Source organism: Vulpes vulpes, chromosome 10 (assembly GCF_048418805.1).
Source record: "Vulpes vulpes isolate BD-2025 chromosome 10, VulVul3, whole genome shotgun sequence".
In the NCBI taxonomy this organism is placed as follows: Eukaryota; Metazoa; Chordata; class Mammalia; order Carnivora; family Canidae; genus Vulpes; species Vulpes vulpes.
In genome coordinates, this window is record NC_132789.1 from 90,813,377 (window position 1) to 90,885,465 (window position 72,089).

Consider the following 72,089-nt stretch of genomic DNA (forward strand, 5'->3'; position numbering starts at 1 on the left):
GTTTTTAGAAGTTATATGTTGTTTTATTTTCTAGACCATTATTTCCTTAACAATTAGGCCTCAGCATAGACCTCAGTACAGTTTTCTGGCTTTGACATTTTCTCTGCCAATTGTTGTCACAGTAAACTACTCATATTATAGAAGAGAATCCGGGCTTCTCAGCCCACTTGAGACTTAGAAGCAATACTTGCGTTTCCTCCTCACTTTCTACCTAACCTTCGTTAATCAAGTCCCTCAGGGCAGAGTTTTAATCCCCAGAGAGTTCCAGTTCCCCTCACCTTCTCCAGGTGGTGGGGCTCAGAGCACCAACTGAAGTGCCTGGAGGATGCAGGCTGGGAGGCAGGTTAGTTAAAAGGTTGCTCATTTTGAGCTGGGAGCCTCCCAGGTCGGCTGTTACCTGGGGAAGGGGGGACCTTCTGTCCCTTCTGGACAGGTGCAAGCCCCCCTGGAGTCACGGCTCGCGGCTATGGGGCGGGGTCAGGCGAGCAGGCTCCAGCTGGACCTTGCAGGGAAGTGTAGCGACGGGGACAGTCGGGGTGGGCAGGAGGCTCTGTAGCCACCGATTCAGGGGCCTCCCTCGCGCAGTCACCAACTGCGGGGCCTGAGTGTTAAGCTCGGAATTACTGGCTTGCAGTTTCCCGGAGCTGTTGAGGGGTCAAGCCACGGAGGAAGGTGACGAGGAGCAGGAGGATGCGGGCCATGAGAGCGTGCGCCTTTTTAGGACTTGTCCGGTTGCAACACGCGCACGCGCACACACACACACAGAGGCACACGCGAGCGCGCACACATATGCAGACACACGCACATGCACACGCACGCACACACACGCACACATGCACACGCGCGCGCACACATATGCACACACACGCACATGCACACGCGCGCACACACACGCACACATGCACACGCGCGCACACACACGCACACATGCACACGCGCGCGCGCACACACGCACATGCACACGCGCGCACACACACGCACATGCACACGCGCGCGCACACATATGCACACACACGCACATGCACACGCGCGCGCACACGCACACATGCACACGCGCGCGCACACACATATGCACACACACGCACATGCACACACGCGCGCACACACATATGCACACACACGCACATGCATAGGCGGGCACACACACGCACACATGCACACGCGCGCGCACACATGCACACACGCACATGCATACGCGCGCACACACACGCACATGCACACGCGCGCGCACACATATGCACACACGCACATGCACACAGGCGCACACACGCGCGCACACTCCTCGTAGCTTCGGCTCCCCCTGCAGCCAGCCCCCCGGGCCGCAGTGCATTTGGTTAGGGCCGCGACAGCTGCGGTCTCCCTCCCGCGGACCGCGGCTCGGGGTGGACCCCGCACTGGCCTCAGGTGCAAGCCCGGCCCCGGCCCCGGGGCGGGGGCGCGGGCGGGGAGGCCCGGCGCGCCGCGGCGCCGCGAGCATCCGAATTCCGCGGTTCAAAATCCCGAGGCCGCGACCAGCCTCCGGCGGCGCGAGCCTTCATTGGCTGAGCCGAGGTGGCAATCAGGGGCCGGGCCGCCGCGCCGCTCCCCGCCCCCGCCCCCCGGGCCCCAGGCGCTGTCGCCGCCGCAGCCGCCGCCCGGTCCCTCGGCCGCGCTCGCGTGGGGGCCACGCACCATGGTGAGCCCCCGCCCGAGGCCCCGGCCGCGCCGCCGAGCGGTCCTGCCCGAGTCCCGGCGGCTGGGGGCGCGGGGGGTCGCCGCGGGGCCGATCGGTGCCGCCGCGCCCCGGGGGGGGGGGGGGTCCGCGCCCTGCACCGACCCGCGAGCGCCCGGGCTCGGGAAGGGGACGTGCGGCGGGGGCGCGCGGGGGTGTGGGAGGCGAGGGGGGCCCGGGGTGCGGGGGTGCGGGGGTGCGGGGGTGCGGGGGTGCGGGGTCGCCCCACTTTCCCGGGCGCCCGGCCTGCCTCGGAGCGGCGACAGGTGAGCGGAGGGGAAGGCGGCGGCCCGGCGAGGGGGCGGACGGCGACCGGGAGGGTCTGTCCTTTACCGGGGTGGGGGGCGCCCCCGAGGCCCCTCTGGACGGAGCGGAGCCAGGGGGCAGGGGCGGCTGATGCTGCAGCCCGCCGGCCGCTGACGCCCGGGTGTCCCCTGTCCCTGCAGTACGGATTTGTGAATCACGCGCTGGAGCTGCTGGTGATCCGCAACTACGGCCCCGAGGTGTGGGAAGACATCAAGTAAGTGTGCGCGCACGCGCGTGTGTGTGAGTGCGTGTGCGCGCCTGTGTGTGTGTGCATGTGAGTGCGTGTGTGCGCGTGTGTGCATGTGTGTGCATGTGAGTGCGTGTGTGCGCGTGTGTGTGCATGTGAGTGCATGTGAGTGTGTGTGTGCGCCTGTGTGTGTGTGCATGTGAGTGCGTGTGTGCGTGTGTGTGCACGTGTGTGCGCGCGCGTGTGTGCATGTGTGTGTGTGCATGTGAGTGTGTGTGTGCATGTGAGTGCGTGTGTGTGCGCGCGTGTGTGCATGTGAGTGCGTGTGTGCGCGTGTGTGCATGTGAGTGCGTGTGTGTGCGCGTGTGTGTGCATGTGAGTGCGTGTGTGCGCGTGTGTGCATGTGAGTGCGTGTGTGCGCGCGTGTGTACATGTGAGTGTGTGTGTGCATGTGAGTGCGTGTGTGCGCGTGTGTGCACGTGTGTGTGCACGCGGGGGTGGGGGGTCCCGGGGCGGCCCCGGCGCTGCCCCCCGCGCCGCGCCGCTTCCCCCGCTTCCTGCCGGGGCGCCCTGCCCGGGCGCGCATCCCCGGAGACGCCTCCCCCCGCCGCGCCCCTCAGCTGCGCTCCCACGCTCCGGAGCGGGCCGGGGGGCGGGGGGCGGGGGCCGGGGGCCGGGGCGGGGCCGCCGGCGCGAACGGCAGGGGCAGGATCCCCGGGGGTCACGGCGGCCTGGCGCCCCGGCCCGGGCGTGGGAACGCTCTGCCCGCCCCGGCGGCTCCCACGCGGAGGGGCCCGGGGGACCGCCGAGGCCTCCGCGACGTTCAAAGAGCCGGAGCCCCAGAGACCGGCCGGAGGCCTCGGCTCCTCGGTCAGCCACGCACCTCGGGACGCGGAAAATAGTGGAGCCTGGAGCCTGTCCGTGTGCCCAGGCTCACTGCTCGGGAGGGGAATTCTTGAGCAACTGGATCAAGTGCCTTTACTCATCTGAAATAGTAAAATGGGGATGTTTATTATCTTTTTTTTTTTCCTTTCATTTTCCCAAAACCTATCCCCTCCCCCGCGTTTTTTGGCTTCCCCTGGGGCGAAGGCTGCCTCGCAGGGGAGCATCCTAGCTCCTAGCTCCGACCCGGCGCTGGGGCCTTGTTCTTTGCACGTAGGGGGAGATAAGCACAGTCACTTGAGACCTTAAGGCCGCTGCAGTGACGGATGGGTCCTCTCTGCGGGCGCGTTGAACATTTCGATGGAACAAAATTCCCTTTTTCTTCCCTGTTACTATGCTGAAATTTGCATTTAACGTGAGCACAACGAGCTAGCTACACCAGAACGACGTAGATGGGTTTTCAGGCTGGAGCAACAAGCTGCCACACTGAAATGGGGGTAGAGGGAGTTAGAGGGATGACCTGGGTGGGCAGAGGAGAGCACATTGGTATTTTTTACTTTCATTTCCTGACCTCACCGATTCCATTTTGTTGTCACAAGTGGGTGATGTTTTCATGCTTTTCCCCCCCCCCCAAATATATTGCAGTTATTAGCAATCAGTTCTAACAGGTCTTATTCTGCAGTTCCAGGATAATGATTTCTTTTAAACATCTGTTTCCATGGAGATGGCCTGGGTTAAATATTAAGCACTAGGATGTGACTTTTCCCTTCCTAGGGTCGGTATGGTAGAGCATGATTTCATGTTCCAGGAGCGATTTATGTTACCCACAGGGCATATCTACATACTATAAAGAGAAGAAGGGGTTTGGAAATTATGGATTGAATCAAATGAGTGTTGAGGCGCTAAAACTTACTTTAGGACTTGAATCTATTAATACCTTCATAATTTGTATTTTGCTTGTTAGAGTTACAGAGAAGGTGGACATCAAAAACATTATTTTAGACAGTGTAATTTAAGTACAAGATTATTCTTAAGCCACTTTGAGAATTTATGAAAGCATCATGCATACCCCCCACATGTTTTCCCATCTGCAATGTAGAAATCCTCAAATTTCTGGGTGAATATGCTATGACAATATGTTTAAAATTTTGAGAGCACAACAAAAGATACCTATGATGGCTAAATACATGTTTTGACCAGATGTAGAGTGTATGTCCTGCACATTACCATCTTAAACCAGTTAAATAGAAAGATGAAAAATTATACTTTACAGAGAAATGTATCAGAAATCTTCAAAAATTAAATCATCAAGTGATCTGTTTGTATTGGCCATATTTTCCCCAGAGAAGGTCAGACTATCTAAAAATATTCAAATTCCAGTGGTATGAGAACTTAATTCTGTTGAAGTAAGCTAAGAATATTGTTACATTATATTTTTAAAAACCATATATTAATTTTTAATTAAGCACCAATATCTTTTAACTCATTAATTTTATCTTTAAGTATTTCTGAACAGTGTTCTTTTTTTTTTTCCTGAACAGTGTCCTTAATCTGTTAAAGTGTTAATAACTCAAATCATTCAAAATCTTTTTTTCTGGTAAAGGAAACAAATCATATGGGTCTATTTTAAAGGTAGCCCTGAAACAATTATGTAGCCCTGCAGAAGGAATACCATTAGTTAAACTAGTGTTGTAATGTAGGTGTTAACTTTGATCCTTTTTTGTCTGAGCATCCTTTTTGGCGGAGCCCATATTGTCTTGGGCACCACTTAGCATCTGGAATAGAGGACATTTTTCAGTTTTCTGTGTTGAGAGGGATGAATGCAATTCATTAGTTTCCAAACCCAGTCAGAACCCTTGAGGGGTTACTTCGCACTCCCTGGAGGATCATTTGCTTAGCACAGCCAAGCAGTTCTCACTGGTATGGGAAGGAGAGGAGAATTTGGAAGAGCTTCATTTTAAAATGTTCCTTGGAAGATTCTGGTACCTCCTCTCGACTTCATCCTCTGCTCCAGGGAAAGTCACTGCAACCGATGGTTCAACATACAATATACTTTCTGTTTTAACTTTTTATGAAAAAACAAATGTGTGATTTGGGGGGGGGTGCAGGGGCAAGGGTGCAGAAGTCTTAGTGAGTACCAAACGTCTGTGAGAAACTATATAAATTGATGTTTATAAAACTTTATATAATGCTTTTTTCGGTTTAGTAGGAAATGGCCATCCATTCTTCCTGAGAAAGGATGCCAAACATTTAATGACAAATAAAACCGTAAGTAACAGATTCCAGACAGAAAATTCTAAGTGGTAGGAGCCAAAAATGCTTCATTGTAAACTTTGTATCCACTTACACTCTTACCAATCATATAACCATTTCACACAAGCCTTAAATTCCTCTTTTTAAGAAAAAAAATAGTCTAGACTGAGGCTCTGCAAACATTCTCTTAAAGGGCTAGATAGTAAATAATCCAGGTGCTGCAGGTTGAAAGTCAATATTGAGGATACTTTGGAGAGTCACTCATAACTTAAAATTTAACTATCTAAAATGAAAATGATTCTTTGCTCTCAGACCAAACAATCCCGCCAGTGGGCTGGATCTAACCCATGGGCTGTAGTTTGCTAACCTCTGATCTAGGCCATAAATACATATGAACAAGCAAAAGAGACCTCTGAATCTACTTTAAATCTTGGTTTTGTTGGCTTCTTTTCAATTTTCAGATAGTACAGTCCTTTCTTGGGATCATCACCGTGGTCCCAAGGTGATGATCAAAATCAATCATCATTTTAGAGAAAACATGAAGTCAGGATCTACATATTAGAAAAGCACCTAACTGCTATTTAATCATCTCTATTATTCTTCTATCATCCTTGGTGAAACTAATCATTGCATGAAGTTAATGGGTTTAATTTTAGATTGGTTTAACTTCACTAAAACATAAAGATGGATTCAAAAAACTAAAACCTCAGATGGTTAAAATTGTATCAAAAACAAAGAGACAAAATATTTCTGTAAAACCTAATTATTTTGCCTAGAGTTGAACAGGCCAAGGAATAGATTAAAAATAGATTTAACACTCCCTAGTGCTATACAGTACATGGCTTAGCCCTTCTCTGTCTTACTAAAAGGTATGAGATAAACACTTGGATCAAAATATTAGTATGTGATTTGAAAATGATATAATCACACTGTTAGTTGATACATGTTGGAGCAAATTCCTCTAGAAGGTTATTCAATCATCTTCCTTGAATAGAGAATTCATATTTATTTAGTAGGGCAGCATATTTTTTCACTCATTGATTTAGTCCGTTTTTCATACTCTGGTTAAGCTTATGATTATTATTGTTATTATTGTATTTTATTTATTTGTTTGACAGAGGGAAAGAGAGTGTGCTAGCACAAGCAGGGGAACATCAGGAGTAGGGAAAAGCCAGACAAGAGAGTTAATGGACTGAGCCACCCAGATGTCCCTAGAAGCTTATTTTTAATGAGCATAGTGTAGTGCTTTAGGCATCGGAGGGTAGAAAAGTAATATATACTCCTTGCCTCCAAATAAAATCTTATCGTGCTACTAACTCTTACCAGAGTTATCAGGATTTTTTTTTTAGTCCTATTGTTCCTTGATTTTTCTCCCTGTAGCTCATACATGAAAACATTTCTGCCTGTAACTCAAGCATAGAAATATGCTGATCATCCAGTTTTGAAGTAAATGAATTTGCTAGTCACAAATTAATCGTTCATTAATGGTTCAAAAAGGCGAATGCTCTGCTGTAAGCTGGCTGTGTGACTTCCCCAAGTTGCCTAAGCTTTCTAAGCCTCCCTGTGTAAGGAATACATAATACCTATTATGTAGAGTTGTCGTAATACGTTGGAAAATGTCTGAAAATGCTTAACACAGGTTTTTTAAAGAAACTCTTTTTTTTAAACAAACTCTTAATAAATGGTAGCTATTATTAATTTTACCCTAGATCCCAATTTTTTTTTTTTTTTTACTTTTCTCTTCCCCAGCTCACCTAAGAGGTACGAAATTCTGCTTTAAGCCACAGTAGCTCATTCAAGTCTACATAGACTAAATGTCCTCCCATCACTCTACAATAAGTAGTAACTTCCTTTTCATTTTCACCTTTTTTTCTCTTTGGTCCGTTCGATGCAACTAGTACCAGTTTTTTGAATTTGAAGTGCCCCTTAGATTCTCCTCTTCTTCCGTTCTGGCTCCTAGCACTTTCCTTTGTGCTAATCTGACAGCACTGTGGCTGGCTTCTCTGTGTCTGACTTGTTCCTCCCTCTCCATTCTGCAGATTATGGGAAGATTGTTACTCTCCTGATGCTGGTTCTGCTTTGGAATCAATCTTACATTTTTCTAGCCCCCCATCCCCTAATCCCTGTTTATTATTTGAAAATGTAGCATATGCTCCTCATATTCATTTTATCAAAACATATTGAAACAAAGTAATGCACCATGGTTGGCCGTATTTTCATCAGATTTTCATATTCATGAGGTTATAGAATTAAATATCTATACTTTTCCATACACTTGTTCAAGTAGATTTTTATAGGTTACTGGTACACTATATTATAAAAACTTTTTAAAATTTTTAAAATCCTTTCCTCTGTGCAATTTCAGTTGAGTGCAACAATACCCATTTGAAATGGAAAAGGCCCTTCCAGCTCAATTTTTTTTCTGCTTTATTGAGATATAATAGGCACATAGCATTGTGTAAGTTTAAGGTGTACAGTGGGTTGATCAGATGCATTTATTAAGCTGTCGTAATAGTTGCCACCATAGTATTGGCTACCACTTCTAACACATAGTTAGCACTTTTGTGTGTGTGTGGGGGGTAAGCACATTTAAGATCTACCCTCTTAACAACGGTTCAAGTATATGATACATTGTTATTAGTTATACTCAACTTGTTAATCTTCTAACTGGCTGTTTTACCCTTTGCACAACAGCTCCCCATTTCCTCCCACCCCCACCCCCTGGTACCACCACTCTACTCATTTCTCTGAGTTTGTCCCTGGTAGATTCCACACGTAGCTGAACACAATGTTTGTTGTTTTTAGTGATAAAGCTGAGTTTCCAAGACATTAAATGACTGTCCTAGGGGATTATATACAGGAAACTGAAAGGTCAGGACTCCAACCCTTCTCTTCTGGTGCCAGGTTAAATGCTTAAGATAGAAGTAGGAGCTAAGGTAATAGACATACAAAAATGAAACCGAAAAAAATAAAAATAAAAATGAAACCGTATTGGTACTTAGGTGGCTCAGTAGGTTTAGCATCTGCCTTCCATTCAGGTCATGATCCCAGGGTCCTGGGATCGAGCCCCACTTTGGGCTGCCTGCTTGGTGGAGAGTCTGCTTCTCCCTTTGTCCCTCCCCCATCACTTGTGTATGTGCTTTCTCTGTCTCTCTCATAAATAAATAAAATCTTGAAAAAAATGAAACCGTATTCATTGTCATACCCAGAAACTTCTTCAGCAAAAATTTAAAAAATAATAATATGTAAGATAAAAATTAGGTAAATTAAATAATTGTTAGGATTGAGACCTTTTCCTGTAGAAAGACCTGCCAGTTAGCCTGACAGATAGAGGCAGGCACAGCATGTTAGCTGATAAGCTCACCAGCATTTGAAATTATTCTTGCAGGTGGAAGTAGGTGTCTGTATGTAAACCCCTTCACATGCCTCCCAGGGAGGTCTTCACATAGGCTGTCCTGGAACTGGAACCAAGTCTGGTGAGCAGCATGATGTGTAGGTGATAGACCAGGTCGTAGCTCTACCTCAAGGTTTTTCTTTGATGTTTTGAAGTATCCCCCTGAAGCTAAGCTAGGTCTTTGTACTTGCAAATACTTTCTGCATTTTTTGAGAATGAAGCAAAAATCATAGAAACATATTATTTAATTAGCTATTTCATCAAAGGAGCTTTGCACATTAAAATCAGAGCCAGAGGAGAAATTCGAAAATCTCCCTTTGACCTCCTCAACCTATCTGTGGCAGATGTTCACTAGACGTTGCTACTGTTCACAAGGAAAAATGTCCTTCTGACTCTCTCACCTCTCTGCTGGATGAGGGGCTTGAGCACATGTTTCTCCTCAGTGTGTTGGAAAGCAATAGTTATGGGCCGATAGTGTGTAGACATTAACGGGAAGACACACTTCGAGAAATCTGTATAACTGGCCCAGTTCAGAGGGTGACAACTTAGAAGACATGAGTACTAGCAGCTTTTCCATCTGTTTCTTTGCGTCTTCATTCATTAACAGTGGGAAAATGATGTTTTTGGGTCTAGGGAAAAGGAGCACCTTCTTTTTTTTTTATGTCAGAACATATTGAGGTTAAAGAAGTTTCTATCCCAGGTAAAAGGCAAATATTCTGTAGTATTTTTTGTACCTCTTTGATACCGTGACTTTGGATCCAATTCATATTCTTTTTTTTTTTTTTAAGATTTTATTCCTGAGAGACACAGAGAGAAAGAGAGGCAGAGACACAGGCAGAGGGAGAAGCAGGCTCCATGCAGAGATCCCAACATGGGACTCGATCCCAGGACCCCGGGATCACGACCTGAGCCAAAAGCAGACCCTCAAAACCACTGAACCACCCAGAGGCCCCACTATCTCATACTCTGATCTACTTGCCATTCATTGTAGAATCATGAAATATTAAATTGTTACTTTACTGAAATTCCTTGGGATCAGTTTTCAGATTCACTCAAACAACCTGGGACCCTTTCAGTCCACATGCGCTGCTTTCTCTTTGCACTCCAGCCTCGTGGGCCATGCCCAGTCCCCGAAGGCTTCAAATTTTATGTGTCAGGATAACATCTGTGCTTAGCATTCTCCTTCTCTCCATTCTCCCCATCCCTTACCCAGAAATGGAAATGGGTCTCAGCTTCGAGATGGCAAAACAAATGTCACTTCTTCAGGGAAGAAAACCTCCAAAACTGATTTTCTTCATAGTCCATACCAGAGTTTATAATTATGTTTTCTACTATTGATTAATGTGTGTTTTGTCTTAGTAGATTCTAGCCTTTGTAACAATTACCTAGGAAAGGGTCTGCTAGATTGCTGTCTTTTTCTTCTCTTTTTCCTGTGTGTGTGTGTGTGTGTGTGTGTGTAAAATCCTTCACATTTTTAATTTCCAGGGAGTAGAACACATGCATATTCACAGATTTTTTTTTCCGTAACCAGGACAGAAAAAAAAATGTCATCATTTGACATGACATGTGTCTAGTGAAAGGGAGCACCTTTTTTTTATGTCAAAAGATACTGAGGTTAAAGAAGTTTCTATCCCAGGTAAAAGAAGGATGACATTTATGACCACTCTATAACACATTATAAGATCTGTTGAGATGGCCTCTCTCTCTCTCTCTTTTTTTTTTTTTAATCACCAAAGGCAGAAGATAGAGCACTGTATTATAGCATCTCCTTTTAGAGGAGCCCTAGTTAATTTACGTCATCTCCATATGTGTACGGATATTTAAAAGGATTAAAAAACCCTACTGTTGGATTACCAATTGCATATACCAAAAGCCAGTTAATGGGTTGGATTCAGGACAAGATCAAATCCCTTAGCAAATGTCTAAAAGTCGGGTCGATATGGTGCTGCTTAAAGTCAGTGTTATAAACTGTGGATAAGTGTTTGTAATATTGAAATTAAATGTAAAAATCAGATGACAGTGCTCATCATGTCATTCAGTTTGAATGTTACGGCTCATCTCTGCTGCACGCTGACCTTAAGGTTGCTCAGTCCCAGTCCTAAGTGCTCTGTACCCATCGTCTCCCCAGTCCTCACAGCCACCATTGAAAATAGGGTTGTTCTTGTCCTCATTCTATAAGTGAGGGAACCGAGGCTTCAAGATTTTAAAGCCTTGTCTCAAATCACTCAGCTGTTAATCATCACAGTAGGGATTTGAACAGTGGGGATTTCGAATGATCATATTATGTGCTTTTCCTCAAAGAGAAGGACTTATGACCTTCCTTCCGAAGGCGGCCAGGTTAGCATGGACCTGGGGCAATGTGGGTGTGCATTGTTACTACTCATTTTTTGTTTTTGTTTTCCTGGACTTTTCAAGCACTGATACAGGTGATTTTGGCTATGACATTTTTAGAGGGTAGTTTTATATATTCACCAACTAAGACATCTACTAAAGAAAACCAGAGCCCCAGAAATTTTGAGCAACCTATTTATTTTTAGAAGAGCTGTGACTCAGCACACTCACAAGGTGAGTTCATGATGAAGTGCACCCACAAAGGTCTAAGTGAATGCATTTGTCTGATGAAGCTACTGAAAATGGTCCGTGTGAGATGTTTATGGATGTGTCCTCAGAATTTGGGCAGTTACTGATGAGACTCTTGTGGCAACCTGTACAAAGGGAAAAAAAAATCATTATAAATCAAGAGTGATGTCACTTTGCCTAATCTGTGTCACTCTTGACAGCATTTACTGTTACTGTTTACAGTACTTGGATGAGTGAACACATTGACTTAAGGAGGGACTGTAGTAACCCAAGGAGACTCCAAGCAGGAAGCTGTCGCTGCATTTCAAAGGCCTGTCTCCTCTCCTCTCTCCCCTCCGCAGCTGCCTCAAAGCAGAGTTTCTCCTTTGCAGATTCAGACTTTAGTGGGAATCCACTACTGACAATTGAGATGCCATTAATACTTCACAACCACACAGGAAAAAAAAATAGGAATTTTTAACGTTTTAATATTATATATAGTTATCTGTGGCTTATAAGTGGGGGCTTTTAATTTTAGTACTGGTTGGGCACAACTCAGCATTTATGATGTCCCTACAGTACACTAAAATAGACCATTCTGTCTTTTAATTAAACATGCTCAGTAATGATGTCTTTTAAAAGTTTTTAAAGATAATTGGTCAAGTTGATTTTTTGATGTGTGCCGACTTTTTCTTTCTGAGATCAGACCCCATTTTGAGACTTTATTTTTAAGATTCCTATACTCAGGATCTAGCATCACAGAGCACCTGTTTTCATACCTCGATAAGAAACCTCTTTACCTAAAAGCCAAGTCCTTCTAGTATATACTAAACTTTTGAAAATTGTGTAATGACAGGGATTCAGTGTCAGAATATGAATTCAGTTTTTGTGCATTCACATTTCTTTTTTTTATTAAGATTTCATTTTTTTATTCATGCGAGACACACAGAGAGAGTTAGAGACACAGGCGGAGGGAGAAGTAGGCTCCCTGCGGGGAACCCGATTAGGGACTCGATCCCAGGATCCAGGATCGTGACCTGGGCCGAAGGCAGACCCTCAACCACTGAGCCACCCAGGCATTCCAGTACATTCACATTTCACAGCTAAGGAATAAATATCTCCTTAAGTATGGAGTTATGGGAAATGTAGCCTGGATATTTGTGACAAATTATGCACCTAATCCTTTTTTTTTTTTTTTAAAGTTTTATTTATTTATTTTTTTATTTATTTATGATAGTCACAGAGAGAGAGAGAGAGGCAGAGACACAGGCGGAGGGAGAAGCAGGCTCCATGCACCGGGAGCCCGATGTGGGATTCGATCCCGGGTCTCCAGGATCGCGCCCTGGGCCAAAGGCAGGCGCCAAACCGCTGCGCCACCCAGGGATCCCAATGCACCTAATCCTTAAAAATTAAATAGTAGTTTGAAAACAAGCTGCTCGCTTTTACAACAATGTTGGATTGTTCAATTTTTAGTAGGCAGTTTAGAAACACGTGAGGGAAATATGTTTAATTAATACATTCCCTTCTTTTGAAAACATAGATACATTGATTGAGCGAGCACATGTTCTATTCCAGCTCTTGGGTTAGGCATCAGTGATTGAAAAAGCAAAAGGCAAAAACCAAAACCACAAAATACCACAATATAAATAAATACCTGCTACTCTTTTGGGGAAAAGCAATTAGTGTAATTAAATGATCAATTCAAATTCTAACAAATTAAAAGTAAGTAAGTAGGGGTCTTTAAAAGTAAGTAAGTAGGGAATTGCTACTAGGAAAATTTTTCACGTATGCCTACTTAATTTTTAAGCACTTATTGTGGCTACAAATATGTGGAATGTGAGAGCTTGGTCTGTATTCTTGAAGCCCTTAGGGGAGATAGGCTTTATTTGTTTTTGGCTATTTGAACATAGAACACTTACCATTTAATCAACAAATTAAGTGCACCTTTACTTTGACTCTTCTGATGCTGAATAAAAATTCCCAATATTTGATTGCCATTTCTTTCCTTCTCTTCTTCCACTTGCCATTTTGTCTTCCTCCTCTTGCCCGCCCCTCCTCCTTCATCTTCTTCAACAACTAGACTATTGCCAGTTGGATGTACTGAGCAGTAAGTGGGTGGGGAACACTATTCTGACCCCTTCACGTAGACTCACTCTGCCAACCAACGTGGCTCCAGGTAATACTGCTGTTCCTCTATTTTACAGATAAAGAAACTGAAACACTTAGAGATGAACTTGCCCAAGCTTAGTGTGACTCCATATGGAAGTAGCCTAGCTGCTTCTTTGGCACAGTGAGGGGGAAAACACTATGACTTGTGATACAGATGAAACCAGATGGGTTTTTCTCTATCTAGGTTTACTTGTTAACCAAAGAAAGTGCCTTTTTTTCCCACTTCATCCAGTGTCATTTAAGCCACTTTAAAAATAAATCTCTCAATATGTCTTACCGTCTGCTGACTTCTTTTATTGAGTAATGCACCAAGTAGAAAAATGTAATGCTTAACCCAAAATACAGTTTTTGAGTATATGTGAAGCTAACACAGACTACTGCAAGGGATACTATTTGGAAAGGATGGAAGACTGAGCACTATTGAATATATTTTAATCCAATTTACCTCTGGTGTCATATGATATTTGCTGTCATCTGAAATTTATTGGAAAACAAAGTATGTCCAAAGTCTTTCATTTTTGAGAAAATTTAAAATTGTTTCCTGGAGGAACCTGTGGCTTTTTTTACATGTAAACTAAATATGATTTCAATAATAGGGAATTACATACTTGCCTTGTGTGTGCAACAATTTAAACAAAGTTAATACTTAGAAAATATATTCTGAAAGATGAGTGAGTCTGGAAAATTTGGTTAGTGTACTTGGCTGAATTCAATAATTTAAGCACAAAAGAAACTCTATCAAGAATATAAACCTTAAATATTGTTAGAAATGTTATATCTATGCATTTGATGCATCCTTTACTTTTGCTTTTGAGAAAAAAGCTAGAGGGACATGAGGGTGCCTCAGTGGTCAAGCATCTGCCTTTGGCTCAGGTTGTGATCCCGGGGTCCTGGGATCGAGTCCCGCATCAGGCTCCCTGCAGAGAGCCTGCTTCTCTCTCTGCCTATGTCTCTGCCTCTCTCTCTGTCTCTCATAAATGAATAAATACAATCTTTAAAAAAAAAAGAAAAATCTACAAGCTTACAGAGAATTATGAAGTAAGCTACTATTGCCTGAATTATATAAATCATTTATTTAATCTGAATATCAGCTTACTTCCCAGCTTTTCTTTGCTGATCACCCTCTGTGGTTTTAAGTAACCAGTGGAAAAAAAAATCTCCAAATGGAGAAAAAGAAGAATGTAATGTCAGAAGGGATCTCACTGAAGTTTCCCTCAAAAAAATAGTGGCAGATATATCTTGAAGGTCTATCTGAGAGATTATTATCATGTCTCTGCACCTCCTGGAGGCCAAACTATTTGACAGCATAAAGTCTGAACAAATAGAAATTTGTCCAGAAGTTAGAAGAAGAGTTGTATTGAGACATGTGTTTGAGACACATGTAAGAAAAGCACTTCTAGTAGCTTCATTGAGCATATTTCATGAAATTAATTCTTTAGCATACTATTCCTTTTGCAATACCCTGCTCAGTTGAATGTATTAAACCATCTCCTACTAAAGTGTCTGTAATCTCTCCAATTCACTTTTCCCTTGAAAAGAGAAGATAAATGATTTACAGAAGAAAGGAAAATGGGTCCAGAAAGATTAGGTCATGGAGATCAATTGTATCACTTAAAATCTCGCTGGGAAATTAATTAACTTCTCCAAGGAAGTCTCTATAATCAGTATATTTAAGATTGCATCCTTCTCCTTCTGCCTACATCCCTAATCTCATCCCTAAGCCTCATCTACCTTGTTCTGTAGCATTCATCGCCTCATGAATGATTATAAAACTGATTATATATTTATTGCTCATTGTTTCTTCTAGTTAAAATGTAAGCTCTTTGAGGGCAGAGATCTTTATTTCCTTCACTGACATATTAAAAGTACTTAGAAAAGTGTCTGGGGCGTAAAAGGTACACAAATATTGATGGCAAACTACCACCTTTCCAGGGTGAGTTGGGGGGAATTAATCACTCAAAATTCTGAAAGATTTCTAAGATAAATGTAAATAAGGAATCCTAAGTATTTTAAATAATTCATTAGAATTTAATGTGACATTTTTCAAAGAAGATGATTATTTCCTTCCATGTACTACTGTTTAATTTATATTTCAGCCTCCCTCCGGGGAGCATGTTGGGCTGATAATTTCAGGAAGCAAAGCTTAAACGATAAGGGAGCTTATTTTATTAAAGCAGAAAGGAAAGAAGGAATGCATTGACTCATGGTTAGGGGATTTCTAGGGAAATGGCCATTCTTCTATTTTATGCAGAGGGATTGAGTACTCTCTACTTCACTCGTTTAACTATTGTTACGGTTTGGTGAGTGTTTCTGAGGAACTGAGTTTATTATAAGAATTTATGTCACTTGATTTCTTCCAGTTAGAAGAGAGAGGATACGGTATGGTGAGAATATAAGTTAATTTACACTTTACTATATATTTAATTAAAATGTATCTATATTTTATTAGAATGCCCTAAATTAGAAGCTTCAAAATTCTAATTGTTGACCAATGCTATTTTGTAATAAAATGTTAGTGGCAAAATGAGAAAAAAAATAGGCTATCCGTATCCTTCAAATCAGAAATCCCATTTCTAGGAATTTATTCTGTTTTTACATAGAAATACAATTATTAGCTACAAAGATACTCATCACAACATTGTTTATACTTGAAAAAAATAAAAGCAATCTAAATATCCACTAAACCTTCAATATGTTTATAACAGTGCAGTTGTATGCAAAGTATAGAAATGTATTTATTGACATGAAGAGATCCCCCTCAAATGCTAAGTCAAAAAAGGAGGCTTTTAAGGCAATATAATCTGGTGTATGTCATACATACGAGTATAACCATGAACAACTTGAATATACTTGACTATAGTATTAGCAATGGTTATCAAGGTAGCAGAGGATTCTTTAAATGTTTTCCCTTCCTATATTTTACATTTTTATGCAATTAGAAATTAGAATGTGTGAGACACATAACAACATTTATCAAGAGATAAGTCAGTGTTTGTACATTATTTCTTCATAATTTGGGAATATTTCATTGACCTCTTGTATTAAAAAGACTTGAGGTCTGGAACATGTGTTCCCCTCATTTAATAGTTGTGTATGTTCACCAAAAGGGAGACTTCCACATCTGCATATATACAGCTCTTTAATTTTTTGAATATGTAGACATGGGAAGCACTATGGCCATTAGTAATTAATTCATATATATATAATTAATCCATATATATTAGTCATTAGTAATTAATTCATATATACATATATATACACACACACACACTCCTCAACAACTTAGAACATACTTTGGCACACTGTATCTCTTACAGTGTGGAAGCTGGGTTATATTATTGCTCTTGTTTTTAAAAAGTAGAGCTTTAATTCTCATGGGCTTTGTGTAAGTTGTCCAAGTTCATTCAACCGATAAATTCTGGGCTCTGAAATTCAGATCTCTGTGCCTACCATAATCAGGCTTTTTTTTTTTAATGTACTGTTATGCATAACTGCAGGCAAATAGTATGTTCTTAAGAACACAGGGTATTTTTTTAAGAATATCTCATCCCACCTGGACCTAATACATACCACCATTTGGGGTTTTTCCCTTGAGCAGACACTGGTATTCCAGCCATGGACAGCAGCTGTGATACACAGCTTCAGAGAGAGAGAAAGGGATCATGACCTGCCTTGGCAGCATTTCACAAGTAGCTATTCCAGCTACTGTGTTCCAAGTTCACCTGATGACAGTGGCTAGTTTGTCTTGCATTCTCCTGGCACCCTACGGGGATTTAGATGAATTGGACCGAGTCAGATTGATTTCCAAGCTCCATGAATTTTTGTGAATTTAACATTGGAAAAGATCTCTGTAAACTTGTCAGTTTTTTTTCTACAGCTGGCAATATGTTGAATAATAGATTTCTCCTTTGGACACTTGTTTGAGAGAAATAATCCAAATCCTATCAAAATTAATATATTTATATGATCATGACAACTATTAAAAATGGTAACTATAATTTCCTTTTATGAACACTGTAAATATTTTGACCTACTGTATTTAATAAGCTAATGATATATTAGGAGGTTTAATCAGTCCACTTGGAAACTCAAACGTAATATGTTTAAAACATAACCATTTTTTTTTTTAAGTAGGCTCCATGCTGGGTGTGGAGCCCAATGCAGGGCCTGAACTCACGACCCTGAGATCAAGACCTGAGCTGAAACCAAGAGTTGTCCACTTACCCATCTGAGTCAACCAGATGCTCCTAAAACATAACCCTTGATCTAACCCATCCCCTAACCTCTACCCCCCTGCTTCAGTCCACTTCCAACAGCCCCTCCTAGTTCAGCCATTGGTGACAACATCCTTCCAGTTTCTAAGGCCAAAACCTCAGTGCCAACTCTGTGTCCTCTCCTTCTCTGACATCCTCTATTCAATCTATCAGCAAATCATGTTGAATTTGCCTGCAGAATATATTCCTTTTGGACCAGTTCTCCCTTGGAATCAAGTTACCAGGCTTCCTCACCTGAGAGTTGATGGTAGCCTCCTAACTGGTCTCTTTGCTCTGCCTGAGATCAGCCTTAATGCAACAGCAGGATTGATTCCTTTAACCCAAGTCAGTTCCTCTCGCTGCTCATATCACAAAGGCCAAAGCTGTCCATCTCTTTTAAGTAAATGCCACAGTCATCCTAAAGTCCACCCGACCCTTGTTACCACTCTTACCCATTCCTTTACGGCTATGCTGCCCCCTCTCTGTTCCGCTCTGACTTCTGCTGGTGCCCCAGGGCCCCAGGCCTCTCCTGCCTAGCCGTCTTCCCCACACTGCTCATGGCTCACTCCCAGAGCTTCCTTTAGATTCTATTCAATGCCCATATCTCAGGGAGGCTTCCTGGCTTTTGTACTCGAGCTCTCTACCTCACTACCTGTCTTTATTTTTCTTCAAATTACTTACTATTATATGTTACTTATTAGTTTTATTCCCGATCTATCTCCCCTCCTAGAACGTGTATGTTGGAAGAGGTCAAGTATTTTTGTTTATCTTGCTAAAGGCTCCATCCCTAATGCCCGGAACAATGACTGGCACATATAGGGACTCAACCAATGTTTGCTGATTATTTGTTAAACCCAAAGTTATTTCTTGATTATATTTAATATCAGGCATTAGAGTACTCTATAAATGTCAGTCTTACTAAAATATGCTTAAACATATCATTTTAACTTGAGGAGGAGAAAGTGAAATGATTTAAATCTCCTTAATCATTAGACTTTTAGGCACATGGCATTGATTTAAACAAACATCCCATTTCAGGTGTAAAGCCATTGTTTATACAGTAGTTTTAACCATACTAGCTATTCTTTTATTTCAGCATTTTCCCCCTGTTTCTTGTTTTTTTGTTTTCCAGAAAAGAGGCACAGTTAGATGAAGAAGGACAATTTCTTGTCAGAATAATATATGATGATTCCAAAACTTATGATTTGGTGGCTGCTGCAAGCAAAGTCCTCAGTAAGTTGAATGTGACTTTCCTTCTTTGGCTAAGTTACACACAGAAGCCCAGAGGAATAATAAACCAAAATCCCATTGTATCGTTATGCAAGGTGCACACTGCATGATGGTGGAGGAAAGGCTCAGGCTGTCCTGAGGCCTACTTTTCCTTTACAAGCTCTTTAGACAGTGGAGAGGCTCTCAGCATTCCTTCCCAGAAAACCATGTGTCAGGGTGGAAAAAAAATTTTGACACTTAATGTGATAATAACTTCAGTTGTGATGTCCAATACGGTAATTATGCAAGTGTCGTGTGCAGAAACTATTGTTTTTGAATCTCTCTTGCAATCACGAATTCTGTTAACTATTGGTGAAAGGAACAAGAAATGGAGGCCTACATTAGGGAAAGCTCGAGCAAAGTAGGCAAGGTACAAAACCAGCTTCATGGAAAAAAAAAGTTGTTCTCAAAGTTATTCTCATGTGCTTAATTTGCAGCTAGGCTACAGTTTGGGTAGAACAGAAAGCAGCTTTTTAGCTTTGCCAAGTATAATTAGATGAGTAAATATCTATTATAGAATACAAGGATCACAAAGAAAGAATGGTAAATTGTTAATAATAAGAATATTTAGCCTCATTAGTAATCAAAACTGAAACAAATATGAATTTTTTTCATAGAAATGTGTGAATTTTTTAAGGTTAAATGTCTAGTGTTGTCAAAAGTAGAGTTAAAGAGGAAATCACAGATATTGTTAATCTGATGCTAAATAAAGACAACATTGTAGAGAATAATTTTGCATCATTAGTCAAAGTCTCTTAAAAAATGTACAAAACCTTTAGGAATTTTTCCTAAAAGAGTTATTAGATCTACTTACGTTAAGATTTCTGAATATATATATTTTTGATTTATGTATATTTTTATCTCAAGATTACTTGTACTATCAAAAATTGGAAAAGTCTGCATTTTTGAGAGGAGTGGATTGGTTAAATAAATTATTGTGTCTATGTTAATGAGGTTATTAAAATTGATATTACAGAAAAAATATAAAGATTTTAGGAAATATTAATAATTGAACAGTAAGTAAAAAAGCATGATATTGGGGTGCACATTATCTGTAACCAACTTGTTAAATATGCATATTTACATGGAGAAAACAATTTTTCATGAAAATATGGTCATGTGCATTCTTGATGATATTTTCTGTGTTTTCCAGAAAAAGTAAGTTAGTACATTAAATACAGGTTTCAAAATTAATTAAGTAGTTTGCTGTGAAAGCTGAGAAACTGTTTTGCATATAAGTACCAATCTATGCTGCTGACATGTCACTATGTTGTCTTCACAGATTTCCCTGTGAATTTTTTCTTGTGGATCTATGTCCACTTGCACAAAAGTTGGGGATATTTTAATTTTTTAAATTTTGCACCTATTTTCATTCTTCCCATTAACAGTATTCTAGCTATAATATGTTCTGTTGTTCTCTCAAATCTATAAATAGATCTCAATGCTGGGGAAATCCTCCAAATGTTCGGGAAGATGTTTTTTGTCTTTTGCCAAGAGTCTGGTTATGATACAATCTTGCGTGTCCTGGGATCTAATGTCAGAGAATTTCTACAGGTAAGCAATTTGAAGTTCTGTAGTTAAAAATTCTGAATTAGTAATTCTTAAACGGAGGCTCTAGAATACTTTTGCACAGCCAGCTAGACGACAGTGTCTTGCTACTGAAATGGAATCACAGTGACTTTTACTTTCTTTTTCTTTTTTACAGTGACTTTTTCTAATTCACATAAAATAACAGTTATAGGGTGGTCTCGAATACATTTTAGCATTTTTTGTTTCCTTTTTTTTTTCCCTTAACTTTTGGTTGCCCACCTTGAACATCCAAGTTGGAAATTAACATCCTCTGAACATCTCAACATGGCCTATTGTGATGTTTAACTGCCCCCCTTTTAATGGTTTATATGTGCTAATAGTGGTGGGTTTATGTCTTAGCTATATAAGGTGGTCCTATTTTCTCTTTTAAGGTATTCCTAGTTTGTATAGTGTAATTAAATGATATGTCAGTATTGAGATTCTACTGGGCTCAAAGTTGGGGGAAAGCACCATGGCTTTCAGGTGCTCTGCCACCAAAACAAATTCGAGAAGCATCACTCCCAGTTCCATATTAATTAAGGTGCTGTACAGAAGGAAACCGGAGAGCCCTCCCAAAGGCATTTTCAGGTGAAGTGAAAGAAATAAGGCCCCCAAACCCCCTTATCTTCTATTCTTGTCTAAATTACCTTAAAAGTTTTTTACTAGTAAATTACACATTAGATGAGAGACTATTTTTGGATTGACTGCCCTATTTTAAGCACAGGCATTTGTAAGACCCTCTTCTTGAAATGTGTGAAGGTTGAAAAATTATGTGGTTGTTTGTAAAGGACATTTCTAAACTGGCTGCTTAAAGCGGCCAGATCTTGCTGGTAAATGATGTCAGCGCAATACTAGCTGAACCCAAGCCCAGTTTTGAGGGAATGTAAACTACTTTCAATCCAGCTGCATTATTGATTTAACAGCCAAAATAAGAACTATAGTGTTTAATCAAAATGTCTGTTGTTTACATAGTGACATTTTTCTTATAAACTTAAAACAGCATTAAATCAAGATGGAAACTGGTCTGCAATGCCCTGCCGTGGGTTTATAGAACTACTGGTGTCAAAAAAAAAAAAAAAAAAAGCTGCCAATTCCCAATGAAGAAGCTGCCAGGCGATTTTTAAATTAAGCTTTAACAGGCTGTATTTAAATGAGTTATTTTAAATGGATTAAAGTTTGATATTTGAAGTTTATTGGCATTTTGGATTTTTGAATACATACTCCATTTTTTAATACTTTTATTAACTTGCATCATTTTATGGGCAAAGTTGCGATTTGAAGTCCCTCTGTATTAATTTTAACTTTTATTCTCAATGGCCACGTCTACATAACAAAACAACCATCCAAATGTTTTTACAAAAATTTTTGTCAATCTTTACTCATTGTTTCCCTTTGCTAAATTTGTAATGGCACAGGAAGAGAGCAAGCGGCCTCCCCGTGTGTTTCTCTATGTTCCTGAGCCCCATCCTCAATAGGATAGCCACTAGCCCCCTTGGCTACTAAGTATTTGAAATTCGATGTGCTATGGGTAAAATACACAACAGATTTCAAAAGCAGTACAAGAAGAATACAAATAACTGATATTTTATATTAATTACTTGTTGAGATGATAATATTTTTGATATATTGAGTTATATAAAAATGTATCATGAACATTAATTTCACCTGTTTCCTTTTTTCTGTTTTAACCATCACTACTAGAAAATTTAGCATTACTTATGTGGCTAGCGTTTGTGGCTTGCTCTAGTGGCTTTTATTGCCTTTTGTTTCCATTGGGCAGCATTACTTTAAGTAGCTCTAAGTCCTTTTTCCTCAAAGTCAATATGCAACGTTAGTTAATATATCTTTAAATTACATGTGATTTTATTTTTCTTTCAGTGTGAACAATGAAGAAACTAGAAAGTTAGAATTTTGTGAAGTTTTCACCAATATTATTATTTTTTATCCAATTCCTTTTTGTCCTGTTTTCCAAATTTCATGTCTTACCAGCAAATTGAATGGATTAAAATACTGTAGGCATTTATCTTATGATTAGGCTATTTACATAGACATTAAAAGAATTTTTTTTCTGTATAAGTGATTATAAAATAAAGCGACTGATTTTCATAAATTGTCTTTTTTTTAAAAGATTTTATTTATTTATTCATGAGAGACACAGAGAGAGAGAGGCAGAGACATAGGCAGAGGGAGAAGCAGGGTCCCTGTGGGGAACCCAATTCAGGATTCGATCCCAGGACCCTGGGATCCCGCCCTGAACCAAGACAGACACTCAACCACTGGGCCACCCAGATACCCCGTAAATTGTCTAAAGATCCTCATTCCCGTATAAAAATTTACATTTTTCATTATATAAATTAATAACACATTATTTTTTGTAGACTTAATCCTTCATTAAGGAGTAAGGTAAGCTGGGTCTTATCTTTTTTTTTTTTTTTTTTTTTTGGCTTGATATTAGGATTTATTCAAGTCATCAGTACCAAGCCTACCCCTTCTGGAATGAAATACACCTTACAAGTCATGTTTTGAAATCTTGGAAAAAGAAATTAATTTAGACCCACATGAGATTTCAGAAAAACAGAACATAAGTCTTCCACTCTTCACCAACACACAAGTATCTGTTTCTCTTATGCTTATTACAGTCCAATATGGTAGATTATAGCATCCAGATTATAATTACATAGATAGCATCCATATTAACATATAATCATTTCTATTGCATATAGATTAGTAATAAATGCTGTGTATAATTATGTGGATGGCATTCAAATTTTAAGTAAGGGCAGTGTGAAATTTAAACATTTTTATAGATGTCACACGTAGTTTTCTAAGAGAAAATGCCATTTGCTCTCAAGCAAGAAGTTACCCAATTTTGTGAAATACAGAGTATGAGTTTTTTTTTCAAGCACAATAGTATGTTTGTTTGAGATTCTTTGTGTAACAAAATGGTTTTCAAAATACTTCACGATTTTTTTTTTTTCTGATATTTGGAAGACTCTTTCTTTAAAAAGATTAATCTCCCTGATACAGTAAGATGAAACAATGTGTTGTTTCATTTCATGATAATTTCCATACAGCAAATGCAAACTTCAAAAATAATCATGTTTAGATTTAAACAACGAAATCAAAGCCGACTGTTTGATAACAATCAATACTTTGCATCTTTGCTACAGAGATTATCTGATATAAGGATGGCAACCCCTGCTTTCTTTTGAGGACCATTTGAATGGTAAATGGTTCTCCAACCTCTTATTTTCAGGTTGTAGGTGTCCTTCTGTCTAAAATGAGTCTCTTGTAGACAGCAAATAGATGGGTCCTGCTTTTTTATCCAGTCTGAAACCCTGCGCCTTTTGATGGGGTCATTAAGCCCGTTCACATTCAGAGTTACTATTGATAGATATGAGTTTAGTGTCATCATATCTATTCAGTCCTTGTTTTTGTGGATTGTTCCACTGAACTTCTTCTTAAAGGGGAATTTTAAGAGTCCCCCTTAAAATTTCTTGCAGAGCTGGTTTGGAGGTTACATATTCTTTCAGTTCCTGCCTGTCTTGGAAGCTCTTTATCTCTCCTTCCATTTTGAATGAAAGCCTTGCTGGGTAAAGTATTCTTGGTTGCATGTTCTTTTCATTTAGGACCCTGAATATATCCTGCCAGCCCTTTCTGGCCTGCCAGGTCTCTGTGGAGAGGTCTGCTGTTACCCTAATATTCCTCCCCATAAAAGTCAGGGACTTTTTTTCTCTTGCTGCTTTAAGGATCTTCTCCTTATCTTTGGAATTTGCAAGCTTCACTATTAAATGTCGAGGTGTTGAACGGTTTTTGTTGATTTTAGGGGGGGATCTCTCTATTTCCTGGATCTGAATGCCTGTTTCCCTTCCCAGATTAGGAAAGTTTTCAGCTAGGATTTGTTCAAATACATATTCTGGCCCTCTGTCCCTTTCGGCGCCCTGAGGAACCCCAATTAAACGTAGGTTTTTCTTCCTCAGGCTATCATTTATTTCCCTTAATCTATCCTCATGGTCTTTTAATTGCCTGTCTCTTTTTTCCTCAGTTTCCCTCTTTGCCATCAACTTGTCTTCTATGTCACTCACTCGTTCTTCCACCTCGTCAAGCCTCGTCGTTAGGACTTCTAGCTTGGATTGCATCTCATTTAATTGATTTTTAATTTCTGCCTGATTGGATCTAAATTCTGCAGTCATGAAGTCTCTTGAGTCCTTTATGGTTTTTTCTAGAGCCACCAGTAGCTGTAAAATAGTGCTTCTGAATTGGCTTTCTGACATTGAATTGTAATCCATATTTTGTAACTCTGTGGGAGAGTGGGCTGTTTCTGATTCTTTTTTTTGAGGTGAGGTTTTCCTTCTAGTCATTTTGCTCAGTGCGGAGTGGCCAAAAACAAGTTGTATTGGGAAAAGGAGAAAAAGAGAGAGAAGGAAAGAAAAGAGAAAAAGAAAAAAGAGAAAGAAGAAAAAATAGGGGAAAAAGAGAAGAAAAAGAAAGAAAAAGAAAGAAAGGAGAAAAAAGAAAAAAAAGGGGTGGGGGGTGGGGGAAGCAATCAGAAATCAAGAAGAAAGAAAAAAAAAAAGCACAAAACAAAACAAAAAAAAAAAAAAAACAAAAACAAAAACAAAAAAAACAAAAAACAAAAAACAAAAACCACGGGGAGTATCTTCCGATTCTGTATACTTTAAGTCCTTGACTTCCCTTGGAACTGGTCCGTGTCGCTGGTCTTCTGGGGGAGGGGCCTGCTGTGCTGATTCTCAGGTGTTAGCACTTGGGGGAGCTGCTCTGCCCCTGCCTGGTGCAGGGCTCAGTGGGGGTTGTTCACCCCGTGAGGCCCCGGGAGGAAGCCACAGTGGCGGGGGCAGCTCTGGGACCCTGGAGTCAGCCCCCGCAGTAGCTCCGGGGCTCTCCGTCTGCAGGGCCTGGGGGCTCCCGGGCGGGGCCGCTGATCTGCTCAGTTCCAGGCAGGAGCGTCCTTGCTGTCCTGGGCCCTCCCGGCCTCTGCCTGTCCGGGGGGGGGGGGGGGGGGGGGGGGGGGCCGGATCCTGGGCTGTGTCCCGGCGCCCTGTGCTCCGGGGCCTGCGCTGTTGGATTCGCGCTCCCGCCCCGTAGCCCCCTCCGCGGAGCCGCCGCCCGAGCCCCTCCGAGCTGTTCCCGGAGCCGCGCAGCCCCCTCCGCGGAGCCGCCGCCCGAGCCCCTCCGAGCTGTTCCCGGAGCCGCGCAGCCCCCTCCGCGGAGCCGCCGCCCGAGCCCCTCCGAGCTGCTCCGGGTCCCGCCGAGCGCTGCAGCCCTTAGGGAGCTCGGCGCACTCTCCGGGGCGCAGTTCCTCTGTTACTGTCCCAGGGAGCCCGAGGGCGTCCCCGCCTTTCTGGGGATCCTGCTCCAATTCCCCGGGAGGCCTTTCCCCCGGGAAGGTCGGTGCAGCTCCTGCTCCTCCGGGACGGGGCTCTCCTGTCCTGGGGACACTCGCCCCGGCCTCAGCCCGGCTCCTCGGGGCCCCTCCCCCTTGGAGGCCTTTTGTTCCTTTATTTCTTTTTCCCCGTCTTCCTACCTTGATAGAAGCGCGAACTCTTCTCACTGGAGCGTTCCAGCTGGTCTCTCTTTAAATCTCAGGCCGAATTCGTAGATTTTCAGGATGATTGGATGGTTTTCTAGGTAATTTGTTGAGGACAGGTGACTTGGAGACCCTGCTCCTCCGCCAGCTTGCCCCTCCCCCAAGCTGGGTCTTATCTTAAAGAGAATTTAAAAACTTTTCTTTTTCATTCTGATTTCAAACAAGCATCAATCCTTAGAGTCTATTTCCTAAATTTTGAGAATTCTATGACTTTTCTTTATTTTCTCTATACTTTTGTGGGAGCTATCATTCTCTAGAGATTGGATGGTTTCCCAGCCTCCCTACAAGACTCTTCCAATCTCTTCTCCATTCTATAACCCTACTATTTTTTCTGAAAGTTCAAATATATCTCATTATACATTTTCTTGCTTAAACCCTTTTAATGATTCCCAATTCCTCACTGGAAAAGGTAGAAAGTAATTAAAATTATTGAAACTACTTACATCCCCTATCCGTCCTTATTCTTCCTCTACCAAAGTCTGACCGAAGAGAACTTCTTTTAGAGTCTTTGTTATTATCTTGCTCTCTCTATCCTCTGAACTTTTGCGCCTGTTATTCCCTTTACCTAGAACACTGTTACTGCTACTTTCCAGCTAAATAAATCCTATTTATCCTGTTGGTCAAATTACTTCTTCCAGGAGGACATCACTCCCCTCTCCAATCTCTGCCCTTTCTGAGTCAGAGAAATTGCCATTTCTCATTTTTTCACAGTACACTCTATTTCCCCAGCCCTCATATTTCTCACACTGTACTATCATTTCCTGTTTATTGGGCTGGAATGTAAACTTCATGGAACCAGAGACCATGTGTAATCTCTTAATGATGGTATCTCCACAGATACAATCTATATCTGGGAATGAATAAATACCATTTTTGAGGACTGAAGAATGAAGATTTGTTGTTTGTACAAAAGTAAAAAGCAAATACACCAACAGCTCAAGATTAATTCTTTTATTAAAAATAACAACACTTATTTTATTTTCATGTTATTATTATTCTTTTGATGAAACTATATAACTTTATTTAGAGATGAATTATAGTTTGAAATGCATAATAATAGACAATTTCCACCTAGAAATTTCCATCTAATGTGGACATGGCAAATTACTATTTATTAATGAATATACAAGTTACATTATTTGTATCTAGAAACTTTCAAAATGATCATTCTAATATCTCCATTTGGAATTTCCAGGCAACAATAAAGTAGCTACTGGAATTATAACATGGGAAATCATTTGATTATGCCTTAGGCTGGGCAGCTCTGACCACTTATCATGCTTCCAAGGAGAAATTCCTTGGAAGTTGTCTTTCTTCAGCCTCTCAGTTGGATACATTATTAAGAATGGCTCATGGGGCGCCTCAGTGGCTCAGTTGGTTAAGCATCCGACTCTTGATTTTGGCTCAGGTCATGAGATCGAGCCCTGTGTTGGGCTCCATTTGGGACATGGAGCCCTCTTAGGATTCTCTCTCTCTCTCCTTCTGCCCTCTACCTCGCATACTTGTGCTCTATTTCTCTTTCTCAAATGAATGAATGAATGAATGAATGATGAATGAATTAATAAATAAATAAGTACATACAAGAATGGCTTCCTATTAAACATACATTTTTGCTTTTCTTGAAATAATTTCCAAAAGTTCTGAGTACCAGGCACAGCCTATAATAGACAATCTATAGAGAATCTTTGAATGTTAGAATTAGCTAATTCTGAATTATATGTTGTATATATATGTGGCTAGTATAATAATATGTATATATTATATTTTTGGCCCAGGAAATTTTATTGATTTAGTAATATTTTTATTATATATATATATTTAATTTGGCCCAGGTGATTTTATTGAGATAATATTCCTGTTCCATTTTTAGACATCTAATATTCAAGGACACACTGAATAGAAATTATCTGTAGTTTAGTTTCAGAAAAATATTTCTCATGTAAAGTTTTTCATTTCCCTGGATCAGTCAATGTAAACAATTTAATGATCTAAATTTAACAGTTTGAACAGTTTAAATAATGGACAATTCCCCTTTAAGAGGCTTTGCCACTAATATTAAATTCAGGGCCCTGCTTATCCAAACTCTCTTGTACTTCCAAATTCAATTTAAAAAGTTTCACATTATGCTTATTTTTAATCTACCTCAAGACTTTAACAAAAAGTAGCTAAAAATACTAAATAGATTAAGTATTAATAAAGTATGGGAAACGTTTTTAGAGGAAACTTCTTAGAAACATTGTGCTTCTAAACATTACATAGTTTGGGATTGTTTTTCTTAAATCTCCTGTGAAATCATCAATTTGTAGACTGCTGATGAAAGTAGATAAACCTTGGGGTGCCTGGGTGGCTCAGTCAGTTAAGCGTCCAACTCTTGATTTCAGCTCAGGTCTCAATCTCACAGTCATGACATCAAGCCCCGAGTGGGTCTCTGTGCTGGGCATGGAGCCTGCTTCAGATTCTCTCTCTTCCTCTCCCTCTCCCTGTGGTCCTCCCAGCTTCCTCCACTCTTGCTTTCTTAGAAAAAAAAATATATATATATATATACATACATATATATATATGTATGTATATATATATAATATTAAGCTTTGGAATTAAACCTTTAGTTAGGATTGTAATGGAATATGATTTATCAAAAAGAGATAAAGAACAAAACAGGAGGACATTTTTAGTTTTGAATTTTGTATATTTTACTTGAATATATCATCTTACAGATAAGACCATGTTTCAGCAAGAATTTTTCTTCTGTCATTTTCTTAATTGTAAATTTAGGAATAAAATGTGGGGTTTCATGCTGTCACTGTAGTAAATTTCTATTTGAAGCTTCTAGTGTATAGATTAAAACACTGCAGAAAACATATAGGATTTGAAAGCTTCATTAAAAAAAAAAAAAAGAAAAAAAAAACCTAGCTAGTAAGGAATGGCCAACCTGACAGTACTTCCACCTTAATCCATGATCATCTTACTTCCATTGTCCTGTTTGCATTATTGCCTATTTTATCTTCCAAAAACTCATTGCATTAGTATCTCCCATGCTGCTCTGCATTGTGACATTGCCTTCTCTTGAATCTGGGTTGGCTTTTGTGATTATCTGCGCAATAGAACAGGTGGAAGGAACATTTTGATACTTCCCTGGCTTGATCATAATAAGTCTTCAAGTCTCCACCTGAGTATCTTGGAATAGTTGCCTTTGGGATGCTCCCTGCAGGAGCCCAGCATCATGAAGTGAGAAGCCCAAGCCACATGGAGAGGTCCTGTGTAAGCTTTCAGACAGCAGCGCTAGCTGAACTCCCATTGAAGGGCCAACTACTACCGGCCTTTTGGGTGACCTGTCCTGGGAAAACAGCCCGGTAGAGCATTATGATGACACCGTCCCCAGCTTCGTCTACTCCAACTCAAGAATTTCCTGAGTCCAGAAAATTCACAGAATCACAAAAGATAATAATATCTTACTGTTATAAGCCAATGAGTCTGGGGCACTTTGATATGCAGTAACACATAATTGGAACAGCACTCTGTATTGTTTTCCTCTTCATTTTTTATGTCTATGTTAGTGTGTCCACCTACACTTACATACGTATTTATGGATGAGTCAGGAGCTTTGGGCAGATCATGTTTGATAAGAATGATATGTAGCCTCAAGGAATGAAACCCAAGTCAATCTACAGTGGAGCTACCAATTCATTCTCTGGGGTATGATATTCCTTTACATTGTATATTCTCTACCTCTCAATAATTTATAGTGGTAAAGTGAAAATTAAATAAGCATGGGAAGCTGCCAGGTTGAATAATGACAACTAAGTGAGCAATGCGGAATCTTAGAGGTTAGTTAGAATTTAAATGATGAGCCTGCTTAAATATGCGTAGGAATCTCAGTTGGATATCAAGCAAATATTCTGTTATATTTTGCTTGGAAACACTGGTTCCTTCTACTAACCTTGATATGGTGGTGGTTTCACTCCTTCATTCAGTTCTCATACGTGAATGTCCCTCTACCAGCACCGCTGTGCAGACCTCAGTGGGATTTTCTTCAAATTCGGGTTGACCCGAGGTTTTGGCTTTTAAAGCACAGCAGTGATTTGGCCAGCCCACCAGGAGCCCTCTGGGATTGATGACAGATCTAAAATTCTTAAATGTTTGTGCAAAGTGTTATTTTGGGAAATATGAGGATTTTCCTGAACAGCTGTGAAATTCTGATACTTCTCTAAATTATTTATAATATTTCTTAGACAAAAATGCACCATTCATTTTATTTTTAACTTTTGAACTTCAAAAGGAAAACTTTTTCTCAACATCCAAAATGCCAGTTTCGGGCAGCCCCGGTGGCTCAGCGGTTTAGCGCCGCCTTCAGCCCAGGGCCTGATCCTGGAGACCTGGGATCGAGTCCCACGTCAGGCTCCCTGCATGGAGCCTGCTTCTCCCTCTGCCTGTGTCTCTGCCTCTCTCTCTCTGTCTGTCTCTCATGAATAAATAAATAAAATCTTAAAAAAAAAAACCAAAAAACAAAATGGCAGTGTCTATAACCTGCAATTTTAAAATTGACAAGTAAAGGCTTATAAGGGAAGATGAGTATTTTAGAATTGTAAGATTGTTTTCTGCTTGGGTAAATGATATATATGTTCACAATTTTACAAAATATTGTCAGTTGCAGTATATAAATTTTTTAGACATGCATTTAAAAGCAGTATAGTAGGTAAAATATTTTACTCAGGTAATGCTATGACTTTTTGCCTTTTTTTTTCTTTAATTAAAATATTTTTCTTGAGAAGATGGTGTTGATAATTATATTGTAGTTTTAACAATATTAAGTGAAATAATTTTAGTGGCACCAATACAATTTCTTTTTAAATAAGATATTTATATTTTTTCTTCCTAAAGAGATTCTCTTTTCAGTTGAAAGGCTATTTCCTACAAAGTAGCTCCAAGAATAAGATGCAGGAGTATCATTAAAGCATTAACCTTACTTGTTCTGATCTCATGCTAGTCATACCTCAACCTTGGTGCTTCCCGTTATATGGGTTTTCCACCTTTATTTAATCCTAGTTGTTTAAAATTTTTTATCCTCAAATTCTAAAATGACTTACTTCTTACAAAACTTGACAAAATATGTTTCAAATTGCATGCTGCTTGTAAACAAATGCCGGTGTTGGTCGTATTTTTCAGAAGTATAAGAAATAAAAGGAAAGGAAATGCTTTATCTCATCCTCCTTCCTAATAAAAGAGAGGTTTGAAATGACTGATTTTTTAAAAATATTTTATTTATTCATGAGAGACGGAGAGAGAAAGAAAGAAAGAAAGAGAGAGAGAGAGAGAGAGAGAGAGAGAGGCAGAAACAGAGGGAGAAGTAGGCTCCCTACAGGGCAGGGAGCCCGCCCGATGCAGGGCTTGATCCCAGAACCCTGGGATCACAACCTGAGCCAAGGACAGATGCTTTGCCACTTACTTACCCAGGTGCCCTGAAAAGACTAATTTTTTAAGATTTCTTCTCAGTCTAAACTTCAGTAATGTTCTCCAATAACACAGGCAACTCCCTTCTCCCCATTCAGTAAGATAAGGGTCCTTGGAGACCGAAAAATCTCTCTTAAAACTTTCAAGTCAAGGACTCCACCCACGTAACATGTGCATCATTTAGAGATTTTTCATCAGATGCTGAGAAAGCAGGGGAATGAGGTAGTTAATTCCTGGAAACTCTGCCTCTATAATTATGTGTGAACTTATTTTTACTGTGCATATTACAGAGACAACTTGCATTTAGTTTGAACCATTCCAAGATCCTTGAAAATAGGGAACTTCAAAGTATTTCTCAAAGGAATAATAAATTCTCATTTGTTTCCTGAATCTGTGGATTGTACTAAATCCAGAACTCCAGCACAGTTTCCCAGGATGCCAGCACTATTTTTTTCTTCTGCAAATAATAAATGCTAGGTGACAAGATGCATTGGAGTTATGGATAGCAGGATTCCTGAGTAGAAAAAGTGTATTCGTTTCACTTGTAGAAAAAGCAGTAAAATGATATCAGAACATAAGAAGTGAAATGAAAACCTGACTACCCTTTTTGGCATCTTCAGAGAAAATAGATGAATGGACCTGCTGTCTATCCCTTTCTTGTATTCTAACTTTATAAAGCTAAGAAGAATGAAGTCAAAGCATATTTCAGGTTTGCTTTATTGTTTGCTGGGCATCTACTGTGCTGAAATATATATGTTTACATTTTTTATGTCTCTTTTATGTATGTATACTTCTTTGTAAACTGGCCATTCAGGTCTTTTTTTGTATACCTATTCCCATGGTATATTTAGACATAAAACAGAATACCAGTTTTAATATGAAATTCTTATTCTCCAGGTACATTGCCACACGCATGCGGATGAATAATTAGCTTTATGTCGATCATATTATAAAAGGTGGACCGAGTTTTCTTCCCTTGGCTTTTTGAGAATCTTTTCTGTGGTCTTCCAGGTTGCTGCAAACAAGCACAGTCTAACAATGAAGAAAGCACACTTTTAGCAATATAAATGTGCTCAAATGAAATCAACTTAATTTTGAGTCATGAAGTCTATTTCTAATAATAGATAAGTTGTGGACATCACTTTAATTTTAGGAGAATAAAACCAAGTAAGAAAAGCTGTAACTAAAGAAATCCCAAGAGTATTTTGCATGTTAGATGCTCTCTACAGAAAATCAATATTACATTAAGTGGTGTTAAATCTTTTATGCCAGGAAAGCGTTTTACTTGTCCTTTTAATTAATTCAAATTCAATAAAATAGTAAGCCTCTGGAGAGTTGGTTACCACAAAAACGTAAAAGACAAACATTCTGAGTTGGTGTGTTTTGGTATCCCACTTGCTTTGCAGTGATCAATTTAAGCAGTATTTTATTATCAATTGTAATACCTTATTATCACGATTTTTATTTAAATTAAAATGGGTCCCCATTTAAGGTACCGTGTCTACCTTTGTGTGACTCACGGCAAAGTGGTCTTGGGCTATCCTGGCCAATCTCTGGCCTTCATTAGCATCAATGATGCTGCTACTGTAAATGTTACCAGTTACTACTGCCTCATGCCATCTGTGTAGCTACATATAGAAATGTGCTAATGGCACAATATGATTCGAGATGAAAATAGTTGGAAATGGAAGTGATGCTGGCATATTGATTTATGATATATTTGAACATTTTGTAGAGGAAGAATGGGAAGAAATTAAGATACGTGTTTCAAGTTATGGTTAGACTCAATTTCTTTTTTTCTTTGAAATCAGCCACAGCCTAGTACCTGGGACTATCTACATTAGGACGTTTCCTAAATGCTGCAACAACCTCAATTCTTACTTGTGAGAAATGGAAATAAGTATTAAACTTTTTTCGTGATTTTTCTCACCAGATTTTTCTATCGTTTTTTTTTTCCAACACCAGTAGTTGTACAAGGGATCTGGACGGGTTATAAAGGAGCAGTCTTCATGTCTTCCCTTTCCAGGGAAGAATTTACATGAGGAAAACTTACAGGAAGAACTTCCTACCCCTGAACCAAGTAAAATAGTTTTAGGTCTTCATTTCATCGGCTGTCTGCCATATTGGATTCCTTTTATGTGGCAATAGCAACCTCTAGAGGCAATTAGGATGAATTGAAATTTTTGTTAAGAGCTGGCCTGATGGGATTATAACAGATGTAATTTTCAGGAAGAAAACAAAAATCACTAGGCATGAAGGCAATTAACAAAGAAACCAGATTCACCCAATTAAGAAGACTGCTGAAACATTTATCTGAATCATAAGTCAACCTTTCATGACCTAGTGTCAGGGCTTCTCTTCACTTCGAAGCCTTTGAACCCTATTCTTTCAGTCTGAGTTATTGGCTCCCATATTTATTCATCAAAAGTCACTCTACACATTTGTTTGTGGTATGAACTATGAGCTATTTAAAGTAAAGTTCCATGTCATGCAAATTTGTGTCAGATCCTCTACCCTGTCCCCGGCCTATACCGCAAACAGCTCATAATATGTATTGCATGTGACTTAGCTATAGAATGAATGAATCATTGAATGGAGGGGACATAAAACTAAACCACAGTGCCATTGGTGCCCTGGTCGACCGTTTCTTGAATTTGGGCACCCATGGAGTCACCTTGTACTCACTTCCTAATAGCTTACTGGATACTTCTGTTTCCCTAAATTGGCTTCTTTGAGACATTTGGAACCAGAGCTATAGTTCAGTTTTGGCCTATGTCCAGCATCTTCTTTTTTTGGTGCCTTCTTTTATGCTATTGCATTCTGAAACCATTTTATCCCTTTGTTTTTAGTGATAATCACCAGTTATTGATAGATTACTATTTGCTTGGCGTATTAGCTTTTATTGCTACCATAACAAATTGCCACAAATGTAAGTGCCTTGAACAACACAGATTTATTATCTTATTTTTTTTTTTTTTAGATCAAAGTCCATTAAGGTCTTGCCTGACTATAATGAAGGTGCCAGCAAGACTACGTTCCTTTATGTAGTCTCTAGGGGATAATTGTTCCCATGCTCATTCAGGTGTTGACAGCTCAGTTCCATGCTGTTACAGGGCTCAGGACAATGTCATGTTTTAAATCAAAGTCGGCTTAATTCTAAAGCTACTTCACTCTTCATTCATATACTGTGCTATGCTGTGTGTATCCTACGCATATGTGTAACACACACCCGCTAACACATTATGAGCTATTATTTGAAAAACCATGTCGGACCAAATGAAACACATGGTTTGCACCATTTCTCCTGGTGATCTTTATACAAATAAGTTTTGTGTATTAGTGAGTAATGCAGGATGCTGGGAAGTTTGGTATGTTCTACGTTAATGACAAAACTACAAGTACAAAAAGTATTTATTGGTAAATTTATTAGTTTTCCAAGATTTGGTTCCAAAAGATAATTATTTCACGTCAGCTGTGGAGCTGTATCTTGATTGGCGGCTACTAATAAATATGAAACAATCCTGCTACTTTAATTTATAAAAAGGTTTTCAGTCCTAAAACATTACCTCACAAAATAATATGCTTATGTTTCCGTATGTTTATCACTGATACAATGTTTTGAATTAATAATTGTTAGGACTGTAAACAGAGGGTAATATGTGATCACTTTAGGCATTCGTATTTTTCTAACGTAACATGCATATATACCTTCTCCAAACTCCTATAAATATGCATATCTTTGCTTTAGCCCATAATTATGTTTTTCTTGCTTCAGTCATTCTTTTTACATCCTACTTGTTTATTTATCCTTCTTTAAAATATATTAACTGTTAATAGCCTCAGATTATTTTTCTTTTTAAAAATTTTTTATTGGAGTTCAATTTGCCAACACAAATCATAACACCCAGTACTCATCCCATCAAGTGCCCCCTTCAGTGCCTGTCACCTGGTCAATGCAACCACCCACTCTCTTTTTTTCTTTTTATATTTTAAAAATATTTTTTCTTAATTATACTACTTTAGCTTTAAGTTCTCTATGGTCCTTACCTTCAGTTGTCTTGGTGCACAAGGGAAGATTGTGCTATGTGAGTCCTCACTCAGTCATTCTGCCAACTAACCTCAGATTTGAGCCTTGCTTCCCTACCTTGTTTTCTCAGTATTAGCTGCCACTGTGGAAGCATCGTTTATTCATCCCATCTCCCCTTTATTGCAGAACCTTGATGCTCTACATGATCACCTTGCTACCATCTACCCAGGCATGCGTGCTCCTTCCTTTAGGTGCACGGATGCAGAAAAGGGCAAAGGACTCATTCTGCACTACTACTCCGAGAGAGAGGGACTTCAGGATATTGTCATCGGAATCATCAAAACTGTAGCTCAACAAATACATGGCACCGAAATAGACATGAAGGTAATGGTTGGTGATGGAGACCCTCTGAACACATCAGATACATAGAATATTAAACATGATACTCTGTGAATTTGCCTTTAATTATCACTGCTAGTGGGCCTCATCAGAGGTATACTTGAACCAAAACAGTGCTGCACGAGCAATATTCTATATTTGACCTTGGAAGTCATTATACAGGATATTTTGTCCTTGTGACAGCAGATCATCTCTTTCCATAAGGTCACATGAAATCTAGTTTGCATCTCCTGTGAGCACACAAGAACTGGGGAGCAAAAGGATATGTAACTGGCTAGGTTGTAGCCTCCAGAATACAAAAAAAACTCATTATGTGGGTAGTCAGATTCTAAGATAATATAAACTTAGATATTGTTCTGCAGAATACAAAAAACCTCATTATGTGGGTAGTCAGATTCTAAGATAATATAAACTTAGATATTGTTTTGCTGTTCATTATTTCTTTGTAGATTTTTTCTGCCTGTCCCCGAAATATAGTTGGAATCTCTCACTTTGTGACCTAAACGTTTTGCTTTTTTTTTTTTTAAATTAGATTACTAGGTGAAAGAAACCAGGTTTTATACTTTAAAAGTTGTGCTGCTCTTGATAACACTTGCTCTTAGCTCTGAGTGATATCAGAGTACTGTTACGACAGCCAGGCAATAAAGAGAACCATCGTTTTACTCTTTGTAACCCACGTAGTCTCTCCTGGTCAGCTGTTTGTTGTGCGCTCAGCATGTTTGGCCTCAAGAGCCATTTTTCAGCGGCCCGGAGTCTGAGAAAATTAGCGAGAGGGATATCTTATTTCAGCTCTTTTTCTTTGTGGATATTTCTTAGGCATCAAAATTATGCTCTAACACATATGGAAAGCCCAAACTTTGGGGCACCTGGGTGGCTCAGTGGTTCAGCGTCTATCTTTGGCTCAAGTCATGATCCCGGGGGTCCTGGGATCGAGTCCTGCATTGGGTTCCCCACAATGAGCCTGCTTCTCCCTCTGCCTATGTCTCTGCCTCTCTCTGTGTGTCTCTCATGAATGAATAAATAAAATCTTAAGAAAAAACAAAGGAAAGCCCAAACTTTAAGTACAGCATTATGGCAAATAAAAATTGTAACATTTAAATGGATTATATTGGGAAAGCATCCCATATATTTGATCTAGTAATGTCATGTTAGATTTTGTGGTTTTCTTTTTTTTTTTTCTTTTTCTTTTTTTTTTTGTGGTTTTCTTTCTTTTCAGGAGTGGATGTCAATACTTTCTGTGGCACTTGTTGGTGATTCCCAGGTGCAACCTTAGTTTTTCTACAACTACGAAGTGGGATTCTATGTAACTTGACATTATCAAATCCAGAGACATTTTAAAGTTAAATTAAAACCTTCAGTAAAGAATCAAAATTTATCCATGATTAGGAATCTCACTGGAATTTAATCGTCAAACTATAATATGCCTTTCATTTCTGATCTTTGATCATGACACCAAACTAACACTACATCTATACTAAGTGAGCCTTTATGAGGGGCTGTCTGCACACTGTGTCTATCTACTCTTGGTTTTATTTTTTTATTTAGGCAAGTTGAGCAAGAGACAAGTGCATAGACACTTTAGGAAACAAACTCAAATTAGGGCATACTTAGATACTGCAGTTGCTATGATTATTAATGTATTTGTCATGGAAGGTTGACAGCCATTAGCACACTCTATATAAAATTCAAGTTTTTGCTTAATTACATGGTTTACTTTATACAATATTTAAGTTGCCTTGTGGTCTCTATTCAAGTACTCCATTACGAATTCTGAAATATTTTCATTTTTAGTTATGTTTTATATATTTAATTTTTGTCAAAGATACTGTTTTAATTTCCTTAAGTATTCTTAAGTTGGATCTGTAAGTTTAGCAGGTCCAGAGCTACCAGACGATTTAACTACTTAAGGAATATTATACCATGTAAAGAAGTAATATACCAAGAAGAGATTAAAAATATGATCAGAGAGCAGTTCATTTTGACATTTTAATCAAAGCAAAAGAGCAGAATTGAGGAATTAAATAGTAAATTTAAGTGGCATATAATTCAGTTCCTGTAGCTAAAATCAGAGCAGAACATCAAAATTAGGCTTGAATTTTAAGATTGACCTTATTTTGTTGATGAAACTTTAGAGAAATCAGCCTTAGTGGGGCACAATGTTTAAATCATAAATAAGAATACTACTATTTAGCCAGTGTAGTAGATTAGTATGACACTGATGATAGTAATACCCTAATTCCATCAGGAAACCGTTTTTGAAAGAATATATACAATAGCATCCGTGTTAACTGTGATTTGTTCCGCAGTCTCAAAGTGTGCTGCAGTGAACTCCTGAACAAACAAAAAAAAAGTGAGAAAGAGCAATATTCTGCTTTAATTTAGCTTTAACTGAGGAACTATTGCCCCAACAACTTCCATTTGGATTTGGCCACAGTTGAGATATAGTACTTCCCTTTCTAAGAGGATGTGTTGCTTGTAGTTTCTTGAACTCAAAAGAAAAAACATCTTTCCTATATCTTAGTAATGTATTTGCCTATGAATAATATTTTAGAAATGTTTTACTTATATGTATATAATAAATATTTATTTGTAGTATTCTATATTTATTATATATATTATTTAGAGTATTTTAGAAATGTAGTTATTTCTTTAAATTATAGAGCTTTACCCAGTATTATGATTACTTCCTTAGATGAGTTCCTAGATTTGTAATTAAACCAGAGTATATATAACTTTTTAAAGGTTACTTGTATATTATCAATCTAATAACCTAACAATCAGCAAGTTTAATCAAGATCCCCTCACACTAGTGGTATTTGAGATGACTCTTTTTCTGTGTTTTACCCAATTTGGTATTTTTTTAAATTGCCATTTGATGGATAAAAATGACAGTGCATGTATTTTTTTTAAGATTTTATTTATTTGTTTGTTTAGTGAGGGGGGGGGGCAGAGGGCGAAGAAGAGAGAATCTCAAGCAGACTCCTCGCTGAGCTTGGAGCCCAACATAAGGCTTGATTTCATGACCCAGAGATGATTACTTGAGCCTAAATCAGGAGTCAGGCACTTAAACCAACTGAGCCATCTAGGCAGCCTGATATTGAATGTATTTTAAAATATATGTCTCTGTTATTTCATTTCCCTCTGTTTGTGAATATCATTTTTTATCATATTAAATAAAGCCACTTTGTATGCTTTATAGGTCACTCACTGCACAAGTGTACCTGGCTGAGTAGGCTAAGCCTCCCCGGACAAGAGGGTACTTTTCTAATTCTACCCAAGAGGCCATCTGGGCTATTAAGGGACTGATACTAGGTTTGCAATTTTATTATAAATAATTATTCTGTCTTCAAATCGCATAAGACAATGCCCAAGGCATGTATGGTATTTGCATATATTCCTATTTTTAAATTAACCCTCTAAATGCAATTCTCATACCCAGTTTCTTAGGTATTTAGATATCTTAACCAAACTGAAGTGCAAACAATCAACACCATCTCCCCCTTTGAAATCCAGGTTATTCAGCAAAGAAATGAAGAATGTGATCATACTCAATTTCTAATTGAGGAAAAAGAGTCAAAAGAAGAAGATTTTTATGAAGATCTTGATAGATTTGAAGAAAATGGTACCCAGGAATCACGCATCAGCCCATATACCTTCTGCAAAGCTTTTCCTTTTCACATAATATTTGACCGAGACCTAGTGGTTACTCAGTGTGGCAACGCCATATACAGAGTGCTTCCCCAGGTAAGACGACCTCGCACTTTCTTGAGGCCTGAAACTAAAGGCCATGGGGGGATATTGTTACCAAAAAAATGGCCATTTATTCATTCAACACATTGACTGTGTATTAGGTAATGTGCATCATATATATCACATGAATTCTTCAAAAGTGAGTTACATATATTTGAACATACTACAACTTTCCCTAGGACGGCTGGCTATTTGTTTATTTGTTTATTTTCGTTTTAGTCACTTACAGGATGGAAAACTAAGTGGGAATGCTGTTTTTTTTTTAAATGAAAACATGGGTGATTTTCCAGTAATAAGCATCTTTCACTCATTCATTCATTCATTCATTCATTCATTCATTCATTATATGCTGATTGGAATAGCTTTCAAAGTCAGCCATTGACATTTTCAGGGAAAAGAAGGGAATTTTACAAACGCTTAAGAGGTAAATGATAGATTCTCAGGGGGTTGAGCAGACTAAGCATCAAAGGACAACATTTGGGCTGATGGGCTGATGATGGGAATCTACATTTGACTTGCATTATCCAAACCCATTTGGAAAATCCTTTCTACTTCTCCCCTTGCCTGCCAACTTTTGAACTAGTACTCAACACATTTTGAGATACTTTCCACTTGTAGTTAAAGAGACTTATTCATTGAGCATTTGCCCGGATGGGCTCTGTTGTAAACCTCTACATCCAGAAGCAGGGTAGGGTACAGCGTGCCTCCTCTGCTGGCTCTGCCTCTCTCTCATTGTATGACCATGAGCACATTACTTCATCTTTCTTGGCCTATTTTCCCTGTATTACAATGTGAGCATGCAGGGTGCATAAAGAATATTCAGTCCAGTGTCTAAGCAATTATTAACTGTTACCTGTTATTATTATTAGTCGTCTCTTAACAAACTATGAGTGTTTGCTGGTGGTTTTGCTATTTAAATCTCATTTTAAGCCACAGGCATTTGAGATACCTCATACTACATTTGTAAAAGATCAATTTCTGGGGATCCCTGGGTGGCTCGGCGGTTTGGCGCCTGCCTTTGGCCCCAGGCACGGTCCTGGAGTCCTGGGATCGAGTCCCGCGTCGGGCTCCCTGCATGGAGCCTGCTTCTCCCTCTGCCTGTGTCTCTGCCTCTCTCTCTCTCTCTCTATGTCTATCATGAATAAATAAATAAATCTTTTTAAAAAAAGGATCAATTTCTATTCTTTCTTCTTTGAAAATGCTCCCCTTACTTACATTAGCTTATACTTGAATGTGTGAATACTCTGAGACTATATTAGGTTTTGTGTTCCTGCAGCATGGGACACCATTCCATCGCTGAGCGACATGGGTCAAGTAGGAGTCCATGGTTGAGGCAATTGCCCTACCAAATGACACTTTTCTATTTTTAAGTCTTCTTGAGTCGGCTGAATCTAATCTCAAATCCTAAGAATTATTTTGGCTAATCACATGTTCTCTCCTTTCATTGGCATTGTAGCTCCAGCCTGGGAACTGCAGCCTATTGTCTGTCTTCTCTCTCGTCCGTCCTCATATCGACATTAGTTTCCATGGGATCCTTTCACACATCAATACGGTTTTCGTATTGAGAAGCAAGGTAATCAAGATATTATTCCTTTCAATGTGAGTAAGGAAGGTTACTTAGAAGCATCTCTGTGGGAAAGTTAGCTAGTCCACCATTCTGTGATATGGAGAAGGTGTAGACAGATCCCAACTGAAACCTCAGAGGGAACCCTATTTCAAAGGCAATGCTAGTAGTTTCTTATTTGCCTGAGGGGCAGTGGAACTCCTAGCAACTGATCATAATTAACAAAAATAAGTTTTGAGACTGTCTTACTGGGACGGCTCAGTTTCACATAATAAAACAAACATCTTTTACTCCCTAAAGCTACCATCTGCTATTTTAGAAATCAGAACTGATAAATTTTTTTTAACTTCAACCAGAACCCTAATTTAATTCTTCCTTAAACTGTTATTCTGAATGTCTTTTTTGTGGTAGAATAAAAATGATAAAATATTCATTTAGTTGATTACTTAGGTAGTCCCCAGACCTCAGACTTGCTATTCTTTTGACTGAGACAGCAGAAGTGTCCTAGAGTACACCTGTTGTCCTCCTTGCAGCCCTTGCAAAGGTCTTACCAACACATACATTAGTGTTTGAAGCCACTCCCCACTGTTCTGTGAATGCAGGCGTGGGGAATGGAGATGCTTGGTTTATTTTTCCATAGAAATTAGTATTAGATATTCCAGCCATACTAGAAAATCAGAAATAAGATTCCTAGAGGCTTTAAACCGATACGCAAACAGTAGTATGGCTCTCGTCTTTCTGGGTTCAGAAGCTACTTTGCTTATGACCCGTTAGCATTTTGGTGAAATGCTTTTCCTGATCTTCTTGGTGCATTTATTCTCCCTTATGGTTTGGTGGGAAAGGAAGCCCGTGTATCCTTGTTTTTTTGTTGAATTGCTAGGTAGGGAGAAAGGTACTAGTTAACGGTTATGTCTTGCCTTTTCAAGGAAGGATTGTTGGACGTAGAGAAATTAGAATGTGAGGACGAGCTGACTGGAACTGAGATCAGCTGCTTGCGTCTCAAGGGTCAGATGATCTACTTACCTGAAGCAGATAGCATCCTCTTTCTGTGTTCACCAAGGTAATCATTTTTAGATTAATTACAATGGTTATAAGTACCCTCAGCTCACAGAGAAATTCAATAACATTCTATTTAATCATGTCTACATGTTCTAAGCGTAATTAGATTTTACAGCCCTTGTCTATACACTTCTCTATAACAAGGATAATTTCATTTGACATTTGTAATAAGCTCAGAAGAAATCAGGTATTCCGCTTGATTTGTCCTGTCTGAATCTGTTTGCGAGTGTTTATACCGTTAGATCATGGAAAAATCTAATCTGCAGGTAGCTAATTCTATAGTTTGATACCTTCCAAAGAGGTGTCACATAGGAAAGCAATTCCGTAGAGCATCTAATATGATGTCATGGATACATGGATATCTGGCACCGAGAAATTAGTTTTTAAAATTATTTCTGGATTTGAACAATTTTATATTGCACATATTTAGCCATTTTAATCTGGATTCACCATTCAATACATATTATTACATTGAAATTTATGTAGATTATGTTATTTATAATAAACATCGGAGGGAAGTAAAACTGGAGGATGCTGTTTTTTCTAATTTGACAGAACACTTTACTGAAGGACACAGGGGAACTCAGAATAACAAAAATATATCTAACTTTACTTAGAAATATAGAAAAAAAGTAACTGGAACTTGTTAGGTGATATTTTGTATATTTATAACTTTGTATAACTGAAACATGTTATTTAGTAACATACTCCATAAAGCATGTTTTGGTGAGCTTTTGGCTAAAAATTTAAAGTCCACCATGAACCACGATCAGTTTTCCTTTAAAGATAATGCCTCGAAGCACCTGATGGCTCAATGGTTGAACCTCTGCTTTCAGCTCAGGGAGTGATCCCAGGACCCTGGGATCGAGTCCCACCTCAGGACCCCGCAGGGAGCCTGCTTGTCCCTCTGTGTCTCTGCCTCTCTCTGTGTGTCCCTCGTGAATAGAATCTTTAAAAAGAAAAGAAAAATAAAGATAGTGGCTTAAAATTTCTGAAAAACATAATAAACCTTGTAACAACTTCTTTAATGCACTATTAAAAACTATAAGACAATATTTTCTGAGAATATGTATCATGAAAATAGAAGAGACAAAATTAGAGAATATAAACAAACTATATTTTCTAATTCATCACTTGCACTGATCTGACTATATTTTCATGTGCCGTCAATAGTGTTTGTTTTTTCTGTCTCTTTTCAAGTTGAGCTTTAGTGGAATGGCAGCTTTTCAGTAGGGACCATTTCTATTCATAGAAATAAAGGTCTCTTTGGAAGCAGAAGCAGAAGCAGAAAATTTGGAGTCTTTTTGTTCATTGCCATATGTGGAAATTGGTCACGTCGTGACACACTCACAGCTTATCCTACGGTACCTGTTCATGTGCATAGAAGATTTGTACTCACATGACATCTCCTAAAAGCAGTTTTACCTGTAATGTAAATAACTTCAAAATGAGTAGTTTAACTTTAGAAAAAAATATGTTAATAGTTCATTAAAATTATAAGAAACATTTTTAAAAAGTGAGACGCAATTTGATTATTTCCTAACTCAGTGTCAGTATTTTTAGCCACTTTCATTTTCGGCTCATAATCTCTTTTTTCTCTGCTCAAGGGCAGGTCTTGTGTACCATTTGGCCGAGGACTTGGCCTCTTTTCAAATGGGTCTATTCTGAAAGTGAGCTGTAACGTACATATGCATTTTAACAAAATCTAAAGAGACCATAGTGGTTCATTAGTAAACTCTTTGATTATTTTATTTTTCAGTATTGATATGCTAATTTTTGCTTTGATTTGTGGACATTTCTCCTGAGAACGTATAACAAGGAGACATTTTATCAATCCAAAACTCTTCTGTGAAGTCACAACTCATTATGTCATTTTAGAGAAATTCTTATTGTGCACGCCCAGAAGTAATTACCTTGTATTTAAAGAATCCAAACCAATAACATAACCTTAGGACATTTTAACCAAAAGGTAAACTTCAAAAGCAATCACTTACCAGATTATTGCTGAATCAATAAATATTAGCGTGCTATTCTAAAAATAATTTAGGTAAAAAAAATAGGTTACAGAGGCACATAAAATCTAGCAAGGTTAAATAATGTTTCAAAAATGAGAAAAGTGGAACACCTGGGTGGCTCAGCGGTTGAGCATCTGCCTTTGGCTCAGGGTGTGATCCTGGAGACCCGGGATCGGGTCCCACATCCGGCTCCCTGCTTCTCCCTCTGCCTGTGTCTCTGCCTCTCTCTCTGTGTCTCTCATGAATAAATAAATAAAATCTTTAAAAGAAAAATGAGAAAAGTTTTAATGAAAACAAGAGTAGTAGAAGTTAGAACCAGAAGGAAGAGTAGTAAATAAAATACACATCAAAAAGTCAAAAATACAAGGCGCCTGGGTGGCTCAGTTGATTAAGTGTCTGCCTTCAACTCAGGTCATGATCCTTGGGTCCTGGGATGGAGTCCTGCCTTGGGCTTCTTGCAGCGGGGAGCCTGCTTCTCCCTTTCCCTTTGACCCCCCCCCCCCCCCGCTTGTGCCCTCTCAGGATCTCTTTCACATAAATAAAATCTTATTCTTAAAAAAAGTCATAAATACATAAAATACATGTGAAAGAAAGGTCATAAATCTGATTGTACACTTTTAGTCTAAAAGGGGAAAGTAACCAGTTACAAAAGTCAAAGAATCCACAAGGCAAAAATAAACTAGTTTCTCAAAAGAAGCACTATTATCCGTTACAGAGGGTAAAATTTTTTTTCTTTATCTCTTTATAATGAGGGGAAAATGTGATAGCAGTGAATAACAGCCTTGTGTTACGGACCTAAGCAGGTTGCACAGGACAAGTTTCTATCTTGCAGTTTAGGATGATGGCATCAAAAAGTGTGATTTTTGGGATCCCTGGGTGGCTCAGCGGTTTAGCGCCACCTTCGGCCTAGGGCATGATCCTGGGATGGATTCCCACATCCCTGCATGGAGCCTGCTCCTCCCTCTGCCTGTGTCTCTGCCTCTCTCTGTGTGTCTCTCATGAATAAATAAATAAAATCTTTAAAAAAAAGTGTGATTTTTGATGACATAGGCAATACCTATGTCGAATTCAATGCTATTTGATAGATTTTTAAATACATAAAAGAATAAAGTAATATTTTTCATGTGACTCTCCAAATTTTCGTGTCTTTAGCCTGACCTATTGAATGGTAGGAACTGAATGGTAGGAGATGACAGGCTTACACTCCTTGACAGTTACTGGGCTCGGGATTATCGTGTAGACAAGCTGGCACTGATTTTTGCCTCACTTCCCTGTGTAACAGTGTGATGAATCTGGATGATCTGACACGGAGAGGTCTGTATCTGAGCGACATCCCCCTGCACGATGCCACGCGTGACCTCGTTCTTTTGGGGGAGCAATTCAGAGAGGAATACAAACTGACTCAAGAACTGGAAATCCTCACAGACCGGCTGCAGCTCACGTTAAGAGCCTTGGAAGATGAAAAGAAAAAGACAGACACGTAAGAATGTAACCTTGTGGTGAAGGAAGGGCATCGTGTGGTGTGTGTCCACTATAGTTAAGTCTGATAAGCAGACTAAAAAGGCACGGGGCCTGTAGGAGCTCTGGAGTAGGCAATACAATCTACATCCCTTAAAAAGAAATCATGCGTACAGAAATGCATCCGTCTTAATGATAGTGGAAATCTGTCTTCTGTTTTCACCAACCAAGTTGAATGAACAGATGCTGAAATATCTCTCTCTGAAAATCAGTGTCTTTAAAGTTGAACAATCCATTCCTTCCCTCCTTCATATGAAGGCTGTGTGCTGGGGCTGGCTGGATTCTCAGGGTTACATTGGCCATTGCCTTTTAAAAGATATCTTGGAGTTGGATTATTATTATTCTAGGGCTTGACCGATATGAACCGGACAGATTTTGATGTCATCCGTAATCACAATTACATCTATAATGACCCAGGTTTACAAAAATAGCAAAATCTGAGGCACCTGGTTGGTGCAGGCAGTTAAGTGTTGGGACTCATGGTTTCGGCTCAGGTTGTGATCTCAGGTTCATGAGAGGGAGCCCTGCATCAGGCTCTGTGCTCAGCATGGACTCTGCTTCAAAGACTCTCTTTCTCCTTCTGCCCCTCACCTTTTACTCGGTTGAGTCATAGGAAGTTCTTCCTGTACGTTTTCCTCATGGAAAGGGAAGATGTGAAGGGTGTGTGGTCTCTCTCGCACTCTCAAATATATAAATAAATCTTTACAAAAAACACATCAGTTAACTATTTATTAACAATGGGGATGACATAGAAAAGGCCGTTTAATGCCTATCTTTATCCATAGCTTCTTAATTCACTTGTCTTGACTTTTGTATAAAGAAGCTCAAAGCTATGTTTAGCTGCTCTCATCCCTTTCCTTGTGGCCCTAAATGGACCCCTTAATCTATCCAGGCATTTTGCAGATTTCAGAAAGTGTAGAGGGCAGCCAGCTCAAATTCCTCCCTCTGCTTGAAAAACAATTCAGATGGTATGTTTTACCTGTAGGTGGTACAACTTCATCCCTGAAAATAACACATTGTATGAAGTCTGCAAGGTTAAACTTCGCAGGTATACCCCGTGGCTGTGGGGAAGAAAAAGGCAGAGAGGCATCACTTGTTCCCCTGGGTCCTCACCCCAAGAGACATCGGTCGGCCTCATTTCTGCTTCTCTCTTGTCAGTTCCTCGGCCATCATCCCCTTCCTGTTGTGCTTAGCACCCTTGCCCCTCAGTATAATCCCTGAAGCCATCAGAGTAATCTCTGTAGTGTCTATAGAAATACAGTCTTTCCTTGCCTAGCCCAGTCTTTGTCCATTTTATCAATTTCTTCCATGGAAGAATGAGGTTGAATGAGACTAGAGAGAAATCTACTTCTTTTAATATAATTTACACAAATTCAGGTAGCCTTCTTACTCCTAAGAGATAAACAAGGTCCTGATATTAGGCTGCTCAGACGGTGTTTTAGGTGCTAATGATGACAGCTTTCCTACTGTGATGCCATAACCGTGGGTCAGAATCAGGACTACAGATGAAGACTTTGACTTCCAATTGCCAGGCTTCCCCCAATGCCTATTTGTTTGTTTGGCTTATTTCCATTTTGTTTGGCTTGGTTTGGATTTGGAGATGTTGTATGTCATTAAAACAAATAAATGGTGGTATTTTTGATACCTGCCTCACACATATGGGTAATAATGGGTGTCCTGTACGAAAACCAGGTTTCTGCAGTGTGCATCACCTCAAACTCTGTGAAGTGGGCAGTAGGAGCCCTGAGGCGATGCCCAGCATTTCTTACTGTGGCTTTCCCCCCTTCCCACCGAATAGGTTGCTTTATTCTGTCCTCCCTCCATCTGTTGCCAATGAGCTGAGACACAAACGCCCCGTGCCTGCCAAAAGATATGACAATGTGACCATCCTCTTCAGTGGCATTGTGGGCTTCAATGCTTTCTGCAGCAAGCATGCATCCGGAGAAGGGGCCATGAAGATTGTAAACCTCCTCAATGACCTCTACACCAGATTTGACACACTGACCGACTCTCGGAAAAATCCATTCGTTTATAAGGCAAGTCCAGGTCATACCCTAAGGCGGTGCTCTTCAGAGTCAGAATTTTGAGATCCTAGGCTCAGAGGGTCCGTTCTCTGAGGGTAGCCCTACAGCCTCCACGCAGTCACTGTTTAAAATTTGCTTAAGTAATTAGCTCTTGTTATAAAACTTTCCCTTGCTTGTAACCAAGAGAAATAGAACCGATGATTCCCTAGTTAAAATGAGATGTTCAGCAAATATTATTTGCACTTACATTAATGAATTTGCACCCGTTGTTTATCACACATAATATAAACATAGTATTCATTTTAGTGCTCTGCAGGAGACAGTTTTACCGAAATATATAAATGCTTTGCATAGTAAAGAAGTCAGAGAGCATGAGAAGGGTGCTGGGGACTCAGATTTGCTTTTAGATAACACTGACTTGAAGATAAACATTTATAAGGCATTTCTGCTCTTTGTTTCAATTAAAAAACAAATATTACATTGGAAAAATGGAGTCAGAGCATTTTTGCTTCATAAAAGCAAGAATGTTAACTACACCATCTCCAGGCATCTGGAGTAACAGGCGTGCCACAAGGACTATTTATAGTGTTCTTCTGAGATACAATATAATGCTTTGTGAGCACATCAAAATATAAATGGTTAATGAGCATGACAAATCACTGGACTTTGGGCAGTGGCTCTTGTGCCGTAAATCATCATTATTTTAGGGAGATTTTGATAATCAATTGTTCTATTGAATGATAAGGGTATCTGAGGTGAGAAACCAGGCATTACTAGGGAGAAAATAATGCTGTGTCTGTACCTGCCTGCAATCAAAGACCTCAAGTGCCATGTGTGTAAATTTCAAATAATCACAAGATTTCACCTTGTTGGAGTTGAATGTGTTAGAATTTTAAAAGAATTCAGAGAAGGAAAGTTGAAAGCTACTCGTGGCTTTGCAAGAACATTATATTTATGGGTAGCAAATGAAATGGTAATGTTTATTCTAACCAATGAACACGTAAATTGTATGTGCTGTGTTAGGTGGAGACAGTTGGTGACAAGTACATGACAGTGAGTGGTTTACCAGAGCCATGCATCCACCATGCACGATCCATTTGCCACCTGGCCTTGGACATGATGGAAATTGCTGGCCAGGTTCAAGTCGATGGCGAATCTGTTCAGGTTGGTAAATAAAACAGATATTATAATAGTAGTAGTAGACCTCTGTGGACAACTGACTCACATTTTCTACCCAGCAATCACTAATTATGTATAAGGAAAGACACCTTGAGGGCAAAGACAATAATCTTTTTCAAACCCATTGTATTACATTTTTTTTCATAGAAATGGGAAATCTGTCCACCTGTTTGAAATTACCTGTCTGTTCTATATACTGAAGTCATGAGGATGAGATAAAACTTCCTGTCCTTTCTGATTTATTTTTTAAAATCTGTTCCCTGTGTCTCATATAAGTTGCCAGATCCACATCTTTGAGATCTTCAGACTGAGAAAAATGTTTCCTTGGAAAACAGATTTTGTGAGGGTTTTTTTTATTTTCATGAATATACTTGGAGTTCTATTTTATAAGTACGCTGCAGTACACTTGGAGTTCTTTTAGCGAATCCTTATGATTTTTATATGGTGACTCTACATTCTGTAATATAAAGTAATCAAAAATAATTATTTCGGTGATCGAACTTACTGAAACAAAGTTTTGATTTCTGCAGATAACAATAGGGATACACACTGGAGAGGTAGTTACTGGTGTCATAGGGCAGAGGATGCCTCGGTATTGCCTTTTCGGAAATACCGTTAACCTCACAAGCAGAACGGAAACCACTGGAGAAAAAGGAAAAATAAATGTATCTGAATATACATACAGGTAAGAAAACATGTCTGATTTGCAAGAAAAATGTGTCTTTACGTGTGGTTTAACTCGCAGTGTTTTTAAACAGCCATCACTTATGCTCTTAGGATTGTTTCTTTCTTATTTGAGAAGAATGGACTATTATTCCCACTTTTAATGATTTCAGACCACCTTAGGAATTCCCTGTATGACCGTTCTTACTAAAACCTTGCATTACCTTTAAATACAACTTTACTGTGGGTCGATCATTATTGTGTTGAGCTCTAATTTCATGCTCATGTCACTTTCTCCATACAACCATATTCCATACGTCTCTCCCTGTTCCCTGTCCCCTGTCTTTTAGATGTCTTATGACACCAGAAAATTCAGATCCGCAGTTCCATTTGGAGCACAGAGGCCCCGTGTCCATGAAGGGCAAAAAAGAACCAATGCAAGTTTGGTTTCTATCCAGAAAAAATACAGGAACAGAGGTATGACTAATCAGCATGTAATTCCTCTTTTTTAAAGGCAGAATATGAATAGAGAGAGCTAAAGATAAATAAATAAATAAATTAATTAATTAATTAAACAAACAAATAAATAAATAAAGCTAAATTATGATCGCTGAAAATATGTTTCATTGGAAAAGAATTCTTGCTTACAAACATGAACTCTCCAGTAAAGCAGCGGAAATACTGAAACATTAATGAGCCAGTTAGAACAATAAAAAGTTCTTAGGGGATACTTTATGGTTGCCAGCTTTTGTCCTCTAATGAAATTAAAGCCAAAAGGACCAGATGGGGAAGACCTGTTGGTTGCTCTTCCTCCATGATCTGGCTCGAACACAGCTGAGGCGAGAGGGCTGTGAGGGCCTCCCCGGCCTCTTCCCTTGGCTCCTTAAGCTCTTCCGAGATCACCATCTGGGCAGAGTCAGGACCACAATTTATGAGAAGTTTCTTAATCACGGAGCTTCAGATCCTCCGAAGGGCCACGCGAGCTCCCTGTGGGATGTTTGGCAATTTTTAGATGCCCTAGTCCCTCGTGCATTTTTCCTAGAAAGGAGTGACTTAGAATGTTCCCGAACCTAAAGGATTGCATAGGGGAGCCTCCGGTTCGTGCTAATGCCATGGTCATGCTCCAGTTGGGACACATGTGCTAGAGTAGACCTCAGACACTGGCCCTCTGCACCGGATCCCCACTCGCACTGGCTTGTCCACACCAAGGTTATGCCCACTGGGATCCCAAGCACAGTGCTCTGCTTCAGGAGCCAGTTTGATACTGTGTCCCCCTATTGATGTGCTGGTTCCTTAGAGGGGTGAGACTAACTGATTATATTTCTTTTTTCCGTATGTATACATGCCCTGAAAATGCCGGTACAGCATAAGTCCTAAAAGGAATGGAATGCCAAGTTTTAAAATATTTATCTTTATCTTCCTTCTGCTCTTTTTAAATAATTTACTTGTGGGGTTGGCATGCTTACAGATGTTCTTCGGATAAGTTAAACTCTACCTCAAGTGTTGCTCATTTTAGGTGGGTGGCCCTGTTTCACCCAGAATTATGGTGGGAAGACAGAAAAACAGATATGAATGCCAATCACATTTTTGTGTAAAAAGCAAAAAAAAAAGAGAATATTTGGGGGGATACTACAAGCTTTATTACCCCTGAAAATGAATCCCTGTTTATTCCACTCTTCAAAGGAAACAACACAGGATGATAATTGAATGTTAGACTGTGGGACGAAGAGGACTGCAGTATGGGCTCCAGTTGTCCCTTGTCACACGCCAAGCCTGGGAGCAATTAGTCCCTGTGGATAGATTTCGCTTTGTCCTTCGCGGTTACCCCAAGCCTTTCTCCTAGGTATAGCTTTCATGATTCATTACTCAACCTTAGCACTGCTTCTGATTATTTTCAAGGTTTAGTATGTTACCTGAAATTTGGCTTTAGATGTGAATGATGTGAGCTTCATGCGTCTTAAGTTCTACCACAAGCGTTGCCGAGCATGGTAATCTGCAAGTGGTAGGCACCCAATAAGTATTTGTTGAATTTAATTAAATGACACAGAACAGTATTTGGTCCTGTGTATATATCATATCATGGCTTACCAAGTCTGTTTGGTGTTCGATGTATATGTACATGTATATTTTAATGACTATAATGACACATAACAAAATTTATATCGTGTTGGTGTACATCATTATAGAAATCGTTTTCTACAGGAGTGAATTCTGTTTTAGGAAAAAATGCAATTTATTTTCAGATTCCCAAAATAAGAATGAATATGCCATACTAAGAAAATAGTGACTATTTTGAATTGTGCTAGTTTTCCTTCAAAAATGTAGGGTGCATATTTCTGTTACTAAAATCTTTGGTGGCTCACTCAAATTATGTGGCATTATAATATCCTCTAAAACTCTGTTGTTTGTATTAAATCTTATTAACCACATGCAGCTGTTATAAAAAAAGCTGTACTGTTTCACACTGAGCTATTACATTAGCTTGGGATAAATGTTAGGCGCTCTGACCACATCCAAGAATAAAATTGAAGACACTGCTGGGATACTCCTGAAAGAGCCATTTCTGGCTTTTTATTTCCAGTAATGAGCTTCTTTTTCTTTGCTTGGAAAAATGTGATTATAACCAGGCCATCATGTTCAGAAAAGTTACTTTAATTTTGACGTAGACTGCATTCCTATTGGAATAATTGGCCTATCGCTCTTAAATATATCTGATAATTTATTTATACCTACCTTTATAAAATATAGTGCAACTACTTTTGTGTAAAAATGTTTGTCTTTAAATTTAGCATTCTGTATCAGCACATCTGTATATGTATAAATGTTCCACATTCATGTGTAAGAGAATCTTCAATAAATTATTTTTTCCACTTGTCATCAGTTTGTATTTCAACAAAAATAATATTAATGTTATTACTGGCCATATTATTACTGTCATTTTTAGAAGCACATTGCATAATCTCCCCGATTCTGCACTTTATTATTATTATTTTTTTGATTCTGCACTTTAAATTAATTTTGATTCACTCTTGTTAATACCGTTGATTGGCTCCTCTTGGATAGGCTTATCCTCAAACACTGTTTTTCTTTAGTACCAACAAGGTGGCAGAAGCAAGACTATAGACCTAGAGGGACAGATTCACAGATCAAGAGGAAATGACATCAGCCCTTGAGGACCTGTCTTTTAGGAGTGAAAGACATATGCAAATCATTAAAATACGTGATATTTGTAGTGATACAAAGCATAGCTAATGGGGCACCTGGTGGCTCAGTGGTTGAGCGTCTGCCTTTGGCTCAGGTCGCAATCCCAGGATTCTGGGATCGAGTCCTGCATCGGGCTCCCTGCAAGGAGCCTGCTTCTCCCTCTATGTCTCTACCTCTCTCTGTGTCTCTCATGAATAAATAAATAAAATCTTTTAAAAAACAACATAGTTAAGATACTGAAAGAATACCTTAGAAAATGAGAAAGGAGAGGATGAAGGTAGGATGGGAATAGGAGTCAGCAGCCAGATCGGGGACGGTTTTATGGGGGTCTCGTTTGAAGATGAATTAATACCATGGAAACAAGGCTCCAGGCCAAGTTCAGCAGCCTGTGCTCAGGGTCTCCAGCCTCTCCCCTGTCTAATCCTCATGCACAGCACAGAGTCTGTGCATTGAGTCTGCTTTGCAAAAAGTTCTCTTCCTAATTTTAAATTCCTTGAAATCTCTCTGTGGCACTGACCCTGATGAACAGCTTCACGTTTATTTTCATTCTATTATTATTATTATTATTATTATTATTTCTGTTCAATTACTTCACAAACTTTCTGGTAAGAATTTTAAAACATAAAGAAAAGGTCAAAGGACTTGTAGAGGGTACAACCATTCACCTACCACCTGGACTCTAGAGTTATTAAAAATTCACTAAATTTTTGACAATTCTCTTTTAATCCTTTTTCCAGCTTTTTGTGGTCTGCTGGATTTTATTTATTTTGTTGAGCTATAACCTACACACTATGAAATTCCATTTTTATAAATGTACAATTCAGTGGTTTTGGTATATCCGCGAAGCTGTACAACTGTCTAATTCCAGAATACTTTCATTACCCCTCAAAGATATCCCATAACCATCAGTAGTCAATCCCAATTAACCGCTTCCTCGAGCTCCCGGCAACGCTGACCTACTTTCTGTTTCTAAGGATTGGCTCATTCTGGGTGTTTCATATAAGCCGAATCCTACAATAGGTGGCCTTTGGGGTCTGGCTTCTTTCGCTTAGAGTAACATTTTTGAGGTTTGCCTATGCTGTAACAGATCAGTATTTCCTTACTTATTATGGTTGAATAAGATTCGGTTGTCTGGCTAGACCACATTTTGTTTATCCATTCATAAGCTGATGGACGCTTGAGTTGTTTCCACCTTTGGTTAATATGAATAATACTGTTGTGACCATATGGGCACAGGCTTTTGTGCACATATGTCTTCAGTTCTCTTGTGTGTATATCTAGAAGGTTAATTTCTGTGCCATATGGAACTCTAGGTTTAACTCTGTGAGGAACTGCTAATGTTTTCCAAAATGCCTACACCAACTTTCTTTCCCACCAGCAGTGTATGAAGGTTGAGATTCCTCTACGTCATCCACAGCACTTGCTGTTGCCCATCTTTTTGGTCTAAGGCATTCTGGTGGGTGAGAAGTGCCATCTGTCGTGGTTTCGGTTGGTAATTCCCCAATGGCTAATTACGTTGATGGTCTTATCATGTGCTCGGTAGTCATTTGTAGACCTGATTTGGAGAAACTCCTGTTCAAGTTATTTGCCCCTTGGGTGAGTGGGGGATGACACCAGACCACTCACTGGGGTCCCTGTTGATCTCCTGCTCACTACCTTCTTCCCTGAAGGTGTGGAGCCAAGGGACTGATCCAGAGCTGGAGGGGGAGTGCCCAGATGCAGGCTGGGATGCCCAGATGTGCTTCCCAACTCACTCCATCCCCGCATTCCTACCACTGCTGGGCACATCTCTGACCCTGGCACCCATAGTGGGCCTCCCACAGCTTTCACAGCTGCTGGGTGCCCAGGACAGGAGGCTGATGCAAGAGGGGCCCACAGAGCACAGGAGCGGTGGTGATGGTGGGGAAAGTGGAGCTGAAGTGCGCTGGGCTTTGTTGAGGTGTGACAGTTTATCATGACTGCGGTCAGGCAGGAAAGCATGGATGGCACCCATGGGCGAGGAACTTGGCAGGGGCCCAAATCAGAAGGCCTGGAGAGACCTTGACATCATCATCTGTAGTAGAGGAGGGATCATTTTCTCCCTGTGGATTTTTTCACAGGGAATGAATGGGTGGGAGGGCCCTGACATATTGTTTTCTCTCACTATTTTGTGGAATTTTTCCTATTCTTGTGTCTATTCTGCAAATTATAAGCTTGATAATAGTACCAATAAAAGATATTTGGCTATTGAGAAGTTGGGGGAAAAATTATTTGCCCCTTTATACATTGAGTTATTTTTTTTAATTGTAGAGTTGTAGGTGTTTTTATATTCTGTACACTAGACCTAACAGATCATGATTTGCAAATATTTTCACCTAATATGTGTTTTTTTCACTTTCTTGGTAGTGCACTTTGAAGCTCAAGTTTTGTTTATTTCGATTTTATTTTATTTTTTATTATTATTTTTTTAAGATTTTACTTATTTATTCATCAGAGACGCACAGAGAGAGGCAGAGACATAGGCAGAGGGAGAAGCAGGCTCCTCGAAGGGAGCCGGATGCAGGACTTGATCCTGGGACCCCGGGATCACAACCTGAGCAGAAGGCAGATGCTCAACCACTGAACCACCCGGGTATCTCAAAGCTCAAATTTTTAAATTTTGACCTAATTAAATTTCTCTGTTTTTCTTTGGTAGCTTATGCTTTGGATATCTTTAAGAAACCATTGCCTGATCCAAGGTCACGAAGATTTATAACTGTGTTTTCTACCAAAAGCTTTACAGTTTTAGCTCTTTACATTTAGGTATTTGGTACATCCGGAGTCAGTTTTTGTATATAGTGGCCCGAGGGGACCAACTTCTTTCTTCTGCCTGTGGAAGTCCACCGTTACCAGCGTCATTTGTCAGGAAGAACATTCTTTCCTCATTGGATTGTCTTGGTATCCTTCTCGAAAGTAAATTGACCATAAATGTAAGGGTTCATTTTCAGACTCTCAATTCTCTCTCATCGATTTATGTCTATCCTTATGCCAGTACCACACAGACTTGTTTACTGTAGCTTTGTAGTGACTTTTGAGGTTGGGAAATACGAATTTTCCAACTTTGTTCTCTAGTGGCTGGTTAAGCATTGATATTCCTTGATTTCTTCCTCATCTTGTTTAATAAACTCACTTGTCAAATCTGTGACTACTAAGAGTCATGACTCACAGTGGTTGCACATTTACTTTGTGCGAGATTTTATTCTTGCCACTTTATATGGTTTATTTTACCAACATCCTAATAACCTAAATAAGTGTGTTTGGGCAGCTCGAGTGGCTCAGCGGTTTAGCGCTGCCTTCAGCCCAGGGCGTGATCCTGGGGACCCGGGATCGAGTTCCACGTCGGGCTCCCTGCATTGGGCCTGCTTCTCCCTCGGCCTGTGTCTCTGCCCCTCTCTATCTCTCTCTCTCCTCCGTGTCTCTCATGAATAAACAAAATCTTTAAAAAATAAAAGTATTGTTTAAAAAGTGTGTGTTTTATTTTTTACTATGCCACTGTATTTTGTTTGCTAACATTTCACTTTGATTGTTACATCGTTTTTATAAGCAAGAACAGTCTGTAGTTTTGTATGTTTTGATGCTGTCTTGGTCAGGTTTGGAGAACAGATCATAGATTTCCCCATATAACAAATGTGAAAGTTTGCTTAATTTTTTCTGGAATAGTTTAACTAACATTTTCATTACCTGAGAAACAACTTCCTGTGAACATCTTCAGATTTAGTGCCTTTGGTTTTTTGGTTGTTTTTGTTTGTTTGTTTGTTTTTTTCCTATGGAATAGCTCTCTACTCCACAATTTTCTCTGTCGCTTTTCTGGGAACTGATCTCTTTAAGTTTTTAACTTATTAGACTTACTATTAGGTTTTTTATAAAAGAAAAACCCATCCATTTCATTCAGATTTTTAAAAGTATTTCATAGATGTACAAAGTAAACTTATGATATTGAAGTTTTTTCTCACTTTTGAAGATTGTTTTGCCTCGAAGAGTGTTTGTTCTCTTCATTTGTCCTTTAGGCCTGTTAATTAGTGACTTTTTTCTGTTTCATACAACTGGCTATTGGATTGGTGAGTTGTACTATTTTCCAACTTTTAAATTTCTTTTTAAATCACTAATTTCTTCTGTTTTATTTAATTCAGGGTTTTTTTTTTTTTTGGTACCACTTTTTTGAGTTACATGTTTGCCTTCAAAATCAAATGCTATAAAATGTCCTCTGATAAAAACATTTGGACCAAGTATTCTGATAGATCATATTTTAGCTATTAGTATTTTTTCATTATTATTATTTTTTAATTCTCCAATTTTACTTGGTATTTTCCTTTTGTTCCAGGACTTGTTTAATCATGTGTTTTAAGTTTTCTGTATCTTCTCTTTCCTTTGCCCCAACTGTTTTGTCCTGCTCAGTATGGACTCTGTCTCTAGTGCTTTCTTTTCTGTACTGGTATTTGTCCTGGGAAGGAGAATTTGTAGGTTATTTTTAGTTTCATAGATTCCTGTCCCACCCCATCATCATCAGACCTTCCCCTGGTCTCCTTATACTCAACTCAGTAATTGGTGTCTGTAGATTGCTGTTCTGTTTTGGTTGCTATAGCCTCAGGTGGGTCAACTGGGCTTTCCAATAAGTTATGTATTTGTGATATCCAGATTCTCTGAGTTGGAGCACCAGGTCCTTCCTCCTATTTCTTGCCTCATAGATAATAACACCATCTGATGGTTTTAGCTATCTCTGGTTCCCAACCTGTAGGTTTGGGGTATATTTGGGTTGCAGTTAAGTGTTTTTGTTTCGGTTTAGGCATCTGTGAGTTTTTGACTTTGCAATTTTAATTGATATGCCTGTTTTGAAGGGACATTCAGGAAGAGTCAAAAACTACAGCAAGCTGCCATCTTTCCAGAACCCAACATGCATTTTCAGAGCATCTACTTGTGGCAGGCACTGTTCTTGGTATTGGGGATGCATCAGTGAACAATCTTCACTGCGTTTGAAGCACTTAAATTCCAGTTTTTTGGTCTTGAATATTTTAAAAATCTATTCTACCTACACCATCCTACTTCAGGCATTCATCATCTTTAACCCGGACAATTACAAGATCTTCTTTATAGGTCTTTCTACTTCCTGTCTTTCCCCTCTCCATTCGTCACTCCCAGGAGGCTGCCAGAGCAGTCTTTCTCAAATCAAAATTACTCTCTTGCCTAGATCACTTAATTGTTAGTCATTGTCTAGACACCTAGGAAAGCATACACAATTATCACCGTTACCAGATTTATCTGTTAGTCTCTGCCTTTGTAATTTTCTACTTAGCTCTTTCTGGAATGTCTTGTACCCATACTCTTCCAGCAAATTCCTAATTTTCTTGGCACTCAGTTCAGCCATTGGAGATTTCCTAGACAAATTTAGTTCTTCCTTAGCTTAGTACTTCACAGTACTTACCATGGTTAGCACATTGTTTATATGTCTGTTTCTATATTAGGCTTTAAGTTTTTTGAAGGCTAAAATAGTTCCTCCTTTCTTAGATTTATTACTTGAGCCCACCACAAAATGGGCACTCAGTATTTGTCGAGTGAAGGAAGGGAGGGAGCAGTCTCTTTGGTGGGGGCAAAAACCAGAATACAAGGGCATGACAAATGAGGACTGGACAAAAAAGAAAGCCAAAAAAGACTTCAAAAAATGCCATTATTCAATTTGTACTTGAAGGAAACCATAATGTCATTGGTGTAGGGGCTGATTTAGATAGAGAAGAATCAGGATTGGAACTGGGGAAGCTCTCATACAGGAGCTAGGGGTCTACTTTAATGTGGTGGCAGGGCCAAAGGTTTATTGAGGACCGATCAAAGTTCAGTGAAACAAATCCAATGAAAACCACCTCAAAAAAATTAAAGCAGAATGCTTGATTGAAGATAGAAATACATGCTTTGAATTGAAGATGTAAATACATGTTCTAAAACTTTCACAATAGAGTGCCAATTTTTTTACACACACAAATATCTTTCAGAACTAATTCTTTATTTCATTTAGATATATGAAATGGTTCATCAAATGACATGCTATGTTTTCTTTGTCATTGTATGAGATCTTGTAATCGATAATAAGAATATATATTTCATCTCTGAATTTCCTAAGTGATGAGAGTGAGGAAGGTGTCTTTTCTACATTAATGAGGTGACTTTTAGATTACAGCCACAGATGAAGGCCAGTTGCCAGTGGAACCAACCACTGCTTAAAGGGTTCCATTTTCAGTACCACACCTGTGCTCCGAACTCCAGGGAAGACAGAAGGGCTGGAGGTTGAATCGAATTGCCAAATGGCCAATGATTGAATCAATCATGCCTATGTAATGAAGCCTCCATAAAACCCCGAAAGGACAGGGTTCAGAGAGCTCCTGAGTTGGTGAACGCGTGAAGATAAAGGGTTAGTGGTGCCCTGGGAGAGGGCATGGAAGCTCTGTCCTTCCCCCTCCACCATCTTGCCCTATTCATCTCTTTCATTTGACTGTTCCTGAGTTAATCTCCTTTTATAATAAACTGATAATCTAGTAAGGAAATATTTCTCTGGGGACAGTCTTGTAGGACTGAGCCCTTGTCCTGTGGATTCTGATGCTGTCTCTGAGTAGATAGTGTCAGAGTTGAGTTGAATTGTAAGACACTCAGTTGATTCCCTGAGAATTACTTGGTGGTATGGGGGGGGGGGAGCAAAAACAAAACCCAGATTGTGAATGAGTGCAGAATTCTTACAGGGGAAAAGTCATTTATCTGCTTACCCCTAAATAGGTTTCTTTTTGCTGTCCTCACTAATGACTCTTAGAAACTCTAGAGGGCAGCAGAGAATGCTATTTAGAATAGAAGTCTGGAAAAATGGGAGGGACACAGGGTATCTCTCAAAAGTGCAGTCCACTGCCTTGGCTCCCACCTGTCACTTCCTGTGTCCAGCCTTGAATCCATCCCTTCCACCCATCCGTCCTCTCCCAGGTTTAAAGAATGTCATAAAAGTAATTATTTCTATGTCATTATAACCATTTGTGTAGCATGGAACCGATTCACACATATCTTGTTCTAAAATTTCACCCAAGTACTTCCTGCTAATTCTGTAGGAAGCTGTCCAAATTTATTAAAACAGACAATTATGACAGAAGCTGTAATTTTGTACGGAATTATTATAGACAAACTAAGCTGTATTTGTCTCATGTTAAATACAAATACAAATAAGAAAGTGCTATTTACTTACAGGGAGAAAATTAGAAAACTTCTTTTGCATTAATTAAGGGTATATTTAAGTGATTCTTCCTTGCTACCTCTACCAAATGGAGAGAGGATATAGCCTAGGATAGATTTAAAACAAAAAACAACAACAACAACAAATACTGGACAGAAAGTTAAGAATTGGAGTCTAGTTCTTGCATGGTAAGGCCTGTGGTCTTGAAAAATAATTTACCTTCTTAGGATTCATTTTCCTAATCTCCAAAAAAACAAGTTGGATGAGTTGATATCTAAAGTTAATTATTACTCTAAAATTCCACTATTTCTTTGGTAAAAATTCCAGTGCAGTGATGCTGTGACTTTGGCCTGGTCCTTTTGAAAATACGTAGACAATCTGTCCTTAACTGTACTCACTTTATTTTTATTTTTTATTTTTTGTACTCACTTTAATAGTTAAGGAATATTGAGTAAACCAGCTGAGAGATTTTATTTTTCGTTTTTTTTAAAACATTTTATTTATGTATGAGAGACACACACAGAGAGAGGCAGAGACATAAGCAGAGGGAGAAGTAGGCTCCCTGCAGGGAGCCCAATACGGACTCGATCCTAGGACCCGGGGATCATGACCTGAGCCAAAGGCAGATGCTCAACTACTGAGGTACACAGGTGCCCCTCACTGAGAGATTTTAAAGGTAAATAAACAAATCCAAGGCATAGGCCTGCTGTGGACTTTTGGCTGCACGCTAAAATCAGAATGACTAGATCCTGATTAGTGTATGAAAATATTAATGTATGTGCATCTGTTAAAAAATGGCTTCATGTTATTTAATTATGTTACGTAAGTTCACAATTTTCAATAAAGAGTTGTGTTTTTGATTCTCCAAAAAACAAGGAGAGTAAATGTACCTCTATTTCAAGCAGTGATCCTTTGAATAGAAAATTACCTCTTAAAAATTAAAGACAGGAACTACCAGTTTTACATGTAAGATTTTAAAAATTATTACTAGTGAAATTTATTGCTCATTTTGTCTTAAGAAGCACTTCCCCTAAAAAAGGAGAACTCTATAACTGAAACATGGAAACAATCTGTGACCCTCAGTGGATGAATGGATAAATAAAATGTGATATATGCATATAAAGTGGAATATTATCAGTCTTTAAAAAAGAGAAATCTACCATTTGTGACAACATGGATAGACTTTGAAGGCATTAAGGTCATTATGATAAGTGAAATAAGCCAGACACAGAAAGGCAAATAATGCATTATTCAGCTTACATACAGAGTCTAAGGAAGGTGAACTCCTAGAAACAGGGAGTAGATGGTTGGTTACCAGGGAACAGGGACTGGAGGAAATGGGGAGATGTTTATGGGTATAAACTTGGGACACCTGGGTGGCTCAGTTGGTTAAGCATCTCACTTTTGATTTTTGGTTTAGGTTATGATCTCTGGATCTGGGGGGATCAAGCTCAGTGTTGGTAACTGAGCTCAGGAGGGAGTCTGCTTGAGATTCTCACTCTCTCTCTACCCCCCATCCCCGCTCACTCTCTCTCTGTCTCTCTCTCTCTAAAATAAATAAAAAGTAAACAAAACACAAAGGTACAAACTTAAGATGCATAAATTCTAGAGACCTAAGGCACAGCATAATAACAATAACGATGTATTGTATACTTGAAATTTGCCAAGATCTTAAGGGTTGCTGCACACACACACACACACACACACACACACACACACACACACAAAAGGTAAATATTAGAAGTGATAGGTATGTTAATTAGCTTGATTGTGGTAATCATTTCATAATCTATACATACATACATCAAAAAGTCATGTTGCATGCCTTAAATGTGTACAATTTTAATTTATCATTTATATCTCAATAAAGCTGGGGAGATATGGTTTTGTCAACTTAAAAAAAATAAGTTAAAAAAATTCTTAAATACTTTCCTTATTGTGGTTTCCTGAGTCACAGGAATAAGGTTCAATATAATTTATATACACTCATGAATATAATACAATTATAAAGTTCTGGGCAACCACAGCACTAAAATCTGGTATTGTAGTTCAAACATAACCAAAGGGATTTGGGTTATTTTTGTGGAAAAATCATTACAGTGAGAGGCAAGGCTGAGCCAGCTCTGGGCAATTGGCATTCTGAATGGGAGTGATTATGGTGCTTCTCTAGGAATGAGGGGTTTGTTTCCTGGAATCTGGGACCAGGTGAAGACAAGGTCTGGAGAAAATATCAGTGTCGGGAAGTATGTAGAAATCAAATTTAGGATGTGACAAGAAAGCCTAGTGTCTTACAGATAGAAGCCGGTAACCTCGAGAGTTTGAGACAGGAAAGATTTGTGTCTGGAATCAAAACCTTTTAAAAGCACTGTGCCAGTGTGTACGTGCATTGATATTTTTGAAACATATATGTTTAATGATTTTATAACATCAATTTTAAACATACAGCAGGCTGCAAAATAACAGGGTGTTCATAATTCCTTGATGCATTAGTATAACTATTTCTTCCACCAAGGCACCATTCTTTGGATACTTCCTTACTTTATTAAGGGTAACAGGGTACTTATATATCAAAATGTTTACAAGTTTTCAGTGACATTTAAATTCTGAATTATCTTTCCATAATTAAGTTTCTTTAGGCCCAGTGCTTTGCATTTTGTAGAAAACACTTATCCTCAGGTCACAAACAGGAAAGAGGATAATTTGCAAGTGGTACAAAGATGATTCCAAACCTCAGCTGGCCGGTTTCCCAAATTGCAACCACTCTTATTATTTAATGAAAATAGAGACCAAAAACAATTGCTTAAACGTTATCACTGTGTGATTCCGGTGACTAAGAAATCCCTGACCTTCAAGCAGTAAGCTGTGATTCGGCAACCTCAGAACACTAGCAAGGCTTCATTGTGAAGTGTTTTAGCAGAAGGCCACAAATCGTGTTTTCCTAAGAGGAGCAAGGAACTATGAATGTCATTTAGTAACGCATCGGAATGGCATTGCCTAGTGCGAGAGCTGCACAGAAACTCCTGGTCACCTCTTCTTCATCTATTATTTTGGATAAGCTTTCACAATCCTGCCGTGGCCCTGCCCGCCAGCTACACAGGCAGCCACCAAGCCATACTGGTCCCCCTCCTTCTGTAATCTTTTGGCAGCTGCCATGACCACCTGGCAGCCGGTGGCTCCAGAAGGATGTCCCAGGGACAGCGATCCACTCCAGTTGTTAAACTTTTCCAGAAGAGGTGATCCAACCTTGGTTTTTCTACCAATGTAGTTTTGTGCAGACCAGTTGGAATCCGTGGCTTTAAAATTAGCCAAAATCAGACCTGAAAATGCTTCGTGAAATTCAAAGGCATCAATATCATTCATCCTTAATCCTGCCCTTTCCAGAGCTTTTGGAGCAGCATATGTTGGCCCAAGTAAAAGTTGATCTTTTCGATTCTGAGACGCACACACAAAATCCCGCAGATACGCCTTCAGTTTACAACCCATGGCCAGAGCTTTTTCCTCTGCCACAATCAACATTGCAGGTGGACCATCAGATAAGAAAGCAGAATTTGCAGTTGTCCCAGTGCCAGAGGGCTTGATGAATGCAGGTTTTAGTTTGACCATCTGTTCCCAGGAGGAAGGACCAATACCATTATCTTTGGTAACTGTGTCTTTTCCTGGTACTTTGAAGGGTACAATACCAGACAGGAATCCTTCACCCTGTGCCTTCTTGGCCAGCCTGCGTGAGCGTGTACTTATCCTGGTCCAGTCGAGAAACAGTCAAGGCAACAACCAGTTGGTCTGTAGAGTGGCCCCGGGTCTCATTAGTGGAAAACTCAGCCACTATGGGAAGCTCAAGCGATAGACAGGAAATTCAGTCTGAATTTCGAGATTAAAGACAGTCACTGACCCAAAGTCTTGGTCTTACTGAACTCAAGTACCATTTTCCTTGAATGATAAATAGGGATGTCGCATATTAACTCTACACCACCTACCATGACCACATCACACTGCCCAGAAATGATCAAGCCAACAGCTATGTTGGCTTGGTTGGCAGAGAGCAGGAGTCTTGTCAGGGGAACCAGCCCCAAGGGCAGCCTCTCTAGCCACATTGCTAGTTTTCACTTCCTGTATAACTGTGCCAAAGATGTTATAATCAGCAACATCCTTTGGAACATTGGTCCAATGCAACAAACCGGAAAGTGCCACTCTAGCCAAATTAGGTGGCATCAGATCCATATATGATGTGCATGACTGCAAAAAATGGAATGCAAACACCATCCACCAGTATATTCCTTATGTTGGGTTTGGCTAAGTTTTTCTTTGATTTGGTCTGGATGGCTGGGGCAGCTCCTAGCTGGGAGGAACAGCTCAGGGTCTAACAGAAAATCCGAAGACCCATTGTGATGCATTGGGAAGACTTTTAAATGTGTAAATCAAGATGGAAGTCACTCTGAAATCTTTGCTCTGTCCTCTCAGGCTCCTCCTGCTACAGGCACCAAAGGTTCAGCCTCAAGTCCCAGAACTAGGCATCCAAAGCACCATATTTTTAAAGTTTGTTTAGAAATTGCAAGGGTTGGTCTCTATCAGCATAGTCAAAAATAAATATAAGGTCAGATGTAAATTTGAGTCGCATTAGATATGTGAAATTTTAAATTAGAAAATGTCTGGTGACCACACTTTAAAAAGTAGAAAGAAACAGGTGCAAGTGATTTGAATAATATGTTTTATTTAACCCAATCTATACATGTAATCCATATATGATATTATTCCTTATCTCAACCTAAAACTTTGAAATCCAGTGTGTATTTTATATGTGCAATACATCTCAATTCAGACTAGTGTTAAAAGGTAAACTAAGGTTTATTAAATATTTTGAGAATTTATTTAAACAAAAATCTATTCCAAATGGGTAGCACCATTCTGAGAGTGGTTAGGAGCACTCCACGGATAGGAGGCTTTTCTAGAGAGACAGTGGAGGCAAAGTAAGGAAATTATTGATTGGGTATAGTTTAAAGCCTACATAGCTGTTTGTGATTGGTTGTTTTTGGGTTTCAATTTCATAACCTAGAGGCATTTAAAGGATTAGAATCTTGGGTCATTCATGCAAGCTTCTATGGCATTCTAGCCACATCAGTCTAATGACCTCCTCGTTTAGTTAACACCAGCCACTTTTCAAGTACTCAGTGGTTACTAGAAGCTGATCGCACAATTCAGGTCTAACTACACAGGATATTGATGGATCTTCTGTAAAAAGTGAATATTCACCTGAAATATTTGGTTGTTTTGTTTCTTCCTTGCCAGCACATTGAATCATACCTTGTTATTTATGAAAACAAAACAAAAAAATTGCTGAATTGTTGAAAGTGAAAGGGGTCATGGGATAAAGAAAAAAAAAGTATATACGTGCTTATGTTTTTTAATTTAATTTATAATATTCAGTTTTGAATAGAGCCTTTGAACTTTAACACTCCACGTATTATAACATAATATAAATGGTGATAAGAGTAATAAAGGAAAATGAGCTCTAGCTGAGAGATTCTTAGAAAAATATTTAAGGAAAGAGAAATTGGACCTTTTCATAAGTTGCTAACAGAAGCAACTTAATGTTCTAATATTATAAAAATTATAAAGAATGTTGCATTTTCACTTGACAATTCTCTTGCAAGGTTTGCAAGAAGAAATTATAAAGCACCAAGCAGCACCTATTGTCTTCTGACAAAGCTAAGACTATGAAGACCTAGTTTCTCATTGAGTAACCACCCACATTCCATTTCTCCTTTTCATTTGTATTCCTGTTAAAAGTTGCTCTTTCCCTGTCGACTGAGCCTATTTTTACACTTGACAAGAATATTACCAAAGTACTGACTGAAAATGAATTATGCATCGGATAACTACTAGCCATTTTGCACACTTGTGGAAGCAATTTTTACTTCACTTGGACTCAATAACATATTCCTGAAATGTAGGAGCTCTTCAGACATTAGTGGGATAAAATGTGCCTATCATACTGACCACATGCTCTTCTCTCTCATGCTAAAAAGTTGTTCCTGATTTATAAATTTTTGGAGATTCGCAGCTCTTATATATAACTCATTGCATTTGTTAAAATGTTAATCTCTTTTAAAAGTTCTTTTAAAAATAGTGTGAAAACTGGAATAAAAATAATTTTAATTTATTTATATTTATTTATATTATATATGTTATATATATTTATAATTTATAATTTATTTATAAAATAAAAATAATTTTAAATTTAAAAATTTTAAAAATAGTGTGAAAACTGGAAAAAATAGTGTGAAAACTGGAATAAAAGGTACAAACCTTGGGACACCTGGGGGACTCTGTGGTTGAGCATCTCCCTTTGGCTCAGGTTATGATCCTGGGATCGAGTCCCACATCAGGCTCCCTACGAGGAGCCTTCTTCTCCCTCTGCCTATGTCTCTGCCTCTCTCTCTCTCTGTCTCTCATAAATAAATAAATAAATAAATAAATAAATAAATATCTCTAAAAATAAAAAAAATTTAAAAAAACCTATGCTACTGATGACAGTGAGGGGTAATACCACCTACTATCCCTGTCACTGGTTCCCTTATGAGCCCAACAGTATTTTGAACATTACACATGTGCTGATCCTTACAGTAACCCATTGGTCAATACTGTTATTCTTACCTCCAGTGTATTTTATTTTATTTTTTCAAATGGTATCCAGCTTTATTAAAGATACTTGTCGTAAACAATCATGGTACTTCAGGCAGGACACGAGCAGACAATCCTTAACAGTATACAACAACTTTCGCACTCCTTTCTTCAGCAGGCTACCGAAATCAGTGAGCCACTAGAAAGCCCAGTGAAGTCTTCATCGGATGCTTTGAACATCAGAATGAGGGTTCACAGTTTCACATTTAGCATGTTGTTGAACAACTTTCCACAAGCCAACCCTGCCTTTGGGGAAATGAAAGTAGCAGAATCACCAATTTGAAGATCCACAAGCTAAAAAAGGAAATCCTTTGAGGGAATGACATCTCTGTGGTGACACTGCAAAGTCCAGATCGCCTGACATACTGGGAACCATGTCTGGGGGTCAGGTTCCAACAGGCCTCTGGGTTTAAGGGAGTCAAGTCTGTGGTGAAGGCAGAGAAGAAGAAGAGAACATAAATAATGAATGTTGGTTTTTCACACTATAATACGTTTGTGCCAATGTGGCTAATGTGTGTCAATATTAAGGAATCCCTCCTCCTGGAAACCCAAAGGAAGTTTCTCAAAACTAGAAGGGAAAAGGAGTCCCCCCCCCCCCATATCAATCTAGCTTGGGGGATATGGTATTAGTGACATATGCCTTTCCTCCGAAACAGCAATGAAATGCTCTGTGGCTAAAAAAAAAAAAAAAAAAAAAAAAAAAAATCCCACGTAGCTTAAAACAATCCCACATTTTTATATAATTTGATAAAAAACAGTATTTCAAACTATACAGTCACCAGAGGTACACAGTTATCAAAAGTGCACACATTTTATGTGGCACGGCCTGCGCGCTTAGCTTTCTGTGTCTGGTCTTTTTGGCCACCCTCATTTTCTGTAGGGTTATTTCCTCTTGCCAGCATCAACTTTCACCTTTTTTTCCCCTTGAGCACCTTCCCTCCTTTCTTTGCAGGGGCCTTTTTAGGCTTGGGCTCGGGCTTTGGAGGTGCAGGATAAGGCAACCTTGCAGATCTCTCATCCTTCACTCTGACTTTATGTCCTTTAGCATCCCCTTCAGCCTTCGGGCTGAGATTGGTTACAGTGGCAGCAGAACCTTGGCACTGGACATGGGGAGGCAGTGGCACATGGCATTTTGGCTGCCCTGGGCTCATTCTTGCCTCTTCCTCTTCACACTGCTGTACCTCCATTTTACTTAAAAGGAAATGGAGCACATCGAGTTTGCATAACTTGCTAGAAGTCAAGCAAAGTGAGTGGAAGAGTGAATAATTACACATGGCAACTAGACGCCAGAACCCAGGCTGCCAACCAGCATGCTCTGGTGACTGCCAAATTATAGAGAAGCAGAGCAGTTGGCGAGAGGTCAGCTTCTGATGTGAGTTTTAACATTAGATTATTATCTGTCAGGTGATTGAGTTCTCGTTGGACAAGTGAGCATGGAGTGTAGGGAGATATGACAGGTGGTTTTAGCCTCAAATCTTCAGACTAACACTGAATGGCAGGATTTGGAGGCATTGGGGACACTGGCAAGGGGCAAAAGCAGGTCCAGAGAAGGGACACATGATGAAACTCTGAGTAGGTCACAAGACAATGATCACACATATAGACCAAGAGGATCGTCTGCTTTGCAGCAGGAGATTGGTTGGAAGAGCACCATGGCCCATCTAAGGACAATAGGCTTATGTTTTGCCTGCAAACCAGATTTGCCCTAGACTTTTCAGGTTGTAGGAGTGTTTTATGCCAGTACTATGCTCTGATGGGCCGTACAGGTAGGGATAGAAAGTCATTTACTGTATCCCCCATTAAGGCACTTTCTAGGAGTGCCGGCTCCTTGGATGTTGAGTGAATGCTCTGTGAACGCATCCCACTCACTCTCATGCGCCTTGCCTACATCCCGGAGCATTTTCGTTTTATTTGTAGGGGTTGCTGACCCAAAGAACTCATATTTATAAAAATAAAAAAAAAAGAACTCATATTTATTTTCCTCCTTATGTCCTCTAGCAAAGTGTCTCAGAAATACAGAAGAAATTGTCCTGATTTCTCATACCTTAATTTAGGGCTTTGCTTCCATCGTACTTGGGCATAATCCATGGCCATTCTTCTATTTGCTAAAATTTTGTTGACTTGCTTTCTTGTCAAATAGACTGAGAGAATGCAGGTCCAAGGCTATGTATCCAGTCTAGTCCCCACAGCCAGGCTACAGCTTTGCCACACAGTAGGAGTTCCGGATTGTTGTGTGTCCTTCTTCCAAATACTGGAGAATCCACTGGGAAGGGGGTATGATATTTGCATAATTTCTAAAACATCTGTGTTTTCCACTTAGCACTTTGTTCTTTGAGTGATTGTGGATTTATTTATTATAGCCTTTTCTTCACATACAGGTTCTACAATCTGTTGTTATTCATTTAAATTAACCTAGATTTCCCTATAAATACCTTTCACTTTCCCCACTAGTGCAGGTGTGTACATATGTGAATATACGTATCTTAGAAAATTTATAAGATGTTATTAACCACACTTTTATTTGCTTTATTTTTTAAATTTAAATTCAATTAGCTAACATACAGTACATTATTAGTTATAGATATAGTTTTCCATAATTCATCACTTGCATATAAGTGCTCATCATATCACATGACCTCCTAATGCCCATCATCCCTCCACCCACCTCCCTCTAGATTTAAAATTGTAATTGTATGTACTAAAGAAATTGAATCACAGACACAAAGATTTGAATTTTATTTTATTTTTTAAAAGATTTTGTTTATTTATTTGAGAGAGTGCATGTGCACCTGAGTGGGGGAGGAGGGCCAGAAAGAGAGGTAGAGGGAGAAACAGACTCCCTGCACAGCAGGAAGCCCCAGGAGGGGCTCGATCCCAGGATCCTGAGATCTTGACCCAAGCCAAAGGCAGTTGTTTAACTGACTGAGCCAACCAGGCACTCCCATAAATCTATATTTAATATAGAGAACAAAGGACAAAAAGGCAAAGTCTTAACAAGTTCCTAAAAATTTTAAATATATGAGCTCCCAACAGACAATTTGCTAATGGATTAGCACTTTAATTAGTATTTTGTATATTTAAAATATTTTATTGTATTCAACATTATCTTTTGTCAAAAAAAAAAAAAACATCAAAATTATGCTGACCTTCATTCTAGAACTAAAACATCTATTAGGTTATCTTAGAAATTTAATCACCCATGGTTTTTCTCAAAAATTTTTAAATGTGATGAACTGGGTTTGCCAATGCACTTGTCTTTTTCCCCTGGTAATTTTTTTCAGGTGTTTGCCGTAAACAACAACTACTTTAAGTGTGAAGATGAAGCATACTGTCCTCCTGGCTCTTACGCAGAAATTCACTTAGGAATTACATATTATTTACATGGGATTATATATCTTTATCCACATTTTAATGACACAATTTAAGTAGATTTTTCAATTATTTTCTACTATATTATGTTAATAATTCAAAAATCATCAAATTGTTAAAAATCATTTTTGAAACGTTACTCCTTATTAAATTAAAGCATGAATCAAGCTAAATAGCAACAAAAACAAAAGTATCAACATTAATTTAATATCACTAACATGGAGTAATATATTTCCATAACAAAAAAGTACCATTTCCCAGGCATAAGTTATTTATGTGGCCAAACTTGACTAAAAACAAATATCTCTATGACACTGAAATATGAAATCCTTACTCATTCTTCTGGTGTTGAGCAGGTTCCAATTGAAGAAAGGACCTGATTTCTTTAGTGATTCATATTATGACTCTGACTTGAGCAGCAAAGTAAATAGTGATATTAGATTATAACCAAGGCTATAAGAACAAACTTCCTGAATCCATATTCATATAAATAAATGACTGAATAAATCAAATAAATGAGGGAGAAGAGACAGCTCTTCCTCCCAGAGTAATGTCAGTAGAAATAATTATTAATGGATCAACTACTTAGGGAGAGAAAGGAAGAATCTAGAAGTCTAAGTACTAGATCTAAAATGAAATCAAATTAACCAACAGGTACCTGAAGCAAAACTATTCCATATTTTTGGCTAGGAGATTCCCTTAAATGTAAAAAGTAATATAAATACTTAAAAACAGCTTACTGTGTTATGCTCTACTTAGTTTAATAAAAAAATTTATTTCTCAGAAAATATGCTCGCTATATATATATATATATATATATATATATATATATACATACAGTATTTTTCTGTTTATATTTTTTGTATTTAGAATTACAGGGGGAGCCTTGTACAGGGTAGCTTCAGCCCAGGGCCTGATTCTGGGGTCCTGGGATCGAGTCCCATGTTGGGCTCCCTGCATGGAGCCTGCTTCTTCCTCTGCCTGTGTCTCTGCCTCTCTCTCTCTGTGTCTCTCTCTCTGTCTCTCATGAATAAATAAATAAATAATTTTTTTAAAGAATTACATAATTTTGTACCAACCCCTTTTACTCAATGTTATATGCAAGCATTTTTCCTTGTCTTTAACATTTTTCATAAAGTGGATATATAATGTTTACATAGAATTTCATCTAATGGATGGACTATGATTTTTCTCAACTGGATTAGCAGAGCCAGGCCTCAGCACTAAGACACTGGAGACAGAGTGAGTAGTGAGATCCAGCCCATTTTTTCTGGTGTATGTGGGTTACCCTACTACACTGAAGTGGGACCTGCTCCCTCACTCAGCACATGTTAACTGAGCCCCCACAATGAGCCAGACTATAGTCTAAGAGGAAGGGATAGATCAATGGAAAATGGGCAACGTTCCTTGTACCCTGGGAGACCACATTCTGGGAAAAGGTGACAGACAAGAAGTAGAGCATTTACTAATACAAAAGTATACTAAAGAATAGAAGGTGACATGTTTAATGGGTAAAAAAAAAAAAAAAAAAAAACAGAATAAAGGAGATCAGGAGTACAGGAATGGGGCTGGGGCTGCTTGCAATTTGAAAATGGGAGTTGAGATTGGCCTCAGTGAGAGGCACATGAGAAAATACTTGAATGGTATGAGGTAATTATTGCAAATTTTTGAAGGAAGAACACCCCAGTGCTTGACCTATGGCAGGTTCAAGTGACATACATTCCAGAAATCAGAAGGATAGTGTACCTGGAGCAACCAGGCCTTCTAGGTCTTTCTAGTTTCTTTAAGTATGAGAAAGAATGTATATACCAGGGTG

The 72,089-nt window shown here is 39.2% G+C and overlaps 1 protein-coding gene and 1 pseudogene across 2 annotated transcripts; one reads left to right on the top strand and one right to left on the bottom strand.

The window, feature by feature from the left end:
* The first annotated feature begins 1,573 nt into the window (after positions 1 to 1,573).
* Positions 1,574 to 52,683, top strand: GUCY1B1 (guanylate cyclase 1 soluble subunit beta 1). Of its 2 annotated transcripts, none has more exons than XM_072724909.1 (14): positions 1,574 to 1,675; positions 2,158 to 2,231; positions 18,847 to 18,947; positions 20,419 to 20,537; positions 35,822 to 36,019; positions 39,548 to 39,778; positions 41,241 to 41,357; positions 42,275 to 42,408; positions 45,705 to 45,902; positions 47,739 to 47,976; positions 48,988 to 49,128; positions 49,674 to 49,828; positions 50,157 to 50,283; positions 51,490 to 52,683. In XM_072724909.1, exons 1-14 carry the CDS (start codon positions 1,673 to 1,675, stop codon positions 51,511 to 51,513), a joined length of 1,860 nt encoding a protein of 619 aa, XP_072581010.1. In that variant the 5' UTR covers positions 1,574 to 1,672; the 3' UTR covers positions 51,514 to 52,683. The 2 variants fall into 2 exon arrangements, with proteins under 2 accessions (XP_072581010.1, XP_072581011.1); XM_072724910.1 differs by lacking the exon at positions 1,574 to 1,675 and adding an exon at positions 1,874 to 1,977.
* A 10,585-nt stretch (positions 52,684 to 63,268) lies between these two features.
* LOC112933447 (trifunctional enzyme subunit beta, mitochondrial pseudogene) lies at positions 63,269 to 68,091 on the bottom strand (annotated as a pseudogene).
* Between the last annotated feature and the right edge of the window lie 3,998 nt (positions 68,092 to 72,089).

What these genes read in the sequence shown, in the direction of transcription:
- GUCY1B1 (XM_072724909.1), top strand. An exon ending in GCACCGAAATAGACATGAAG is followed by an intron (nt 36,020 to 39,547) that starts GTAATGGTTGGT and finishes TTTGAAATCCAG; the next exon opens with GTTATTCAGCAAAGAAATGA. An exon ending in CTCTTTCTGTGTTCACCAAG is followed by an intron (nt 42,409 to 45,704) that starts GTAATCATTTTT and finishes CCTGTGTAACAG; the next exon opens with TGTGATGAATCTGGATGATC.